We start from the raw sequence: 72,089 nt of genomic DNA on the forward strand, positions 1-72,089 counted from the left end.
AACAAAAACTGTTGAGGGTGAAAATGGAAAGTAAAATCAAGATACAACCATGTTAACAGTTTTCATTCTCGTTTTTTATCGTTGGACAAAGTTTGATGGACAACGTGGCCTCATGAATCATGTTAATTAAATAAATGACTTGAAAAATGAAAATTATAAAGGGTAAAAAGAGAAAGTAAATAAGACTTTTTGACTAAAAATTAACATATGGCATCAAGAATCATGATATTTAAATAAATTATTGAAAAAACAAAAATCATAAAGGGTGAAAAGGGAAAGTAAAATCCAGCTTTTTATTGTTACCATCCTAATACCAAACAATTAGACAAAGGCCATGTTTGGCATCGATGCCATTTTCTTATGTAACAGTGCCACATAGGCAATACATTAGACAAAGCAGTACTTCAAACAATGCCCTTTTATTTATTACTATTTTTCCAAAAAAATAAAAAACGTTGAGTAATATAAATCAATATTGAAAATGTTGGTTTTGGTACCAAACAAAACCATGCTATATAAATGCTATTTTATAAGAAAAAAAACGATGTAACGTTCCCATCACAGATGCCAATTGCCAAACACCTACAAAGATATTTCGAACGTGCGACTATAATGGTAGGTAGCAAATCAGGTTCAATGCTCCCATGTCCGTGCTCTCACTGCTCTCACAATCTTTTTACAGCCGTACATTAAAAATTTTTATTGAAGATATCCCAATGTAAGACGGCAAGTGACTGTGAAAACAGTGTAAGCATGGTCTTGTGAGGATGAAATCCGATTTCTGCGGCAATAGTGGCGAAACAGTTTTGGGAAGCGTTTAATTGGTAGTAGCAGCAGATCCTTGCCCCGGAGATCTACTCAACGCAAAATTTGTGTGATCACCCTGAGATCACGGCATCCTTTCTTGACTTTTGGGATTCTGAGGATCTAGCTTCGATAGATTCGTACAATCATCTACAGCCACGTGTCCACGATGAATCATCTACATCAAAATTGAGACATGGGAAAGGAGAATTAGCACTGTTTTCTCCAGACATGGACCGTTGGATTTGTATCTTGATCAAATTTGTTGTATTGGATCTTGAGGACACGTTGCCGTGGCCAACCGAATCGCACCGCTATGGGAAAGCGAGAACCGAGAAGACCGGCTGCAAGTAATTACACAGCAAAGCCTGGGTGACGAAGCAATTCCAAGGAAATATCTGAAACCCAAGGTTAGGGTTTGTTTTTGGGACCTTCCTAGGTCTCACCAGGTAATTTTTCTCGTCGATCTTCTCTCCAATTCAAAGATCGGGGTAATGTTGAAGTTGAAGTCTCACTTTCTGTTTATATTTCTGGAAAATTTTGGCGGATTTCCGTCGGGATTTCGCTCTTGTTTCCGAGAATTTTAGCTCGTCTTGCTATCCTCTTTTAGGGTTTCTTCTGATTGGATGTATTACGGCATTTTAAGAACAATGTTTTCTTCTAGGGTCTGTATCTCCCTTTTCGGTTTCCTTGTGTTCTGAGCTGTGGAATTAGGGTTTTAGTCTTGTAATTCTAGCATTGTATCAGCTTCAGTGTTTTTCTTTTTCCTACTTTCAGTGATATACGAAATTGCGAATTATAAGGATTTGCTTGAACGGTTCTTCCGTCGTTTCGTTTTTTTTTTCTCTTTTAGGTTGACCTTTCGTTACCGATCGGAACGACTTGGCTGCTTCTCTTTTGATAAATTGGGAGAGCAGATCCTGCCAGAACTATTCGAGCTGGAATTTTTTCCGTATTTTAATTTTCCATAAGTCTCAGTTTGGAAAGAGTACAAATACAAATACAGATTTAGAAATACAAAATACAAGGCTTTGCACTGTACATATTTGTATTTGTACTCAGCACTCTTACCAAGCTAAGCCTAACGAATTTGATCTTCTGTATCCTGGTTATGTATAGTAGTTGGTTTTTTTTTTTTATGTGGCTTTCTCAAAATTTAGTGTAGATGTGTTATGATTTCTTTAATGAATATTTTGATGAGAGGTTCAGTAATAATTTATGAAGTTATGGTTTCCGAGGATTCAGTTCTGAAGCTTTATATATATGCTGTGGCTATCAACTGACTGCTTTTTGTGGATAAAAGACTATAAGTTGTCTTAATTACTGCACAAATATCGGGATTCTTCTATGGAACATACATTATATACATTGAAGCTTGTCTTTCTCCGTTTCTTACTTACGAACTCCTTTCCACTCGTTCTTTCAGAGAGGTCAGGGTTATGCTTATGAGCTGAAAACAATGGCTTAACCTATCCTGCATTGTAATTTAGTCACAAAAAGCTTTGGAAAGTCTGGGTTCCCTCTGCATATTACGTTAGCAAAAAGATTCTAGATGGGGGCATTTTTGAGCTTGACTGGCAACAAAGCTAGGGCAGGTGAGTACAGTGAAATCTCTCAGAGGGAAACCTGCAAGAGACAAAGGATGTTATCAAGTTCTAGTGAGGGGAATCCAAGACTGATCCCCAGTCTCCCTGATGAGATATCAATCCAGATCCTTGCTAGACTTCCCAGAATTCACTACTTGAATATGAAGTTGGTGTCACGGAGCTGGAAAAATGCTCTTGCAAGTCCAGAACTCTTCAGTTTGAGAAGGGAACTTGGAACAACAGAAGAATGGCTCTATTTATTGACTAAGGTTGATGGTGATAAGCTTCTGTGGCATGCACTGGATCCTTCCTCCAGAAAATGGCAACGTTTGCCCCCAATGCCAAATGTTTCTTATGAAGAAGAGTCTAAGAGGGGTTTGTCTGGGTTTCGGATGTGGAACGTGGTTGGGTCGGGTATCAAGATCGCAGATGTCATCAAGGGATGGTTAGGAAGAAGGGATGGATTGGATCGGATGCCATTTTGTGGTTGTGCTGTTGGGGCAGTTGATGGATGTCTCTATGTTTTAGGTGGATTCTCTAGAGTATCAGCCATGAAATGTGTCTGGAGATATGATCCAGTTCAAAATGCATGGGGTGAAATGACATCCATGTCAATGGGTAGGGCCTATTGTAAGACGGGCATCTTAAACAGCAAGCTTTATGCTGTTGGTGGGGTTAGTATGAGTCGAGGTGGATGTACTCCTCTTCAATCTGCCGAAGTATTTGATCCTCGTACTGGAATATGGACCCAAGTACCAAACATGCCATTCTCAAGAGCTCAGGTGTTACCTACTGCCTTTTTGGCTGATATGCTGAAGCCTATTGCCACTGGAATGACTTCATACAGGGGGAGGCTTTGTGTGCCACAGAGTCTTTATTCGTGGCCCTTTTTTGTTGATGTTGGAGGAGAGGTTTATGATCCTGAAACAAATTCCTGGGATGAAATGCCAGTTGGCATGGGAGAGGGTTGGCCTGCAAAGCAGGCAGGAACAAAGTTGGGTGTTGTTGTAGATGGAGAATTATATGCTTTAGATCCATCTAGTTCTCTAGATAGTGGCAAGATCAAGATATATGATCCCCAAGAAGATACTTGGAAAGTAATTGTAGATAAAGTTCCTATTCGTGATTATACTGATTCAGAATCTCCATATTTGCTTGCTGGTTTTCTTGGGAAACTTCATGTCATAACTAAAGATGCCAATCATGACATTTCTGTATTGCAAGCTGACCTGCATAATCATTTAAACCCTTCCCAGCCGGCTTCATCTTCAAATGAACAACAAAGCTTCATGGCAGAAGCAGAAAGAGATATTTGGAAGATCATTGTCACTAAGGATTTTGGTTCTGCTGAACTGGTTAGCTGCCAGGTCCTTGATATCTAACAACTATGTCGATCTGTGCAGTGCAGTTGTTCCTTTTCTTATGATTGTAGTACCTTTGAAATCTACTACATACTTCAGGACTTGATGCCATATAATATGGCCATAACTGGAATCGGATATTTGTATCTGACTTGATATCAAAATTTTCCCGGGCATCAATCCAGCAGATGTTCTTCAAAGTAATGATTTTGTTATTGCTAAGGGTTAGTCGGTGATCAAGGTGGACTTCTGGTAAGGCTGAGAATGGGCTATTGCATTTCAGAAATTCAATGAAATTCTTGGAAAGTTCATTAAATCGTATCACCACCATTATCCACATTAGATTTTACTTTGATGGAAGCAAAATAAGTGGTAGCATCTATGAGTGATGGTTTTTCTCGTATAAATTATACATAGATGTTGGTCATTCTCCTCTCACATCTAAATTGTATAAGCTGGGTTCAGAAGATTTCTGAACAGGTATGATGTAGTTTATCTTGTCTTTTTTGGTTTGAAATACACTTTTTTTTTATTTCTTTTGTTTTCTTATGGACTGAAAATCAGTCAATCTATGATATATTACCTCTTTGTTGTATCAAAGCAATAATATCTTTCTAAAAGTTGAAAAGAAAAATTAAATTCAAATGGATGAATTACTGCATTACAGCTTCTATTTTGTGTTGCTATTGCCCAGTTCGATCTGCCTACATCTTTTATTTCTTGACATACCTGGTGTTCTGCTTTTATGGTTTTTAAGTGTTTTAAACTAATTGGGTTGCTTCTAACTCAAACTTGACTAGAGACTTAGAACAAACCTTAGTTGCAAGAATGGGAATGACCTGAAGGTTGACTCAACTAATAGTATCTTTTACTTGTAATCTAGTTTTATTTTTCTTTATTTTCACGGAGTTCCTTTTTTAATTATGCATCAATTGGTTCTACATTAGATTGTTGGTGGTTCTTTTTTAATTTTTACCCATGCATTTTTCATATAGTACAAGATAATCTGTGTAAAAGATATTACTTATAAAAAAAATCTGTGTAAAAGATATTACTTCAAAAAGAAAAAAACTTCTGCCGGGCAGATTTGCCAACAGCGTAGCTTATACTTTGACATGCCAAGGGATAAATAGGGATCTTTGGCAGGTGGGGAACCGATTGTAACATAGCAAATGAACAGATAATAGAAGATTGCAAGTTGGTTAGGTAGTATATTAGGTGTGCTTGGCACAACTTTTTCTGCATTTAAAAAGGAAAGAAAGAAAGAAACCGCTTATCAAAATAAAGAAATCTAGAACTATCAATTTAAAGGGGCCTGATGTTGGATCTCTATGTCAAAACTGTGCCAAGATTATGATATTGTCTGTGAAACCTAATTGTGTTGCCACTGTAGATGAGGTCAAATGTAGTCTATTGGGAGATGGTGATCGGATGGTTTTTTTGGAATTCTTGGCTTCCTAAAAGGCTCAGCCATAGTTTTCTAACTTTTCTTGGTATGAATCTGAAATGTATCTAATGCTTACAGGGTTCTTTATGCTATTGATTTGAGGAAGAGTAGTTTACATACCATATGTGGTGGCAGTTTTCTTTCCTTTAAAAGGTTTGTATAACTCCTTTGGGAGGGGGAGTGGCTGGGCAGGGTTGTTAATGTTGACAGAGTTTCTTTTAACCATGGAGCAAGGTGAGCATTATCTTTGTGAAATCTCCGTTAACTGTGCTGGGCTAAGTTTTATGTCAAGGTTAATAATCTGTCTTCCAATCTACAGAGATGCTGATGACTTGTCAATCATGTACATGATATTCAGATGTACAAGTTTGGTGTTCAATCAACTTTTCATTAACAAGATTCACTTTGCATCCATAGAACCATCTCCATGCTGATGTTTACAGAAAAATCATTCTACAGGCCAATGATCCATATATATGGAGATGCTTATGAATGAGGAAGGTATCCTATATAGAGATAGCAGCCTTTGTATTTTAAATTATCTTCTCCCCTACCAAGCATGAAAAGATTGATATAAAATTGATCACTGACATCTATAATTAATTTAAGTATTTAACTGTTTCCAAGTTGGTATTTTGTTGGAGTCCCTCTAATCTGAAAATAATCTACCGACTCGACTTGGTTCCTATGATCAGGATGCCCAAACCCAGAGGCAGAGGTACACATGAGAATCTTGAATTGTTGCTGCCCAAAAGTGGAATAATGCCAAAGATTCTTTTCATGCAAAATGATAATAAAAAATTTGTCCAGACTTGACATGGTTGATGGTGGAGGTTGGTCTTTTGCTTTCAACTATCTATATTCTTCCCATCTCAAGTGTCAACAAGGATTATACGTAGGTATTGTGTACTGGTGTAGCCTGCAAATGGCCTAGGCTTCACGCTTGCAAATTCCGCATTGTATACGGTATACCTGAAGAGGACAACTGGAGAGTTCACGGGTCTGATGGTGTCATGGACATGGTAGTTGATCCCTTAGCCATTTTAGAGAGGAATGGAGAGAATTGCAGAGGCCTCAACATGTTTATTTCAAGGATCAAAATATCGATACGCACAATACCAAAAATTAGGCATCAGGGCGTAACGATAGACCGATACTTTTTTTTTCTAATTTTTATTTGTAGTGGCTAAGCTTTACACCCTTTGCTCCTTTTGAGAGTATTTGGATTCTAGAATAGGTTCACTATGGTGCCAGAAAGACATAATATTGGAAAAAGTGAAACTCATCACCAATCGATAGACATTAATCATATATGATATTATGACCAGCATCAAAACAAAGCCAAATATCCATTTTATGTAAAATGTATGCATAGTCCCTCAACCCTGGTGCTGGTAGGGTTTGATCCCAATCCCCAACCCCAAGAGATTGGACGGGCTACACATTTTGTTACGATGCGAGCTGAATTTTCATCACATTGTAACACGTTGCTCTTTTGGGGAGACAAGTAAAAGTAACGGGCGGTGGGTTAACACCCTTGTTATTTCTTTTTTTTTTTTTCAAATAAAAATGACAATCTTTTTATCTCCCGCCCTAAAAGTTCATGAAATTTTACATTGTCCAAAACCTTCTACCCACACGCAAAAGCTCAAAGAGAGAACAACCAGTTCATGTCTTCCATCCGATGAGCAGAAAGAATATAGAGCCAATTGAAACACTTCTCTTCCAACATTCTTTTAGTCCTTTACTGTTTAGGTATTTATTTATTCAATTATTTATCCATCCATTGAGAAGTCGGTCCCTCTCTATTGTTCAAAATCTTCTTAGCAATACAAACAAAAAAAGACAGATTATTCCTAGTTCCCGCAAACAATGGTTATTATGGCTCACTCAAAATAACTTCATATACCTTAATATTGAGCATTGAGGCTTTGGATGCTTTTGATGTCTCCAAAATCACATAGATTTCTTATGCGGTATTAATTAGACCATATTAAACAATATACACCAATTTCATAAAATTTGATAGTTTCTTATGCCTCATTATTGAAACAAGCCCCTATACCTTAATAATCGAGCATAGAGGCTTCAAATGTCTTCCAAGATCTCTAAAAAGATGATTAAAATAAGTTTCACCTTATTTAAATCCATTCACCCAAGAACCTAGAGAGAGAGAGAGAGAGAGAGAGAGAGAGAGAGAGTAATCAGTCTGTCTTCTAGCTGAAGAATAAAGGATATAGGACTTGCCAAAAACCCTCTTTTCTACCACCGTCCTTCATGTTTTCTTCTACTACCCACTCCAAATTTCACTTAGTTTTCTATCCATTGAAATGCTCTCTTCATTGTTCTTCATCCGCAAAACACAGACAGAGAGGACAAAAAATAGAGAGGACTTGTCCAAAAATGCCTTTTTTTTTTTGTTTGAAAAAAGTAAAGTAACGGGAGTATTAACCCACCTCCTGTTACCTTTACACGTTTTCCCCAAAAGAGCAACGCGTTACAACACGGATGAAGGTTCAGCTCATGTTGTAATAACAAAATGTGTAGCCCATCTAGTCTCCAATCCCAAGCCCCCTCTACAAGCAGCCAATGACCTTACCAACTAGCCTAGTAGGCACCTTGCAATGCATATAGGTATATTGTAATGGCCTTAACCCTTAAAGTTGTGTTTGGTTGCAATGCAATTTTACTCGTGCTAGTACAAATGCATGGGAGTGCAAATGTAAAAAACGAAAATTCTTATTTAATTTTGTTTTGGGTTTTACTTTATTCTGCTCTGTTTCTTAATTTACTTTATTTGTACTGTAATCAAATAAAACAAGCTAAAGTTTGAAACAAAATAGGCCAAGATTTACATAAAATCATTTGCACTGCCATGGTCTTGCATCAGTATAAATTTATTTGCATTGCAACCAAACACAATATATTGTGTTTGGAAATGATGCATATAAGTGTGAATGCAAATATATAGTGTCAAATGGTCAATATAAATTGTAAAATTGGGTTAGTTTTGCACTAACAAATTTACCTTCTTACCAAATAGACTTTTAGTTGTAATGGATGCAAATACAAATTTCAATAAAGCATATGCTTTTTTTTTTTTTATCAAAAGCCTTCTTGAATGCAAATTTACTTATTTTTTATTGATATACTTTTATATCTTATTATCAATATAAATATGCATTGGTCTATTATTTGTCAATGCATAAATGTAATGTTGCCAAACACAAGCAAAAATGAACCAAAGTACAAATTTACCCAGAACTAGGTTTTACACTCCATTTGCATCGTTTTCAAATACAGCATTAAGTGTAAACATAGAACAGAGATTGCGAATTAAAAGGAAAATTTGAGAAAAGGGAGGAAGAATTGAAAGCAAATGGTAAGTGGTAACAAAGGTAGTCAGTAACTGTAAATGATGAGGGGAAGGCTATTTTAAACTGGGTAACAAGTAACAACTAACAATAGTGAACTCAAGCGACACTGCAATAGTGAGACAGGCTCAGTGAGCTGCACCAACTACATTCTTTATTGCAGGGTTCAGTGTGACTGTGGTCCGGATTTTGGAGCTTACGGCAGACAAGTAACCGTCAGAGAGTTGACTGTACTATCAATGTAGATAAGTATACAGGATTTGCATACTTGTGGCAACAGCCCTTGCATTGCATAATTTGCTTGTCATGTGAGGGGTCGATAGGTCCACCTTGAACTAAAGCAAATCTGAATCACCTGCCCTTCCACTACAATATTTTCACTACTGAATGGTGGTGAATGAAGAGTGACTGTTTTACTAATATGAACTAAGATGAAATTAAGAGGTCTGGACCCCCTCTCATCCAGCCCTATGAATTCCACGGTGCTGATGAATGATGACAAGGAACAATTTGGTTTACTTTATTGTGGATACTAACTTGGAATCAATCTTGAGTTCGGCATTGATCAGGATCACAAACTGGGGTGAATCATGTGGAATTATCCACAGTATGTTTATACATCAGGTAGCACTGACCTAAACTTCCCACATACAATCGAGGTGGGATCTTTATGTATGATTTGGTACGAATCTGATTGATTGATAGTTTTACCAATAAAAGATAAAAGAAAAATTGATTGGTTGTTGTCGGGGCATGAATTAGATACGTCTAAATTTCGATAACCATTCCTCAAAATTACATGTTTCAAAGGCAAACAACACCCCTCTTGGTTCAACCCACATTTGTTATAACAGTGTTTTTGCCCTGTGCTAAAACAAGTAAACCAAAAAAAAGTTATAACGACACCTGAACTCACAATATCTTGAGCTCTAATGCTATTTAAAAGGGACATCCATGCTATCTAAAAGAGTTTTTCAACTGATGGATGCCATACCAAACCCAAAAGTATAACTTTTAGACAGCATAGAAAGGAAGAAGTTTCCATTTAAAACCCAGTATGGTACCACCTCATTTCTTTTTTGTATCGGCATCCTAAAAAGTATAAGATCAGCATCTCGAATCGTGTGGTCGTAACTAAATTGGAGTATTTATCACTCACTCTCCCACTGGAAATATGTAATTGAAGGGAAAAAGATTGAGCTTAATTATTACATGAAATACTAAAAAAGAATTGCCTTTTCCTTGTACCCATCAAATTAGTTTGCGAACTCAGTCAAATGAATTGGTGTTGAATCAATTATCTAACCAACCTAGGAATCATAAATTGTGACATAAAACTGAAAACTGGTGCAAAATAATAATACATAGACCAAGAAACCACCAAATATTATGTTGATGGAAAAAGATTGTCTCAACTTCAACCTTGTTTGAATCATTATAAGTGCTTGAAATTGATAAAACCTGTTACATGATTAACCTAGCTTTTATAGCATTATCATCTTCCACAAGTCCCAAGACCCCACAGCATTCATGTGAATATAGTACACACTGCTCTTTCTCCAGTCCCTTTCTAAGCTGATTTAACCAATGGAGGGCTAGCCTAATCGGATCCCGCAACTAGCACTTTGGGAAAAAAGGGGTTAAGGGAGAAGTTATTACCAAAAAAAAAGTCTAAGCTGATTTTGCATTTCATCTCCATGTAAACTATGAATGATAAAAGCAAGAAATGAAAGGTTTATTCATATCATGTGATTCCTAATTTGGTGGTCAAAAAGGAATGAGACGCCAATTAGACAATATTCCAGAAAGCAGAAAATTACATGAAGCTTGTTAATCATCTGGTTGCTCTCATGCAAAAGTTACTAGGGCTTTCTCTATATACTTTATTTTACTTTTTTGAGTGAGGAAGAACCTTCCCAGTTTTAAGGTAGCTAGCTCGATTAACTGTTTCTTGGGTTTCTTTGACTTGCCCCTAGCTACGTCTGGGCAACTTGTATTTATTCTCCCAAGGTCTAGTTTGTTTGAACTGCAATTTCATTTGCACTGGTACACAAAAGTATGGAAGTGAATTTTGTATTAGTGCAAATGAAATTGCACTGCCTAAGTTTCAAGAAATTACTTTTATTGCTAGGTTGTTTGCTCTGGTATCTGAGGTGCTGGTACAAATTATAAGATATTATGGAAGGAGAAATAGAAAATAAGAGCACAAAAGGGTATTGGTACAAATTCTCCAAAACATGGAGGAGCACAGCATAACAGTTGCAAAATGCCCATCAATAGTGGGCTCTCCACAACTTTGTCGACCAAAATAGAGATAGTGATGTGGGTAGCACTACTAACCAAAACTATTCTGAAATGAAAGTGACAGCCACGCATTAAAAAAAGAAGTTTTCTTTTTTTTTATTATTATTTTAATTGGTTTTAATAATTGAACATGAACCCAAGCTACATCTACATGCCAATATAAATAAATATATAATGGGGGGGGGATTATATGATAATGATGAAACATAAGCTTAGATTCTCAGTGTTCTTGTTCTGTTCTGTTCTGTTCTCTTATGGGACACAAATTATTCTGATGTAATGGCTCCTTTTAATTTGTTTATTTACAAGAGAGAGTTAATGAAGTAAAGCAGGATATGGCATCCCTTTTACATGCAATAGGTATAGCATCTATCTGTTTTTCTTTTTCATTTTGGTAGGGCATATGGTGATGGTACGGCATCTGTCTTCTTTTTTGATGCAGTTTGTAAATTTAATCCAACCACACTTTCTCTAATTCTCTCTGTTTTTACCTTTCTGAACTGTAAACTGCTCAAGCTCAGGAATAACTTTCAGGAGAGGCTAAAACGGCTAAAACATTTCTGTTATAATAAGCTGGACCCTAGAATGTCTTTACCATCTTCTTTGTAAAACGCACAGCGGCACAGGTGTAAGAGGTCATCAGTCATCACCCCTGCAGAAGTCTTGATTTAAAACCAGTTGGCGTTTGAGCCTGGTTAGCCCAGTGGGGGACAGTTAGCTTGGACACTATATTAGGCTTTGATTGGATTGGTTAATTATGCATTGACCTAGATGAAAAAAGTTGAAAACAATTTGTCTAAAATGCATCATCCCATCTCTCCCACACCCCCCCCCCCCCCAAAAAAAAAAGAAGAAATACAAACAAATAGGATGGGAAAAGCTAGATGTCATACTTTGACCTCCAATTTTTTTTTTCCTCCTTTGTGTTTTTGGTTTATGTTCTGTGTTCATTTAGTAGCTATATGATCTTAAAAGGAGTTTGAGACGTCCTTAGATAAAAGGTTAGGTATAAAAGTAATTTCAGTGGGAAGATGACCTCTTCAGTTGACAATTAACAAATAAAGGCTTCGCAGACAATTTGTATATCTCTAATAAATAACCTATCTGCATGAAACAAGCACAGGTGGGAAGACCAATTACGACCAGACGAGACATGTTTTAAGGGGAGGGAGAACTACTGTAGTCTTTTCTTATTGTGTTTTTAATTCTTATGCCAATAACCTCAACTAGACCAATTAAACCCTAAATAAAACAAACTTTATTAATTCCAATAAGCAATGCAATATGGTTGTAACTACCATAAGCTTACATAGTCAAGGCTATTTATTTGGGCCGTTCTGGTGAAGAAATAACATGTTCAAAAAGCGACAGACAGAAATGCAAATGTTGAGATAGATGGGTGGATAAGCTAGAAAGGACAGAGTCAATAAATAAACTTCTTTGAAACAACCTGAGATTAGTTCCAATATGCGATGAAATGTGGAAAAGCAGCTTGAGATGTTTCATCACATGCAGAGAAGATAGCCTGCAGCATCAATAAGAAATGGTTTGTTGTAAGTCAAAAGGAACTAGAAGAGTTGAGAACAGACTAAAAAAAACGAGTTTAAACAGTAAGAAATGTTTTGAGGGCATAATTTAACAATGGATGTGACACTAAACAATTTTCAATGACAGAATTAGATGATGATCTAGTTGAGAGATGGCCCCATGAATGTCCAGATCACATGAAAAGAGGGTGCCATGTTTAGGACCCCTTCCTGATAAAACTAGCTCATAGTTTACAAAGCTGGTGGACTCAAACTTGGAACCCTCCTTAGCCATTGCTTAAACCATATAATGCACGCATAAGATTTGGTAGATGAATGAGATCACTCTGCACCGTTTACCTTGCAAATCTTCTGCCAGTCTAGGCTGTAGTCTGTAGAAGTTTTGGCTGTCCATCCCCCATTGAATTGTTCCAAACTGATATATGGTGCTTGTTTCTGGGTTAAGTCAGTTGGCCACCAAATAAAATGGTCCCCTGGCAAAATTAATTGAAAATAGAAATCTACTCTTCTATCAGTTATTTAATAGATGGGTTCGAATAAATGATTGGAAGAAGTCTACTGATTAAACGTTGTATTTATTGAGTTGATACAATTTTTTTTTAGTGTATTTTTATGCTTCAAATTAAAGATAAAATGGGGTCATTTAATCAATAATTTTATAAACAGGGGAGGGGGTGGGGTGCAGTAAAAAAAGTCTAACCTGAAAACTGAAAAGTTGCCGTTTGGGTTTGTTCCTTTTCCTACAGCAATAAAAGGAAGTGTATGCGCCCGTTAAGCTGACAAAAGTGTGGCTCATTATCACTTTTCTCCTCATTATTGCCAGATTCTTCTTGGGTTTCCGGAAAACTGCAATCGGTGTTTCTTAACGAGCTGTAATACTTCAAAAATTTCCATTACTTGATGGTCCTTTAGTGGAAATCTCTTGTTTCAGGGTGATCTTGAATGGGTTTTGCTGGGTCTTCTCTGTAACAATCGAAGAACTGGGTCTTCAATGAGAATCTTGAGGGGAAGCCTTTGGGGAGGCTTTTATAAGGATCTTCACCTAAAGTCTTGTTAAACAAATGATCTTTCTCTTTTTGTTCTTTATCTCATGAATTTCTGTGAGGCTTATTGGTAACAGAATCGTAGCAACAGCGAGCTCCATCGGGTTTGATCTGGGTTCTGTCTGGTTTGGCACGTAAAGAGAAGAAGTGTCTTCTAGTGAAGAAGTAATAGAAAAGGATTTCTGATGAAAATTCTCTGAGTTTATAGTATAACTGGGTTGTTCGGGTGTGAGGACCATGGAAAACTGAAAATTTAAGTCGTTTTGTTTTGAAGGGCTCTTGAATGGCTGCAGACGAATTGATTGAACTCAAATTCAGGCTTTTTGATGGCACCGACATTGGACCCAACAAGTACAATCCTTCTACTACTGTAGGATCTCTGAAGGAAATCATACTTGCTCAATGGCCTCAAGGTTTGGCATTTTTCGTCCTCTTACTTTCATAAATCATGGATCTTAACATGTCTGAATACTTTTAGATGATTGTCTTCCGTGTTTTTTGTTTACTGGAGATCTCTATGATCTGATTCACGGTTTCAAATTTTTAGATATTTGTAATTAGGATTCTCTTGTTCATCACTTGGAAAGAACTTAAGATTTGTTTTCTCCTTAATTTTGATATCTGCCTAAAAGGAATTGATGGTTGTCTATTTGTATTGTCTAAATTAATTTACCTCGTTTAGTGTTTCTCCACAAAGATGGACTATTCAACTCTCCTACTAATGGTGGTAAGTATGTTCTCTTTTCATTTCTTAATATAAGATGAGTCTATGTCTACCATCATTGAGATGTAATTGACAACTATAGGTTGATTACGTTCTTTCGTGCATCATGAAGAAACCAACAGACTTGAAAAAATCTTGCTTGAGTTACATTTTAGATGTTAAGTCAATAAGTCGGTAAGATGGGCTTAACCATCTGAACTCTTTTCATTGTCTGCTTACTTGTTTTCACTTCTCTCTCTCTCTCTCTCTCCTGGGATTTGAAACCACAACCTCCTTTCTTGGTGCTAGCTTTCCTTGAACAGATTCATGAAGTGTTAGATTAACAATGCAGTGTTTTCTATTTGAATTCATCTGGTAGGAAATCTGGTTTCCACCATGCTATCACTAGAACTAGCATGAGTTCAACCTATCGCAAGATGTTTAATTGTTATCTGCATAACTTCCACTTGTCCATGTTCAAATGCTTCATAGTCTAATCTAAAAGTTTACTCTGTGAAATTGGTAGGTTGATTTTATAAAAAAAAAAAAAAAGGAATATCAGAAGATAGACTAGTTTTGTGAACTTGTGAAACCTTCAAATGTCTGATCCTGAATGTTCAGGATAACTTGTAGATGGTGATTATGGTTCTTGACATCTTCTACGTTTAGTAGGAGTTCTGCTTCAGAGTAAAAGGAACTGAACTGGAGTAGTAAGACAAAAGCATGGATGGTGAAGTAATCTTCATTTGTTGTTTTGTCTTTGTTTTTCTTTCCATCCTACCCAAGGTTTAAGCATTATTTCCTTTTGTAATCCTGTCCAAGGAAAAGAAAATGTCTTATTACTTTCAATTCTCTGTTGCTCATTTATAAAATAACGACTTGAATTGGTCCCATGGTTTACAACATTCATCCATGGTGCTCACCTTTTCATTTACTTGGTGGTTTTATCTTCTAACTAAAGTATGTGCTTATTCTGTAGACAAAGAAAATGGGCCAAAGACAATAAATGATGTGAAGCTTATCAATGCGGGGAAGATACTAGAAAACAGTAGGACCCTTGCTGAATCCAGGGTACCAGTTGGTGAACTTCCAGGAGGAGTCATCACTATGCATGTTGTTGTGCGACCTCCTTTATCAGACAAGAAGAATGGTACTTGGCAAAATATATAACCTTTCATGTTAGCATAGTTGCATGGGTCAATGTTTTTAAAATATGTGTGTACATTAGGATCTGATGCACAAGGCATGATCTTCAAAGCATGAGGATAAATGATGAAAATAAAAACTAAAGTGTAGAACTATGCATAAAAGGACTATATTTTTACGGAAGAAGAATGTATAGAGGAACTACTTGTTATATAAACAAAAACTGTAGAACTGCACAAGTTATCCCATTGTTTACTGTGAGGTTTATAGGAGGTTCAATTGGTGCAAAGTTGTTAATACACTATAGGTATAGAACTGCACAAAGACACTTTTCTGGACATATTGCCAAATGATACCAACAATGACTGTCTATTCTCTAATAGATACCCTAGATTGCCGAGGTCACATGCTACCATATATGGCTGCCATATCATGCCTCTGTGTAAATCATTGAAAATTTTAAGTTCTCAGAAAAAGAAAGAAAACAAATGAGGGAGCCCTGGTCTGAAATTGTTTAATATGAATGGCTTTCAGAGCTCTACTGAAGTTGCCACATAATACCTGCATGTGGGCTACAAGAACTACATACGAACTGCATTCCCTTTATGACCTTGGGCAGTTTCACTGTTTTTAATGATTCCAAGTGTTTCACTGTAACGGGTGGTGGAAATTTTTTCGATCTGTTCATTTGTGTTTTTGGCTCTTTTACAGCCAAGACTTTGCATTCAACCCCTTTCATATGGGCAGCCCAGTGCACAAGGCTCCTCCAATGCAGGACCTGGAGAGGGACAGATGTACGCAGCCTTACCCCTGCACATATAGCGAGGCTGTTTCCAAGATTTGAACCCTGTTTCCAAGATTTGAAAACTATTAATCTGTTTAGAAACATAATGGTTTATGCTTGGTAGAACATGCAGCATAAGTCTGCAATATTTGTCACATTGTAGAATAACTGCAAGACATTTGAACAGATGATTTTGGACCAGCCAGTTTTTGTGCTTTTTGGTTTTTTTTTTTTTCTTCTGAAACAGAAAAAAAAAAAAATCAATACTAAGGGGGAAAGACAGAAAGTTGTGGCAAGCAGATAGTTGTACAGAGTTGTAGGAAGAATTTGACTCAAAATGTTTTTGTAAATTGCATGATTTGAACATTCCAGTCACATTGATTAGAAATTATGTAAGCAGATAATCTACTGAATACTTAAAAACAAAAGATAATGCTACTGAATAAATGATATGTTTTAATGTTGGGTGATTTTGGACCATCCAATCTCAGTGATTTGTATTAGCACATCAAACAGAAGGTTCAGAATTAGTAATTAGATTGAAAACACTAGCACATACTAGTAGCATGAAATGAGTTCACATTTTCAATAACTAATGCATTTGGATATGTACCCAACACTGATGTCATACACAGAATGCAAGTCTCAATCCAACATCTCTGTAGTACTAACATGATTTTCTCCATGGCTCAGAAAAATTGATGGCTGATTCCCCAAAGAAGAACAGGTGTTCATGCTCAATCCTGTGACTGTCATTACCAGGGTGAACTCATCTTAAGTAGGTTTCATATGCATTTCCAAGGGTTGCCAGAACGGTCTAGACTGCATTCTTCAGTAGTCAAAGTGGCTCTTCTAGGCTTGGAAGGTCTGGTTTGTTAAGTTGTGCGGTCTGTGATGACCTTGTGGTTTTCTTGTATGAAATTACTTTCGCAATTCCTTCATGTTTGTCAGATAGAAAAAGGAATTGGGGGATTTCAGAAAATTAGAATCAGGGCCAATTCTCTCTGCACAGAAGAACGAGAACACTACTGGAATCAGAAGAAAGAGCATTGATGGTTTTTCTTTTATTTTTTTTTCTTTGTAAGATGGGGTGTTGCTGCCTTTAATCGATTGATGAATAATTCCTTTGCACGACTTTTTGATCACTTCTAGATGGTCATTATGGTTCATTCAAAATTTATCAGTTAAGTTTATTTATAACCCAAGAATTGTTTGGATTTTATGCTGACTCTTTTGTGGGAGTAAAATAGCAAATGCAGATGGAAATGACAATGAATCAAAAGCAGGCCATATCACAAAAATATTGGAAGTATTGCTACCTTATTACATGGTCTTAATGGGTTGTCCTTCACCTTCAGAGGTGGACAGCATGAGCTGTCCTTTCAAAGGGTAAAATAGTTGGAACTTTTCAGATAGGCACAGAAGATATTGGTTTCATCAAGGATTGTAGGTCCATGTTTAGAAACCGTTATGGGAATTTTCTGTCTCAACAAATTCCATTAACCCCAAATGGTAAAATTCCAAATCAAACTGTTTTAGCTGGAGGACACCCTTCTCTGTTCATATAAGAGGGATGCCAGACCACTTTAAATTTGACCATTGAAGCCACCTAATTGATTTGTGGAAATCCAGGGTGTCACTAATATGTGATAAATGAGGGAACAAGACGTAGTCATGATGTACACCAAAGACCGCATACTGCATGAATGAGTAGTTACATGATGCAAGATTATGGTTTTGTAACAAAGGCCAGATAAAAAAAGGACACGAGTTCAGGTGGTAATAAGTGCAACTTCACAGAAGATTTAGCTCTTGATAAAGTCGAATGGCAAAAACAGAATTTCCATAAACTTAGTCGACCCCATATTGTTGGAATGAAACTTTTTTTAAGTGGAGACGATTTGAAAGACATCCTCTTCATAGGAAGGCTGTTATGATCTTACTTGTTTGCTTAATTTGATAGTTACACTATCTAATCCTTAAGCAGGTCCCCAGGACGGCCTTCTAATCCCCAACCGTTAGATTTCTACCGAAGTACCAAGTACCAACCCAATCGTAGAAAGAAGTTAGCACTGATATTTGGGAAGCTGCAGACCACTAAGCATTATTTTTGACTGGTAAGTCGTAACAACCCAATCGTAGAAAGAAGTTAGCACTGATATTTGGGAAGCTGCAGACCACTAAGCATTATTTTTGACTGGTAAGTCGTAACAACCTGACTCTAGTAACTCTTTTCTGACAATTCACACCATTTATAGAATATGTTCATTGCTCGCGTTTTTATTTTGAACCCTTGATAAGCATAACTACTGATTTTGTATGTTGTTCATTGTTAAGCACAATGTTTTCGAACTGCCGTTGATTCAAACGGTCGGACCTTTTGACCTGGGAACCATCCAGACAAAAACTTGGTCAACGATTCATTGACCCAGGCAATCAAACCATCAAACTGTTTAACCCATTCACCAATTTTGACCATTTTTATTTTAATTTTGTTTTATTTTTATCAGAACAGATTGTCCATTGGAACCAGACAGTCAAATCATCAACCCAGAAACTGGTGGCTGGAACAATTCCAAGTGTGCCACCCAGGCCATTGGGAGGCAGGTAAGAAAATGTAGGGAGTGACAGTTCAGCCCAGGGTCACAATTTTTAGGCCCAAAATACAGTTAGGGTGGGTGCCAGCTAAGAATTGATGCAAATTCAAGGGCGGGCATTGGTGTATAGAGTGGGGGGGTTTTGACATTTGAAATGTTTATAGCTTCAGAAATCTGCATTGGGCCTGTCCGTACTTTTCCGAAAAATCTATTGTTACCTCATTTCAGCATTTTTCATTTCACAAGTCATAAGATACTCGCAAAGTCTAGGTTGTAAACCTTGATTTGGTAGAACAATATTCTAAGTTGGTAAAACAAATCCTTCGCCATACATCTGGAACAGTATGGTGGGGAACAAACTGTGTAGACAATTTTCACCAGAAAACAAATTTGCATGGTTGACAACTTGACATGAACGTAGAATACTGAATACTACATAGTGCGAAAAGAAAATATATAACCTGTACTCGCAGGTTGAATCTCCATTACTTGGGGTAAAGCCAAATAACTACATAAGTAATTGAATTAAAGATTAAATCCGAACCTATGGCAATAACTGTGGTTTCCCAAGAAAAGATATCCCAGCTCTGGTGGAGACAAAGTCAAATCAAGAAGAATGTTCCTCTACAAAGTCAGCTGGACCACCAGAGAAACTGAGATAAATGAAAGAATGTGGTTTACTATACAACAAACTACACACCGATGTATGAATTGAATAGGTAAGCGTGTTACAGGGATTCTACACTGATTTTTTTGTAGTCAACCATGAAATTGGAATAAGGCATTTATTATTTACACTAGGATTGCAATTCCGCTTTGGCATCTACTAAGACCAAGCCCTATGACCTATTTACAGGAATTCAGTTCAGAAGCGCACCAGTGTCCTAACTCAGAAAAGATGTCGATCTGTTGATCTCTTTTGTCAAATAAGAGGGCGACTTCTGGGACTGAAGACAGCCGGGGATGTATATATGGCAACCAACAACTGGTGCTACTGACAGTCCTCAGTGCTAGCTGATGTGGAATGACTTATTTGCAAAGTCTTCTTGGGAACTCTGTTCTTGAGGGTCATCAAGAGTTTCTGTCTCTCTCCTTCCACTTCCGCAAACTTAAGGCTTAGTTGAGAGTAGCGGACATGCATTTCTTTCAGCTCAGTCTCCACAGCTGTATGCCTCCCCTTCAGTTCCAGCATGTCTTTGATAAGCTCGTTGATATCTCTGAAGCTTTTGAATATGGCTTCCTCATTATTGTGTTGTTTCAGGAAAGAGCTGAACAATCAAAATGGGAAATATGTCATGCTTTGTCTATTGAAATAATAAAGGAGCTCTTATTATACACTTGAAGAGGTTTTTAGGCTTTGAAACCATGCTTCAAGATGATGTTAAACAATTAGTGAAATGGTCATTGAATCAAGACGTGAGAAGGAATACTGATCTAATCTTCTCACAGAAACATTGCAGCAAAAGACCATATAGCACTCCTCTCATTGCAGCAAGTTTTAAGTCCCAGTAATATGTTTCATATTCCCATAAAATCAAGTTTACCCAGCTAAGATTTTCACAATGAAACATTGATGGCCAATTTTTCAATTGACCAGAGAAAGTAAAGCCATAAAACATCAAAATTGTCAAATAAGGCTATGCAACCCATCCCCCTCTCCCCCAGTACCAGTAGGGATTACCTACCTCTGAAAATGGAGGCTTGATTTCTTCTTTGCCTGAAATGCTTCTGCCAGCTCAATTTCTAATGCAAGTACTCTTTCTAATGCATTCCCACTGCCAGAAATTTCATTATATAAAGGGAATATGGTCCCTAATTGTTCATTTACCTGAGGAAAAGGAAGGAAAGTTAATGAAAAGTTTCATTGAAGCACTCATGGAGTGAGAGCAGTATGAGGGGTGGGTGGTGTCAGTACCTTATGTAATTGCAGTAGGTCTCTCTGTAACCCTTGAAAACCTGCCTCAATATGATGCTCCTCATCTTCTGGATTAGGAGCCAAGTTCTCATTCTTCATCTTTTCCAACTGCAAGCAAACAATATGGGTTTAGACTTCATCTCCATCAGAAAATGCTGGTCGATTGAATTTCAGTCAAGACAGATTTCTCTACCTAACAAAGAAAATTATTGTTTCTTCTCCCTTCAAAAACTATCCTGTATTATATGCATGAAACCTAGAAATAAAATGGTTCAAACAAAACATCTCTTGTTGCCTTCCCAACAACACCAAGCAAGATACCTCTTTCTGTAGGAGATCCATGGTAGATTTTAAGCTTTGGGCTTTGAAATGGTCATTTATGATTACCAAACCCTTCACATTATTTTGAAGCAGGTCCTCTTGGTTTATGATTACTTTCCTTGAAAGTCCAATTACACTTCTTGAGCAATCCTGTTAAGCAGCAACATACATAAATTTTACTGGGGGCAAACTCATGTGATATGAAGAAAGAATGATTAAATCATGTTTCTACATACTTACAAAGAAGGCAAACAATATAGAGAAAACTACTACAAGGTTTGACTCTCCACAAAAATTGGGGTAATACGAAGAAAAAACAAGTAGGCCTTCATTATAGAAAACATAAGTTGCAAAATTCAAAGGATAGTACTGCTGGCTAGAACTACAAGAATCAAGAAATATGGAAATGAAACAGCTACGATAAGGCTTTTCTATTAGTAATTATTCAACAGGAAAAGAGCAGTTAGTTCTATTATTATATCCAAAAGATACAGTTGCTAGAAAAATAAACAAAAATTTTAACTATCTTTTGTTTTTGATAATTGAAAATGATTTCATTAATCAAGAGAAATAAGATTTTACAAGAATCCCCTGGAAAGGCACGGGATGCAGCCTCCCCTAAACATTACAAGAGATCAGAAATAAAATTACAATGCTACCCAAAATAAACGGTCCCTAGTAGACCCCTGTTTAGCAAGATAATCAACCAAGGCATTTGCCTCCCTACCCACTCACTGATATCTACATGTTATGTGCCTTGTTAAACATTTAATTTTTTTTATGAGATCCCTATAACTCCAAACAACTGAGTCTGGATATGACAGCCAGCCCACAATCACCCTTAGAATTCCCTTCAATTCTCATGAACAATCAAATGCTTATTTCTTTCCCCCTTTTTTTGCTTTTTTTAATAAATCAATAAGTGTTGACTACATTTGTTTTAGCAAAAGCTGACTTAAGTTGATAATTGGATAATGTTGAAATAATTTAGTTATTTGTGTTAGGGTCTGTTTGGCTAGTTAAAGCGTTTTTTTTTCTGTTATTTCTGTTATTGTACTCACTTACAGCAGGGGCACAAGGGTCTTTTCCCTTCTTATTTCTGCTGCCCTATATAATATAATAGAAGCTGGCTCCGCCAGCACTGTTCTATTGCTCCAAACCTTTTCTTCTTTCTTTCTTCCTTCTCCTTTCCCTCTTCTTTCCTTCTCCTCTACTTCCTCATATTTCAATCGGATTTATTGCCAAGAGATAATTTGTCAATTTTTGGAAGACATGCATTGTTTTTAGGCAATGCATTTTGTACACGTCTGAAGAATGGTTTTGTGCTTCAACTTCCCACTGGCTATTATATGCACTTCTATGTCAAAAGACTCAGAAAAAAAAAATAAATAAATAAACAAATAAACAAACAAACAAAACAAAACAAAACATTTCCCAATGAGAAGTATAACTTCAGTTACAGGAGAGTTGAGATACAAACCACCAGATTGCTAATATGTGCACTTAAAGTGGGTGCAGCAACCTAGGTACACAGATTGTACACCAAGGGTCAACCAGATTGGATTAGTCATTATCATCATATTAAATGGTTCAAGAAAATGTCTCCAAACAGGAAAATCACTATCATGTGATTGGATGTTGTTGGCCAGAGGATCTCCCTGGCTGTACTGACAACAGTGGGTCCAACAAGTGCCTCAAAGGTGTTCCAAAGCTCAAAAGTGAGGATCAACTTGTGAGTTGTACCTCACCTAACTTTTAGATAAATTTTAATGAACTAACCTTGAACTGATATTTGAATAGGTATCTTTAAACAGTTCACCTTATGTAGGACTAGGACTTAAACCAAAGTACAACCTTTATGTTAATAACTTGGTGCTCTAACCAATTGAGATAATAGGATTTCATTCTTTTGGAATTTAGATTGCACATTGCAAGGAGGATGAGTGGTGTTGGAAGTGGAATGGTGAAGGATGTTTCTCAGTGAGATCTATGGCTTCAAATCTGAGCAGATCAGGTTTTCGGATTTTCCTAGCAAGAAAATTTGGAATCCTACCCCTCCCTCGAAAGTGAACTTTCTGATTTGGGCTATGTCTCTGGATAAATGTCTCACTAGAACAAACCTGGAGAGAAGGGGACTGCATCTCTTGGATCTGTCTTGTGTTCTTCTAGTTTTCTCATTGATTGAGCACCTCACTTGGATCAGGTGTGTGCCATACCTTTTGGCCTTGTGCCTCACCTTCTAGGAATCCATTGTGCTTTAATGATCATTCTACTTTTGAAGGATTTTGAAGGACTGAGCCTGGCAATTCCATATGTGGGCCATGCTCACCAGTTTTCCATATTTCACAGTAATATAGCAGTACAATACTGCTTGGAGATGCTTTAGATGTTCTTTTACTTGTTAAAGAGGAAAAGCAATAAAAGATAAGGTAAATAAATTTAAAATATTAAAAACAGTAAATAATTTTAAAGATGCACAAAACCTTTTTTTATAAAGGTGCATAAAACATTTAACCTTCCTCAAGACAAAAAATCAGTTCCTCCAGTCTTTCTGCAAAGTGTCTAAGGCAATTAATCAACCATGAAGCGGTGTTGTAAGACTTGGAACAGACCAGATGGTTGAACTAGTGAACCAATGACTTTTCTCTCCAGGTCCCAATTAAATGACCATTTGAACAAGCCTATCATCTGGTTAACTGGTAAAACCAAGATCCAGTGTGAATTCTAGTTTTATGTGCAGTCCAAGTTTGACAACATTGCCAAGGAGCTAAACAAAAAATGATGCTTTTGAGTAACAGGTTGTTACCTGAACAGATGGTGATTCCATATGCTCACAGGAATGATTACTTTCATCATTCAGAACTATGGAAGCATCTTCTACACATTTACAAGGGAACAGACTCTCTTGGTCCAAGGATTTAGAGTACTGGTTCCTACTTACATCGTTTGCAGAAACCATGTCTGTCGCATCCCTCCCAACACTTGCAACCAATGCTTCTTGTTGATCCTCTTCTGTAACTTGCTTAGATGTCATGTGCCTCAGATCTCCCAATCGAAAATTTCCTTCTATGGAAGAGACAAAATTTTCCAGCTGTTCTTTTGTTGAGCTAAGCTCAATAGCGATTCTAGTCCTTTCCTTGTTGCATTCTTGTAAAGAAGCTTCAAGCTTTTCTTTTTCTTCTTTGCAACAGTCAAGGCTTATTAATGAGCATTCCAACTCAGCTTTCATTCTATCATAAGCCTTGACCTTTTCTCGTTTGTCAGACAGTACATCTTGTAACTCAGTCTCCAATTCTAGGATCTTCAGTGACAGTTCTTGGTTTCTTTTCAAGTGAGAGGCTTCACTTTTCTTCCGATTTTCTACCTCATCAAGAGCATCTTGCAATTTCAGCAGCATCTCCTCCCCATACTTTTTGGAAGCATCAAACTGGTTTCTTAGCTCCTGGAGCTCCGATTCACACTGTTCTTTGATAAAAGCAATTCTCAGAGACTCTTGCCCAGCAGTAGAAGAAGATTCTTCAGTTTCTCTCTTTTCACAAGCCTGGAGAGACTCAGCATCAGCCTGGTCTTTGAGTTCCTTCAAATACATTGATAGGTTCTTGAATTCTTCTGTCTTCAAAACCTGTTCAGAGAGCTTGTGAACAAGCTCATTGCACTTGTTCCGTAGCATCATCAGTTCATCACCATATTCCTCGAGCAAGGATATCTGACCATGTTGCTCGTCTAATTTGGCTCTAAGCACTATAACTGCAATTTCCAGTTCACACTTGGAGGTCCTAAGATTATCAATCTCTTCTTCAGAACTTACCAGCATGTGCTTATATTGTTTAACCTCAAGCATATGGCAGTGGTTATCTTCAACAGCTTCCATTTCTGCAGTTGCTGCCTCAGTCTTGTTCTTCTCAAGTTCAATTAACATAGCTTCCTTTTCATCCCTTAGGGTTTTTTTCTCAGCAGCAGAGACTTCCAGCTCAGATTTCAGTGAATTGACAGTTGTCAACAATCTTGCATTTTCCTCAACAAACTGTGCTTCACTAGCAACACGTCCATTGAGGGCAGTTAGGGCATCAAGATGCTTCATAAGGAGTTCTCTATGGCAACCATCCAAAGACAGAAGTTGCTGAACAAGCTCCCGCATCCTAGTCTGGAACTGATTTCTTGTAAAAATGGCCTCGATATTTGCAGCTAATAAATGTCCATGCACTTCTGTCAAGTCAGTTTCCAGATCTCTAATTTGCAGTTGAAGCGATGAAGCATCTTTGTCGGCCTTTCTTAGGCACTCCTCACTGTTCAACAGATTATAGTAGATTCTTGATTTTTCTATTTCCAAATCTGATACTAGTTGCTTGAGTTGGTCCAGTTCAGCTTTCTGTTTGTTAAAAGAGAGTAACTGGTCACGGTTCTGATTCAACTGGGATGTAAGATTTGAAACTGTACCCTGTAGCTCTTCTCTGAGGCCTCTCTCAGAGTGTAATTCATCTTTTACACACCTTAAATTTTCTTTTAAGCTACTAAGCTCAACAGCCAGCTTCACAGATTCCTCATTGCTAGACTGTAAAGATAGGATCAAATCTTGATTTTCTTGTGTATGTTCAGCAATATCCAATTTAGTTCTTTCAAGTTCCCCATTTATGCTTTCCAGGGCCAAGATCCTTTGAAGAAGGCTGTTGTATTCTGTAATAACTTGTTGCAGCTCAGCTTCCATTGTTGTAAACTTTGATAGCAGCTCTCCATTCTGCTCTGCATATTTTTCATCAGCTTCTAAACTAACCATGAACTTGTTGGAAATATCTTCAAGTGCTAGCTGAAGCTTCTCTGCATGTGCATTAGACAAGCCTAGTTTAGTCATCATGTCTTGCACATCATCTTCAAGCTTTTGTTTCATGATCAAAATTTCAGATTCTGTGCCACTCCCAAATTCCAGGATCTTGGTTGCAAAATTCTCATTTTCAGTAGCAACATGTTCTATCTGGATTTCCAAATCTGAAAATTTTGACAGTAGTTCTCTGTTCTGCTCTGCATATTTTTCTTCGGCTCCTGAACTAAGCTGGAGTTTATTAGCAATTTCTTCTAGTTGAACCTGAAGCTTTTCAACATGGCCATTAGACAAATCTAGTTTCATCACTATGTCCTGTAAACCAGATTCGAGCTTCTGTTTCATGATCAGAATTTCTGAATCTTTGCAGCCTAATGAACCTCGAATGCTGTCTCTCTCTTCTTCTGCATCCTTCTTCTCTTGGCTGAGCTGCAGAATCTTTGTTGCCAGATTCATGTTTTCAGTAGTACATTGTTCCAGTTGAATTTTCAAATTTGTATTCTTTGATAAGAGTTCATTGCTCTGGTCTGCATATTTTTCTTCAGCCTCCAAACTAATCCCGAGTTTTCGGGTAGCATGATCAAGTTCAACCTGAACCTTTTCCACAAGGGCATTGGATAATTGTAACTTCAGCATCATGTCATGTATTTCAGACTCAAACTTCTGTCTCATAATCAGAATTTCTGTGTCTTTGTCGTTCAATGACCCTCGAGCAATGTCTCTTTCTTCCTCTGCAACTTTCTTCTCTTGGATTAGCTGAAGAACCTTTGTTTCAAGACACTGATTTTCAGTTGTGGCATGTTCTAGCCGAGTTTCTAAATTTGCAACCTTTGACATGAGTCCTTTGTTCTGCTCTGAATATTTTTCTTCAGCTTCTGAACTAACCTTGAGTTTGTTGGCAGTATCTTCAAGTTCAAGCTGAAGTTTTTCCACCTGGGCATTGGACACCTGTAGTTTCAACACCATGTCTTGTATGTCAGAATCATACTTCTTTTTCACAACCATAATATCCAACTCGTTACTGGCTAATGACCATTGAACAATGGTTTTTTCCTCCTCCAAATCTTTCTTCTCTAAGCTGAGCTGATGAATATTTGCCACAAGATTCCTGTTTTCAGTAGTAACATGTTCCAGCTGAATTTCCAAATCTGAAATTTTAGATAAGAGTTCTTTGTTCTGCTCTGCATATTTTTCTTCAGCTCCTAAACTATCCTTGAGTTTATAATCAAGATCTTCAAGCTGAAGCTGAAGCTTTTCAACATGGAGATTGGACAAATCTAGTTTCTTCACCATGTCATGTACATCAGATTCAAACTTTTGTCTCATGATCAGGATTTCTGAATCTTTGCAGCATAGTGACTCATGAGCAATGTCTCTTTCTTCCTCCACATGCTTCTTCTCTCGGCTCAGCTGAAGAGTTGTTTCACATGCTTTCTTCTGAAGCTGTTCCAAATGCAAGATGATACTCCCAAAGTCCTTGTTCTCCAGGTCCTGTTGCAGTGTTTTACCTGGAACAGCCTGTCCATTAATCTGCTCATAGTAAGATAACATGGTTGACATCAAACCTCCCAGTTTATCTTGCAAAGCATTGACAGTTCTCTCTAGACTGTCTCTCTCAGAGGCCTGCTTTTCAAATTTGGATTTGATGGTTTTCAACTCTTCATGCACACAGCCAACTTCATCTTGAAGATAATACTTCTCCAGAGTTTCCTGCTTCAATACATTTGCAAGTTCTGTTTTTTCCGCAGAACAAGTGATATATTTGTTCTTGTATTCTCTGCATTCCATCATTAGATTTTCAAATTCTGCAGTCTTTTCAGAAAGAAGACAGTTCTCATTGGAAACAGACTCCAATTTTTCTTCCAGGATTTGATTTTGCAATGCCAAGTCATTACACTTAGCAATGCATTTAGATTTGCACTCATTCAATGATTCTACATCATCCAATGCACTCTGTAACCTAAGCATTAGCAATTCCTTTGATTGAGTTGATTGCTCAAGCTGTTGCTCTAATGTATCCATCCTCTCTTCCATGAGTGTAATGCCGCTGCATGCTTCGTGCAATGCTTCTTGCAGAACTTTTGAGTAGACATCCAAATGTGTGTTGGCAACATGCATTTCACAAAGTTCAGCTTCAGCCTTCCAATAAAGCTCTTCTTGCAAGTGAAGTGATCTCTTTAAGTCCTTGAAAAGAATCTCTTCACCTAAAAGTTGTTTGTTTAGCTCTAAATTCTGGTTCTGGCACTGTAAAAGTTCAGCAGCACAAGATTCCTGAAAGTCCAGCTTGGTCTCGGGAAATTCAACCTTGGAACAACTGAATGAATCCAAAGTATCTGAGCTTCTCTTTACTTCTGCAATTATATCAGCATTTGACTCCAAACTCTTCCTGTCTGCCAGAACTTTCTGAAGTGGAAGAGCCTGACATGAAGCCAATTCTTTCTCCATTTTCTGAGATACATAAGCCACTGCTTGGCTTCCTTGCACACTTATTTTGTACTTCTCTAAGGCATTGTCTTGGTCCACTGTCTCCAAGACCTCCTCAAAACATGGTTGTGAAGATTCTGCAAAAGCTTGACTAATGAGCTTCTCATTTGTCTCAAACATAGACAAGACTTGGAAAGAAAGCAGTTCAAGGTCCTTCTGCAATTGATCCACTGCGATAGAATAACTCCAGCGAGCTTTTTTCAGTGCTGTTTCTGCGGCAATAGCCCTTCTCTCAAGTTCCTCATTCAGAGACTCTAAATTACGCCTGTCCTCAGAAGACCTTAAGAATTGATCATTCATATCTTGATGCATTGCTTCCATCTGAGCTTTGCAAGAAGAAATTGTGTAGAGGCAATTGGCATGGTCATTTCTGAGGCTCTGCAGCTCTCCCAGCTTCTGCTTTTGACTTTCCTCGAGCTCCTGGACTAAAGCTTCATAGTAGCACTCCATCTGATCCATTTTTCTTGTAAGGCTTTCCCTTTCAGCTTTGGATTCTTCCAACTCTCTAAGAAGCTCACAAATTTTGTCTTTCAACACATTGGTAGACTCAATGGGGTCACATTCCTCACACAACTCCATTGTCCTGCTTAAGGAAGAAGGTACACCCCCAGGATGACACTTATCCACATCAAAGCTGTCCATCTTGTCTCCAGGAACAGGTTGTTCATGTGTCTGTATGCTCACTGCTCCAATCTCGTTTACATCAGCTCTTTCCCCCGGTACTGTATTTAGTACAGAGATTACTTCTGTTGTTCCTTGTCTGAGGTCCTGCAAAATGCATTGCAATGCCTCTAAGTCTGGGTGAAGAAACTCGAAGTCCCTGTCATGATATTTGAGGCATGCCTTGTTTTGAACTTCCCTTACTTTATCCTCCATAACCAAGAGACCCTGAAGCCATCTGATCTGCATATCCCGAAATAAGTGCTTCCAGTCTTTTTCAGTAATTTCCATCCTGTTAAAATGAGGATGTAGTCTAGAATGTTTTAGATGTTCAAAGTCATCCTTGAACTTCATACACTCCAACTTCAGTATGGAAACTTCTTTGGCCAACTCTTCTCCTGAAGCAATCTCAGCAGCAAGTTGCTGGGCAAACTTTTGTGTTTCAGCACCTAATTCATTGGCATGACTTTGTAAAGAGTTTACTTCCAGCTTAAACTCTAATATAGAAGACTCGGCCACCTCTAAATTTCCTCTCAGTCTGTTATTTTCTTCATAGGCATTTGCCAAGTCATTATCCATAGAATAGTCTGAGCTCCATCCATGAACCCAATCACTGCTTCCCTGTGCCAAGTGCCGATTGTCAGACAGGTCTCCTTTCTCAGGTTGAGGGCTTTGACTAAAGGGAATTCCACATAAATCACCAGACATTGTACTTTTGAGGCTATCCATTTCATGTACACTGGAGGTTTCATGCTTTTCAGCATACAAGCTTTCTGAGGTGTTGGATGAACCATCAATTCCAGCAGCTGAGTCTGCATATTCTTCATTCAACTCCATTTCCTCTTCCAGTAAAGGAAGTTCTTTGGATTCTGACTTGAATCTAACTCTTGCATTTACCTATTTTGAAGCATAAAAGGCAAGAATAAGTTAGAATCCTCACCAACTTGATTATATTATATGAAAAGTGCCAGATGATCCTATAAAAAGCAAAAAGAAGGTAGCAGAAAGCAACTTTTAAAATGATCCATAACCTGTTGGCACCCAGCTAGGTTACCCATCCAATAATTCTGTGAAGGGAAATGGATTACCATTTCCACCAAAAAGCTTTTTATTTGACACTTTTAACATTTCTTAAAAGGCTCATTCACAAATCAAAAGGATCTTCATCTTCATCATCCCCAAGGCATGCCTCTAATCCCTCCACCCCATTTATTTGTTTGCTCACTTTTCTCCCCTTCTTGAAGGGTTTGATTGACAATTTTGAGTGTTTTTCTAGTAAATCAAAAGGATCTTCATCTTCATCATCCCCAAGGCATGCCTCTAATCCCTCCACCCTATTTATTTGTTTGCTCACTTTTCTCCCCTTCTTGAAGGGTTTGATTGACAATTTTGAGTGTTTTTCTAGTCTAAGGGTGAATTGGAGAAAAAGTGGATTAGTTGGTGTCAATATGGAAGAAGGGGGCATCTTTAGTTTTGATGAGTTATTGGGGTGTGAGGTAAGGAACTGACCCTTAGATTACAAGGCCTACCACTTGAGGGAAATCCTAGATCAGATGGGTTTTGAAAGCCAGTAGCGGAGAGGTTCGCAAAAAATATAGCTTTGTGGAAAAAGAATTATCTCTCTCTAGGAGGTAGAATAACCCTAATCAAAGCAACTTTGAAAAACCTCCCTACCTACTTGTCCACCTTTCGTATCCCAGCTAGAATTGCAAGACAGCTTGAGAAGTATACGAGTATGAGGGATTTCTTGTGGGATCTGGGAGAAGGAAAAATTCATCTAGTTAAGTGGGAATAAGTCCATAAACCCAAAGAAAAAGGGGGCCTAGGATTAGGGAACTTAACCCTTAGAAACATTGCCTTACTAGGTTAAGTGGTTGTGGAGATTCTCATCTGAAAGAGATGGGTTGTGGTATAAGGTAATTAAAAGCATTCATGGGGTGGAAGAAAGTGGTTGGGGTGTTGATGTAGCCTCCTTTGCAACCTCAGCTTGTCCTTGGAAAGCCATTCATGAGGTATACCCAACATTTTGTAACTTCATTTCCCTTGATGTGGAAAAGGGGAGCAAAATATGCTTTTGGGAAGACCTTTGGTTAGGGGGTACACCACTTAAAACACAATTCTCTAAGCTCCTTGCCCTCTCAACTCTAAAAGGTGAAACTGTCTCCAGATTGGGAAGATCTTCCCAAGGTCTAAGTTGGGACTTAGGATTCAGAAGGGGACCTTAGGGAAAATGAGTGTACCTCTCTTATCAATCTACTTGGACTCTTGGAGACAGTTTTTCTGGATGATAAGCTTGAGGATACTAGAGTCTGGTCAGCCTCCCTTGATGATCTTTTCACTTGTTCTTCTCCTTTTAGAAACCTCACTTTGCCTGCTTCTGTAGGGGTAGATTGCCTAGTTAAAGAGATTTGATGTAAGCCTGTCCCACCTAAAATTCAAGCCTTTTGTTGGGAAACTTTCCTTGGTAAGATTAATATTTGTGATTTGCTATAAAGAAGGCTCAATTGCTGCCTTTCTCCTAATTTTTGCTTTATGTAGAGCTAGTGGTGAATCGCTTTCCCATTTGTTAATTTCTTGTCCTTTTGTGCTCTGTATTTGGGAGTATTTCTCTTATCACTTTGGTTGTAGGTGGGCTCCCCCTCAAGATGTGGTTGGCATTTCCGATACTAACTTCTTGAGGCAACTAAAGAAAAGACGGAGGCTATTATGGCGAGTTACAAAGGCAGCAGAAGTTTGGGTTGTTTGGGAAGAGAAAAACGGCAGAATTTTCAATGGATTAAAAGATCTGAGGTGGTAGTGGGCTGGCTGGAGGAAGAAATTAATGGACTGTGGAACTACAACAACGAAAAGAAGTTCCAAGTGGCTGACAAGGGATATTGATGTAAAATTCTCATGGGTTAAAAGATCTGCTAATTATTTTGCAGATAGGTTAGCTAAACAAGGGGTGAATAGGGTTTCTCTTCCCTGGGCTAAATTGTAATTGTTTTTCCCACCTGTTGGGTGGACTTCTTGGATGGGAGTCGGGAGAGTTAAGAAAGTCTATCTCCCCATTCATGTACTGAATCCTTAATTCTGTTAATGGAAAGCCATTTGTTATTGATCAAAAAATAGGAGAATTTTCAATGATAAGAGTAGATCTCTGGAGGAGGTAATAGACACCATTAAACAAAGGTGGCACATTGGGTAAAAACCTTGGAAAATTTTAAAAGTTTCTCTGTGAATGACTTATTTAGAGCTTAGACAGAAGTGGAAAACTCCTCTAAACAAAAAAAAAAAAAAAAAAAAAAACAATGATGGATTGGAAACCTCCAGAAGGCAACAAAATAAAACTGAACTTTGATGGAAGCTCCTTTGGAAATGTGCCAGGGATAGGTGGTGTGTTTAAAAACTCTGAAAGCAGGACAATGGCTGCTCTATATTCAGGACCTATTAGATTGGGAAACTCCATGCAAGGTCTTTGGCTAGAAAAACAATTGGGTTACAAACAGGTGGAGGTGGAGCTGGAAAGGGGATTCAAAGCCAATTGTCTCATGGGTTAACTATAACAGGAACATTCCATGGACTCTTAGACATGTTTTTAAGGAAGTGGAAAGTATTGCAAAGGATGTCAATGCTGAATTTAAATGGGTGAGAAGGACTGCAAATGGGCTGGCTGATTCCCTGGCTAAGCAAGGGGTTTTGAGGCTGCATTTATTTTGGGTTGCTATTTAATATTGGGTGTTCTTTCTGGTTAGCAGTCTTGCCCCTATATGTACAATTATCACATCTCTTTTATCATAATAAAATTCTCTTTGCTGATAAAAAAAAAAAAAAAAAAAGATCATGAGATGGAGTGCCAAAAACGAAACAACTAGAGATATTCATCATACAAAATCTCCCCATAATGCCAAAAAGAGCTTTTTTCTTTCTTTCTTTTTTAAGTCTATTAGATCTTTTATATAGTACTGTAGAATTCAAGCCAGTGAATTCTCAAAACTTAAAGTCCCCTTTTGTTAGACACACAGAAACAGTGGATCTACAAATCAAGTAATCAACCCTATAAAGTTCAAATCATTTTGGCAGCTAAGTTATTAATCCAATCATGAAAAATCTCCAGATGAAGGAAAATAACCTTAGCTTTTTTATATAACAAAATCGAGCTCCACATTTCATTGCTCCTCTTTTTGTTGGTAAAAAATCCATTACTCCTTTATGAAATGAAAATCCTATCTCTTGTGGCATCATGGTAAGTGTTGACCGTAAAGTATGGAAGAAAGTTTTTTAAAGGGTAAAACAGGGAAAAGTTAAAAAAAAGGGAATATTCTAAAATCATCAAGATACCCTAAAGACCCTCCAGAAGTGCTACCACTCATACTGAGAAAGATCCCTGAACCACAGCTGGCCCCTTTTATTATCCACAGCTGGCCCTAAATCTTCTGACATCTTAAAGGAAAGTGACTCCAATTTCCTGAGGCCAAAGCCCAGAATTTGAGGACAAAGAATCCCCCCCCCAATGTTTGTCACTGTGGATATGATAAAAAAGGTCATTTACATAGACACCCCCTCTAATTCGCAACCGCTTTACTTATCACTATTTTCCTTAGGCAGGAGTAGGAAACTGCATTTTTTACCTTAATATATGTTCGAGCAAATTAAAAAAAAAAAAAAGAAAAAATGTTCATTTTGCCCCCATGTTTTGTTTCTAAAAAGGTTGATAACTTGATATGAGACTTGCTAGGGATATTTTTGGAATAAAAAACCTGCACTCTTACCCTTTCACATTTTCTACTCGTTTTAAGAGGTCATATGACCATTCCCAAATGAAAATACAAACAGTTCCTGATGGAAGGTCAATTAAGTAAAGTGGTTGAAACTACAGGGGATGTTTTAGTAAGAATGCAAACTATAGGTAGGTTTTAGTAAATATGTGAATTGTGAAACCTTAAGGGGTGTCTAAGTAAATGACCCATAAAAAACTACAAATTATATTTTGAATGTGTTTAGGTTAAAGCACCAAATGGTGAGTAAACTTGATGTAGGAAAAAGTTCAACTGAGCTTTCCATTCACCAAAAACTTGGCAGTACTACTACAGACTACTTATATCTTCATAAAACTATGATAAGAACACTTATGGTTCACAACTGAATTGCTGGATTAATGTACAATAGTTAAAGTTCTAATAGGCTAAGCGACTAACAGAGAGGGGGAGAAATAGGATAAGAACTAAAGACTTCTTCCTAGAAAAATGGAATATGAGAAATAGAGATTGTTCCAAAATAACCACACTTGCAAGCCTTGCATACTCACAAAACCTAATTGATGATTTTTAATGGAATACTGTGTCTAATATCTGATTTTGCGCGTATGCCCATACATGAAGATTTAAGTACTGTACTCTTAATGTTAGCATTCTTTTTAGGAAAATAACATGAATATCTATGTATAATAGAACATAAAGATTCTACTTTATCAGCTAATCCTCTTCTCTATCAGTGAAAGAAGATTCTCCAATTACAATGCCATTGATAAAAGACGCCATCTTGTTGTATTACACACTTCAGCACAAAGACTAAATATTGAGCACATGTTCAACCACTTTAGTCAAGATAGTATGGACGTAGTTGTTCTACAGTCTGGACCATGGCCCCTTTCTTTTTAAAAAATTGCAACCAGATTATAAAATCAAAGTAAATCCCAACTGGTCCCTGTAACTAAGTGAAGGTTTTCTAAGAAGTTTCTAATTGAGAGAATAGCACCCCGTAGGATGTATTACTTCGGCAACAAGATATAACTATCTTGCAATAGAAAACCTTTGAAGAGATCATGTTAGCTCTGTTTTTCTTATTTTTATGCATACTATAACTTTTTACAAACTTATCATGAAAAAAGATTTAGTCCAACAATAACATTAAATTGTACAAAATCTGCAAACTATTATATAAGAACCTGAAAAAAGTAATTGGAGTCACAACATGCTATGAATTAAGTGTTTATCAATAAAGAGAGGACAGCTAAATAGAGGTATCTTAATGTTCTTTTTTTATGAGTAGCTATCTTAATGTTCATCAAGAAAATAAAAATGGAGGATTTTGAGGAGTTCTATATGATAAGACGAATCAACCCAGGGATGAATGCCACAATCATAGCTTGATATGAGAAAAAAAAAATAGGTGAGGCTTGTCACCCTAGATATTTTGGACCAATTAACTTGATTGGAAGTCTCTAAAGTAATTGGCAACTCAAATTAAAAAGGTACTCCCATCATTAATCTCACAAAATTAAGGAGTATTTAGCCAAGGTAGACAAATCACAAACCAATTTTTAATAGCCAATCAATGTTTGCAAGAGCTACAGACCAATTTTTATTTTATAGTTGGTTAGTCCTTATTTCTTAGATTACACCCTGCTGCACTTTATCATTCTTTTTTATTTGATATGAACTAGCCTCCTCCTACTACTCCTCTTAGCCTTTTTCTGTTTTGTCTTCCTTAGTCTGAAACAAGGGCTCCCCCACCCTTCTCTTTCTGTCTTTTTGCTTATTCTACTTCTTCTCTTGGACTGTGTTAGAGGAATAAAAACCTACGCAGGGACCTCACCTAACAGTTTAAGCTTTTAGGTTGAATGGTTCCTTGAGATGGTATCAAAGCCTGTTTCACCAAATGGTCTAGTGTTCAATCCCCGCTGCCCCCGTTATAATTAATTAAATTTGAGGACAAGGTATGGGTGGATCTGTGCTTTTCCACGCTTCAAGCCCAATAGGCTTTCATGTGAGGGGGCATGCTAGAGGAATAAAAACCTATTTAGGGACCCCACCCAACAGTTTAAGCTTTTAGGTTGAACAGCTCCTAGGGGACTCGATTTTTTTTTTTTTTTGAAACATGTATTGTATTGTATTGTATTAAAATATGAGAGAAATCGAAAAACATCATCCCATGTACAATGAGAGCCTGTACATTGGGAATATACAAAAAGATTCAATGAAAGAAAGGTCTAGCTTGCAAAAAAGAGAAAAGCTGGACACCCATGAATGCCCTTTGTACACTTAACTAGGAACACAAAAAGCCTACAACCTTGTTTCTAACTGAAATTACATCAGAATAATATTCAGCTGTTTCTTTCCTTCCAAAGAGCCCATAGCCATAGGATAGCAGAAGGAAAAATCCTCCAAAGCAGTTTGCCCCTAGTATTCAAACCCTTGAGGGACCACCCTTGCAGAAGGGGACTCAATTTTTATTTGCTTGACGAATATTAAAAATTGAGGTTTTCAAGGTGGAAGGGAACTCAAAAGTGGTGTGATGGCTGAAAATGACAGCCAACAAAATTGGCAACATAGACACATTGAGAGAAATAAAACATCCAGCAAGGGAACTAATAGATACTTATCTTTAGATCCATAGATTAGCAGCATGTTGGTTCAGTAGCAAGGCGAGGGTTAAACAGGGAAAATTTGTATTGGGGGGTATCATTTTTTTTTTTTTTGTAAGTGGGCATCACTTAATGTTGCATGTAAGACTACAACTACAAGTACGAAGTCAGTTAGTGATAGCTAACAGCTAACTTAACAAAAGGGGCCAATCCTCATTGCACGTAGCAATCTTTTGTTATTTAACAATAAAGTTTCCACATTAACAATCAAAAAATATATATCATTCAGAACTTTTTGATGTGCAAGGGAAAAAAGTTGCCAAAAACATGTGTAACATTTTCAATTTCATCTTGTAGATAAAAGGTAACCATCTATCATGAGAAAAATTACAGAGAGCCAGAGAACTAGGGCATATAGGCAGTAATAAACCTTGTCTGTTTGGTCATTGACCATCTCTGCAGATGCTGGTAATTTTTCAGCATTCTCATCATGAATGTTCTGATTGCCAGTTATTTGCAGCCCCTTCTCTCTTAGCTCCCTCTGCTGCTCAAATTCTCTGAGGACCGATCAGACCCAAGATAAGTTGGTTTACATAATAATAATAAACATGTAATTGATAAGGTTTTATAAAGTACCTGAACCCAGTTTTAGAAGTAAGCAGCTGGACTGTGACCTGGAATCAAATAGTAAATCACCAAACCATGGATCAGGGGAAATTATGATTATCCTATTAGAAATAGCTAAAAATCTCAGCTAAAGTTAAATATGAAAATAGAAAAATGAACAAATGAAGAAAAATCTAAGGTGGAATTCTTTTCTTTTTCCTTTTATTGATATGCAAACAGAACTAAAACACAAGACTCACCTTGTTGAAACCATATGCAAGTTGAATCCCTTGTAAGTATATGATTATCATAAAGAGGATTAAATCAACAAACCATGAAAGTATATTGTCACCATGAAATATCTAGGAAACAGAGTAAGACTCACATGTAGCATAGTTCCAGAGCTGCATCCTTGAAGAGGCAGTGCAACAGCATAAGGCTTTGATGCATCTGCATAATCAGCAAGGTTGATGTAAGCCTCACCAAGGAGGCTAGATCGAGAAGAACCCTGAAATCAATGAAATTCATGCCAATATAATTGTTCGTATCAGCTAGGGAACACCAAATATACTGATATTTTCAATTGTAGCATGAACAGCAAGAAAGAGAAAAACATAAATTAGAGGTATAGAAATAATTTGCATTACAGTCAAGTCATTACACAATTAAGAAAGAAATGCAGTAGTTCGAAGGACTATACCATAGCCACAACAAGCTTATACAGCTTTTCATCATACTGTTTGGTTCTGGCATCATGGAGAAGTCTTGTGGTCTCATAAATGGGGTCTGCCCATTTGCAAGTGCCGTTTCTCACATTTGCTTTGTTTGTTTTTGCTGTCACCTTTCCCGAATCAGCAGGGATGAAAGATATAAACAATTTATCCCATCCAGTCTGTGGAACCTGAACAGGATAAAAAAGACATCAAAGGTTTCTTGCAGTCATTGGAGAGATAAAAGGTTGCATGTATGGATAAAACATTATTTTTCCCAAGATTGCTGAATATATGCAGTTAGGGACATGACATCATTCCTGAACTTTTAGAAAGTGTATCATGACAATGATATTTATTAGCTCACAATGAAATATATGGTTTTGGGCTGGATGTTGAAGGGGATTCCATGCTGAACGTGGGCTGGATCTGGATGAATTATAATCAAGGGAATTGCATATACAGCAAGCTATGAGAGAAATCAGATAATTAGCAAGAATGGAAGAGGCCACTTTCAGATAGATTAATAGATAAGCAAACAGTTTAGCTGGTACCTTGGCCAAACAAGGGGTATTTAGGGAACAACATTTTTGGGCTTCATTGTATAATTGATGTGGTAAAGGGGTGGCTCTTCAGAATCCTACGTTGTAAATCCACTCTTGTTTATCCATATACCCATAATAAAAATAACAGATACACGTTCTTTGTTACAAGGTCTTTCGTCCATGATCATATTTTCATTGACACACTCCAAAAGCCCAGGCACTACAGATATATATACAAGTAATAGTAGTTTAAGATACCATGACCAGTTATTTCTAGAACTTAATCCCTGACTATTTGTGTTATAAGATAGCCATTGGGCAATTGTTATGTAGGCAAGAGAATATTATTATCATCATCTATGCCTTGTCCCAGCTATATGGGGTCAGCTACAGGAATCCTATAATCCTGTTCTGCCATTCCATTCTGTTCGGTGCCATATCCAATGTTAAATTATGGGTTCTCAAATCAGTTCTCACTACTTCAACCCATGTCCTTTCTGGTTCTGTGGCTTCAGCCCCTAGCTCTTCTTGCCCCTTCAACATGTAACAGATCACTTCTTAATGGTCAGAAATAGAACCCATAACAGGATAGGATGCGAAGGGGTATGTAACAATAAGGATGCAAAAATCTTAAGCAGAGGAAAACCTAGGGTTTATGGACCAATTCGTTTGACTATAAATAAATCATTAAGACTTGAGAGGAAGAGATAGATTTAGATATAGAGAATTGGGTTTTAAGGATGAATCTTAGGCCAGTTACAGTTGAAATAAGACCTCAATTATTAAGAAATAGCATGGTAAATGCCAAAAAAAGGGTGAAAGAAAAGAAGTATACACTAACTGATGATGACCTAGCGTAAAAAACCACTACTCCACTAGTTAACGACAGAATGGCTCCTCATTGAAGAAAAAGGATCTAAATTTCAAACCACTCAATTTATGGAACTAGAGTAACTGCATCATTCATGTAGAAATATTTTAAAAAGGACAATGTTGCAAAGGCCAAGAAGTCAGTAACTCGTGCAAAAGAACTCAACCATGCAATCCTGTGGAACTTTGAATTTGTCTTGAGTACAAAAATGGCAATTCACGAAGTGGGTATGATTCTCTTTAGGCTGATCAAATCCAGTTGTCTTGGGCTGACAGACGAGCTCCTTCTACAGATTTACCTTGCTTAAGTTAAACCATCTCAATTACCCACAAAATGTCATGGTTCAGCATTCTGGCACAAAAGCTTTCTCTGCTCCCTTGGCAGATGACAACAAATTCAGATAAAGATAGAACCTTAAGAATAGAACCTTTTTATTGATAACAGCAGGAACAGTTTTATTAAGTGGAGTTGAGGAAATTACAATGGTTAAATGCCTTGCACTCCTTTTGAATCAAGCCTCAGCTAATACCCCTTATTTTACAAAATCCCTCATTTGATACAGTACCTGAAAACATTCAATTCCTGTTGACCCCTGATTTTGCCAATCTACCTGCTAAGGAGTTGGCCAACCTTGCAGTGTTGTAACTGCTTATTACACTAAGTCATAATTAGTTATAAAGCTATTCTAACTTGAACTTTGAAAGTTCAAAGAAGATTAGTTGAATATATAAAGATTTCTGAACTTTTAGAACCCAACAAGAAATAAAGTCCAGAAGGGCTTAATAATATATGTGGAAATCTATGATGCCAGAAAGGTATGATAACGGAAGAGCTTTGACTAATCAAAGCCCTTCCATGAATTTTGATGAAAACTAACTGATTGGTGATGTGGGCGCCGGCAGCAGCAGCAGCAGCAGCAGCAGTAATTTAGTGTTCTCAGCAGCAGCAATTTAGTGTTCTCATCCTATCTTATCTATTCAGTATTCTTACCTTATTTGCCTTCAATAGCAGAGATTAGTAGGAGTCTTATCTATTCAGTGTTCTTATCTTATCAGTTCAGTAGTATGGATTAGTAGGGAGTCTTATCTTATCTTATCAGTTCAGTAGGATAGATTAGTAGGGAGTCTTCCTAATTAGCAAGGAGTCTTCCTAAAAGTAGGACTCTTATCTCTTGTAATCTCCTATTTAAGGAGCTGAGAATATTGAATAAAGGCATCGAAAATTTCAGTCAAGAAAAAGAGCAAGGAGAGTTAGGTGATCTCTTGGACAAATCACCATTAAGGCGCCAAGATAGGTTCATCAAGAAAAGGGAGGAACAAGGGAAAACAGGAGGTTTTCCCCGTGGACCAACCTGTGACAAGATCCTATTCACGGGCCCATAACAATTGGTTACCACTTTTATGATACTGGTTGATTGGTGATAGCTTTTCCAGCATCATCACCATCCTCTAAGCGTTGTCCCAATCATATAGGGTCAGCCACATGAATCATGTTCTGACATTTCATTTCTGTTTAGTTCCAATACGTATTGTTAAATTCGAGCCTTTAAATCATTTCTTACTACTTTAACCCACATCCTTTTTGGTCCCTTCTCAAAAAAAAAAGTCCTTGTAGAGAGATTGGGCCAAACAGGCCTTAGTTTTCTTTTATTTAAGTAGCTTTATTTCTGCTGAAGTGGCCCTTCTTTAGTTATTTATGGGCCTAATTTTTTATTTCTTGTTTTGTGCTTTAAGTCAGCTGCCCAACTAAGGGCATTCTTGTAACTTTACATATGTTTTATTTCAGCATATATAAATTAAATCAGAGAGACAAAGAGAGGAGATCAAACAACTCTCTTTCTCTTCTCTTCCATTCTCTCATTTTCTTTCTAAGCTTCTGATGAAACTCTTCTTCTCTTTCTTCTCTTTCTTCTCTTTCTACTTTTATTTTATTTTCAGATTTATTACAGGTGTGTTCTGCAACCATCCTTTTGGTGTGCCCCAGCTCTTCTAGCCCTTTCAATTATTGAATAGCTTTTCTCTGTATGCAACCAAAGTAAGCAAACCATCTTAGTCTACTTCATTTTATCACCTATTGGAGCCACTCCTAGGTTCCTTTGAATAAGCACATTTCTGACCGAGTCCGTTTTAGCTTTCCCACTAATCCATTTCAATGTTCACATTTCTACCACTCTTTTTTTTTTTGAAGAATAAAGAAAAAATATATATTAAAAAGAAAAGGAAATACATCAGAAATGATAAGATATCACCAAAAGCAATACCATCCCCAAACCCACAAAATGAACCAAATACCCAACAGCTTACAGGCTTGAATACCCATCCAACCCAAGACAAAACCCAAAACCAGCCCAAACCAAATCCCCAAAGAAAACAAAAACATTAGCCCGACAGCAGACCCAATCAAGACCACTTCCTGAAACAACACCCTTCAGTCTAAATTCGTGAGAACATCATCCTCCTGGTCTGAGACATTCTCATCCCAGACCTTGCTTCCTTTCAAAAGTAATTTTTTCTTCAATAACTCTTCCTTTTTTCTTTTCTCAAATTCCTCGAAGGTTTTCCTAGCAAACTCCTCCCCAGCCCAGGAAACAGACCCAGGCTTTTCCCAATTGTAACCTCTCTATCCACTAATTTCTGAAGAGATTCATCACCTGATTCTGTCGATAGTATCACTGCCCTTCTGCAACTTGTTCTCACCAGGGTCAATTACAATACCTCTTAACTCATTCTCCTGATGTTCCTTCGTTGAATGGGGAGTCGAAGCCTGAACTTGCTTCGTTGCCTCCCCATGGTCTGAACCTGATATCCCTTGCCCCTCACTCTTTTCCTTCAGATGTGATTCAGACCAATAAAAAATAGTAAAATATTTCAGATTATAGCAAAAGAGGAAGAGAAGAAGAAGAAGAAGAAGAAGAAGACAGCAAGAAGAAGAAGGAAGAATGAAGAAGAAGGGAAAAAGAAGGAGTTCGATAGTCTCCTCTTTCTCCACTCTAATCTTTTATTAATCTTACTTAGATTACATAAATTACAAGTCTGCCCTTAAGTGGGCATTCACCTCATCAGCATACTTAGAAAACATAAAAAAGAATTAAAGGTCCATTAAGAACAAATAACAAGAAAGAACTAATCAATAAGATAATAATGGGGTAGGGCCCATTCAGCCCAGTCTCTCTACACCTTCTATACACCCATTTGTATTTTTTTAGGTCCTGCCCCCACTAGGCCGATTTTGAGCCTAGAAAAAGTCTTTGTCACATGTACAATGTTATGGTTTCTCAAATTACTTAATTTCTTGTTAATTATCCCATTGGTCTGTTCCTCCTCTTCCTCAAGTTTGCTCTTTCGGCCTAAGTCAATACCCAGCCTACCAACCCTTATTTCTTTAAAGTGCAAATGATCCTCAACATAGTTGGCACCCTGCCCTTTAGGGAGTTCCTCACCATTTGAAACTCCCTTTCCTCCAACCACACCTTCACTTTCAAGTTCGACATTGGTGTTATCTCTCCTCCGAACTGCCTCATCCCTCCCTTCTGTCCTCTCTGCTTCCGCTGAGGCCAGATCTTCTGAAAACTTCGGATCTGGTTTTCCTACTTCACCCCCAAACACTAGGGGCACCAAACCTGTAATCACAGATTTGGAGAAACCTTGGGTCCCTTCAAGATCCCTATTAACCTGAGACAAAAACCCTGCATCACCATTACAAAAGAAGAGAAGTAGTCATTGAGAGCCTCTCATGGTCCACCTACAATCCTCTTCCTACCTTTTTTGTCATACCAGGCATAGTTTTCAAGGAGCCAAGGTGAGGCTAGGCAACAAAGGGGCACCTTGTCACCTAGTCGCTTCATAATCATATTTCCTTAATAAATATCCATAATTTTTACAAGAAAAGTATAAACTTCATGTTGAAGTATAGAAAATCAACATATTCCAACATATTCATGAAAAGAACAAGAAGAAAGAAAAGAAAATTAAAAAAATATAGGGGCTGAACCCCTATTTCTGTTATAGGAAAAGAATAAAAGAAAGGGTGGAAGAAGAAGAAGAAGAAGAAGAAGAAGAAGAAATTCGTATATAAACACACAAAATTAGTAAAGAAAAAGATGAAATGTGTTGATTGGACAACATTTTATGTTCTTCCTTACTTATTGGTTCAGGTTTTGAAGTCTTTGAGGGCTTAATACAGTATTTAGCAATAATTTTGTTGACCAAGCCCTAACAAATAAGAAAATATAAAAAGAAATTAGTATATAAACACGCAAAATGAATATTTTAGTTAATGTATTTTATAATTATAACCTCAAAAAATTAAGAATATAAAAGTTTTTTATAACACATTACAGAAAACTGCATGGCGATTAGGTGAGGCGAGCCTCCAAGGGCGCCTTGTCGCCTAGGTGTCGCCTTGACAACTATGATACCTGGCGACCACCCAAATCCATCTTTCTCTAGCCTCAGTCAAATTCCTTCTTCTTGCCGCTTCACTCCTTTTAAAATTTGGTCTGATGGATCCAGGATACTTTTTCTTGTCGATTCCTTTCCTTCTAAAAGGGTTCTCCTTTTTGCCATTGGACTCATCATCTATGTAGACTTCACTCGACCTTTCAATTGAACAGGACAAAAAACTTCAGTCAAGTACCCTGTTCAGAGAAAGCCAATGATTGTCGTGCATCGCGCTCCTTTACCTCACTATCAACTCCTGGAAGGGGTTCATCTATTCTCGTTGAACCCTAAGTCCATCATGTAACAGTAGGGGAGACACAGCAGGAATGTCAGCTAAATTTGAGCGAACCCCATCGTTCGAATTTATCAAAGGCCTAAGTTTCAAGTGATTAAGAAGGTAATCATGTGAGTTTGTAACCCTAGCCAATCTATCCTTTTGAGCCGCTGGCAGACCATTCAGTTCAGCTAAACTCTTTTCGATCCCCTTCTCTTTATATGGTGGACCCCAGCCACTCGCTGATTCAACCCCTTCAATGATGTTTCCCCATGCAATCTTCTTTCCTCATGTGAGCCTCTTTCTTCATTAACTTCATTTATTCCCCTTTCTGCATTCAACTCTGGAATTTGAAGCGCCTCACCCGACTTCTTCCCCGCATTCTTTCCAGCCTCCACGTCACTACCCACCTGTGAGAGGTCAATACCCATACCTCACCGCTTGTAACCCGACCTACCATGTCATCGCCCTCCTTCATCTTCCCAAACCAGAGCATCGCTTTCACTTCGAAGCCGCCCACACACCCTGTTCCATAGACCTCCAGCGTGGAACATGAAAGGATCTTGGTATCATCTCTGGCTTGACTCCAGCAATCTTAAGGCACAATGCTCTCAAACCAAGTTTGTTGAACGAAAGCAGCACACCTCCCATCAACATCACTATCTACTCAAGGATATCTCCCTACCACACTCATTTTTTGGCACGTTGTTTCTTGGCCACCCAACATTCTACTCAATACAACATTGTGGGCCTCACAACCATTTTATAAAACTGTCCTTTTAGCTTAGGTGGTATTCTACTATCACATAAGACTCCGGATGCACCCCTCCAATTTAGCCATTCTACACAAATTCTATAGGTGACATGCTCATCAACCTCTTCACCATTATGGATTAGTGAACCAAGGAAATGTAAGATGTCAAATTCAATTATCTCTTGGTATTCAATTCTAGTGCACCATGACTTTCACTCCTATTATATTAAATTCACATTGCATATATTCTGTTTATTTTATATATTCTGTTTTGGTCATACTTATTTTAAAGCCTCTTGTTTCTAATAAGGGTGATCGTGGGCCAGGCTAGGCTTCACACTTAATGATAAGGGTTATAGCTTAGGCCCAGAGGCCTAAAATATAAGCTTGGGCCTGGGTCTGTACAGACCCCAGCCAAGCCAAGCCAGACTTTGGGCCTATGGCATCTAATAATAAAAATTCAATTATTTACAAAATTTTAAATCAAAATGATGTATGATTCATGAAAAAAATATTGCACAAGCCCAAGCTAGGCTGAGCTTGGCTAGGCTTTGAGCCTATGGCACAAAAAATAAGGCACGGGCCTCATTTAATTCCTAGTCTCGGCTTGGCTTGGCTTGTCTGTCCTTTTATAGATGAGGCCTTGCCTAAGAAGACAATGCTCATACTTGAGTTGACTCATGTGTTGACACATGTGCCAACTCATAAAGATGTATATGTTAAAATTTTTATATTCTATACAAAATATTTAATATAAAATAAAATATATTTGCATATATATAACATATAAAATATATAAAACATAGTTATAATATATATAAAGCCAAGTGTACATATTAATATTATGATATATTACAATATAAAAATATTATGTATATTATATTATATTGCGGGCCAGCCTGCAACCTCAGAGGTGGGCCCGGAAATTTGCTAGTTGGGCTTGACCAAGAATGATTGCCCCTAGTTTTTAAGGTATTTGTCCATTTCCATCATAAGTGTTTTAAAAGGGCAAGGGGCTTTTGGAACCCAAGGCACAAGGGAAGGTGTATGCCTTTTCAAAGCATGCACAATAATTTTAAATAAAAAAATAAAAATGCTATTAATATTAATTCAGAAAAAAATGCATACTTGAATTTTAAAAGGCATTTAAAAAAGCCTATTGAATAAAGTTAAAACATAAACATAACATATAAAACATATTCAAACATGTGAAACTTTCAATCTATTTATTTCTCTCCCAAACATCTTGCATTCCTAATTTTATGAGATAGCCTCCACCTTCAAAAAGGCACCTTAAGGCAAGTTGAAATAAGTCCATGAGAGGGTCCTAAATTTTTGGCTTGTATGTAAACAGATATTTTATGATTTTAATTGCAATTCATTATATTTTAGGATTAGGAACCAAATGCTATTTGATGGAGAATGTCTTGTAATAAGAAGGATGAGTAAAGACTAGCAAAAAGGAGAGCCACTATGCAAATTAAGGCATCAGGTATTTGAAAAGTCTTTGTTGTTGTTTATTTAAAAGTTAATAAAGCATTACTAATCTACAAATAGTACTGAAAGGTAATTTCAAAGTTGATAAACCACAACAAAATTGTTTTTTGGTATATATACACACAAAAAAAAAAAAAAAAAACTAAGCAAAGGTGCATGCTTGGGTCAAGGCACATGGTGCATCAGGTGCACGCCTTTTCAAAGGGGCTACACCTAGGCTCAAGTGAGGACATACCTTGAAATGTGCCTTACCTTTGTGCTGAGGCACACATTTTAAACCACTAAACCTAATTTTGCATTTAATCCTTCTTTAGCTTCATCAATAAATATTATGCCTTAGCAAACAACAGGAACAATGGAATCTTCTCCCAAATATGTTAGTTATTTCAAGTTTATCCAATGAATAGTACAAGTAAATAAGGACCAAGTGCTTAGCCTTATATTACTTATTAAAGCAAAGACCTCAAATAGGAGGATTTCTCCTTTAAAACAAAACTATCATAAAGAAAACTACCATAAAGACTCAAATAAGAAAACTATCATAAAGACTTTGAAAATGTTATATTGGTGTAGATCGCATTCTTCTAACTCAAATAAGAAAACTATCACAAAGACTTTGAAAATGTTATATTAGTGTAGATCGCATTCTTCTAGATAAATTGGGGCTTTAATTATAAAACAAGCCTAACTTAGTCTCCAAAATAAAAAAATAAAAAAACAGCCTAATTGTTTCAAGGTTTACCATGTGGATAGGAGCTGGGTTCATGAACAAACAAGGTCTAACATCACATTTTGTTTTCATATATCCTCAATACATAAGCTATGATACCAGGTACCTGTAACAGTATCAAATATCATGTCAGATACTTCAATTTTTAGTGTAAACTTCATATCCGATAAGGTATCCAGCACTGTCCTTGCCATATCAGAGTAACATGATACACAAGACACATGCATTTGTGCACGTTGACTTTTAAAATATCCCACATGTTGGGGACACAAAACTGTGATGTTAGCAGCCTTGCTTGGTAGCAGGCAGCAGATCCGGGTATGATAGTGGGTACCAAAAAAATAGTACCCCATTCAAGTAGGGGAAATTAAGTAATTAACTAGTTGATTTTGCAGGGCTCTTTCCTAAACTAGTGGTTACATGAGAAAGCACAGATGCATTTGCACCAATCCTTTATCCATCTCAGAAATTTTATAAATTGGCAATAAGTTTCACTCCAGAACAGAAATGATAGGTGTTAGCGTAGGGGTATTTCTGTCTTTATACCTTGATTGATGTTGCCGATCTGTAATGTTGTGTTGAAACATGTGCTCTTAACTTAAGTAAGGGCACATAGGTCTTTTCAGTCATGTTTTAATAATAATATAAATACTTACTGGCCGACTGGGAGAAATCAAGTTGACTCTTTCAGTTCGAACCAAAATTCTCTCTTCTCTCTTTCTCTCTCTCTCTCTTTCTTAATCACTTTTTCTTCTTCTACATAACTGAACTCAATCAGGCCGAACTCTAAGGCAGACCTGAATTATAACATGGTATCAGAGCTAGGTTAAATCTGCCTAGATTTCTGCTTGCCTAGGGTTCATTCTCTGCGCACCCTATCTAGGGTTTTCCTCTTTTTTTTGTGTTCGATTGGAGATAAGGGAAAGGGCTGAAAAGGAGTGATCGCCCTCTTCCCTTGGGGGTCTCTATGCCTCCAGTCAGGTCGTATGTGGTCGGTTGCTGTGATTTCTGAGATCGTCCTCTCCTAGTAGAGGAAGAATAGAGGGCCGAACTGTGTGGGCAGTGGCTGTTGTGTGTGAAGCGGTTGTTGTGTGTGGACTGCTCTCCTGCTCGCATGGGTGTTACTTTAGCGACAAGGTAAGAGATTTCAGTGCATGATATCTGTTATGGATTAAATAGGAGGTGTGTTTCAGACCATTTGCTAGGGTTTCGGCCAGTAAGGGCTAGGGTTTATGCTGGTTTCTTTGTGCATTTTGAATGAAGAGATATGATCATATAGTGGTGAGATTTCAGGTAGTTGTAGGAGTAGGGTTTGTGGTGTGAGCACACTTTTCAACAACAACAAGTGCTGAAATCAGTGTGACAGGTGTGATCTAGGGTTTGTGGTGTAAAGAGCACACATTCCAGCAACAATTAGTGCTACAATCAGTGTGACAGGTGTGACCTAGTGGTGTGTAGTGTGCAGATCTCAGTGATAATAGAATTCAGCAAGTGTGCAAAATTGGTGATAACATAATGGGAGACAATAATGATTATAAACCTAGTGTGATGGTGCCTACAAACTACCTGAATGTTCAGATGACCTCCATTAAGTTAAATGGAGAGAATTATGTGCCTTGGGCTAAATCCGTTGAAGTCTTTCTGAAGGTAAAGAAGAGGGTAAAACACATCAGAGAGGAGAAACCCTCATCTGACTCTCACGAATATGAAGACTGGGAGCAAGAGGATGCTCAGATCATCACATGGTTGTGGAACAATATGGAACTCAGGATTAGTGTGAACTTCATGTTCCTTGATATTGCCAAAGATGTGTGGGACCATGCGAAGAAATTGTATTCGGGGCAGGACAATACAACCAGATTTTATCACCTTTATCGAGAGTACTTTAATCTGCAACAGGGCACTCAGAGTCTTGAGGAGTACTATGCCAACATGAGGAACATACGTAATGAGTTGAATGTCTATCATCATCTCACTTCTGATGTCAAGATTCAGCAACAACAGAGAGAGCAACTTGATGTGACTAGATTTTTGGTGGGACTAAAGTTTGAATATGAACCAGTACGGGCTCAGATATTAGGGGGATCAGCTCTTCCGTCCCTAGAAGAGGTATTTGCTCGACTTCGGAGGATTTCTATCGGATCTACTGAGAACTCTAATATCTCAGACAGATCTGCCTTTGCTGCATCGAGAGGCCGTGGTGGTAGAGGTGGAGCTCGGGGAGCTCAGTCTGGCCGTGGTGGTGGTAGTGGTTTTGCATATGGCCAAAGTGGCAATGGTGGGTCTACTCATAATCGTGGTGGTGGTCGTACTGGGAGCAGAGATTCAGGGGGAGGCCGTGGTAGAGGACATAGCTCAAGCCCGAGAAAGTGCACTCATTGTGGTATGGATGGACATACCATCAACTATTGTTACGATCTACATGGTCCTCCCTCAACTTGGGCCAATCATGCCGCGACCGGTGACTCAAGTTCCAGCTTTAGACAAGAGAACCATTCATCTAACCAGTTGCCTCCTACATCTACAGATGGTCCCATGAAGGAAATGGTGAGTGTTCCTCGTGATGAATATGAGAGGTTTACCCAATCACAGCAGAAGACAGTGACTTTTGTTCACTCAGGTATGGCTTGTCTAGCATCTACACCCAATCCCTGGATCATTGACTCTGGAGCCTCCGATCACATGACTGGAACTCCAGGTGTGTTTTCCTCCATTACCTTTTATTCTTCTATGTGTGTATTTCAGGATCTCAAGGCGGGGATGAAGATCGGTGGAGGGCATGAAGCAGGTGGACTGTATTATCTTGATGGTGGTGGTGGTAGAACTTCAATAGCTCTCCAATCATCTCTTTCTCCTCTCCAGTGGCACTGCCGATTTAGTCATCCGTCGCTCAAAGTCTTGAAGTCCTTGGTTCCGTCCTTGAGTCAGCTTTCTGTTTTAGACTGTGAGTCGTGTCAGTTTGGGAAACACCATCGTGTTCCCTTTAGTTCTAGGGTTGATAACCGTGTGTCGAGTCCTTTTTCTTTAGTTCATTCAGATGTTTAGGGTCCTTATAAAGTAATGTCATATAATGGATACAGATATTTTTTCATTTTTGTGGATGATTTTTCAAGGATGACGTGGCTCTATTTAATGAAAGAAAGAGGTGAATTGTTTACCATTTTTCAAAAATTTTATGCTGAGATTCATAACCAACTTGGTACCCACATCAAAGTTTTTCGTTCTGATAATGGCCGCAAATATTTATCCTCATCATTTCAGGAATACCTGGACCAACACGGCATTATACATCAGACCTCGTGTACCTACACCCCACAACAAAACGGGGTGGCTAAGAGAAAGAATCGCCATCTCCTTGAAACACCAAGATCCCTAATGCATCACATGCATGTTCCCAAACTTTTTTGGAGAGATGCAGTGCTTACCTCTTGTTTTCTGATTAATCGAATACCCACATTCATCCTTGATGATCAATCTCCGTTTCAGGTCTTGTTTCCCACTTTGTTTCCGTTCCCTCTTATGCCGAGAGTTTTTGGGTGTGTCTGTTTTGTCCATAATCTGGGTCCCGGGAACGACAAGTTTGATGCCCGTTCTCTCAAGTGCATCTTCCTTGGCTATTCTCGGACCCAGAAAGGGTATAGGTGTTACCATCCTGGTTCTCGACGGTCCTTTGTGTGTGTTGATGTCAGTTTCTTTGAGTCTACTCCATTCTTTTTACCCACATTCATCCTTGATGATCAGTCTCCGTTTCAGGTCTTGTTTCCCACTTTGTTTCCGTTCCCTCTTATGCCGAGAGTTTTTGGGTGTGTCTGTTTTGTCCATAATCTGGGTCCCGGGAACGACAAGTTTGATGCCCGTTCTCTCAAGTGCATCTTCCTTGGCTATTCTCGGACCCAGAAAGGGTATAGGTGTTACCATCCTGGTTCTCGACGGTCCTTTGTGTGTGTTGATGTCAGTTTCTTTGAGTCTACTCCATTCTTTTTAGGGTCTAGTGATGCTTCTTCCTCCTCATCACCTCCTCCTCTTCCACTTCCCGTTGTCGATCCTCCTCCCTTTGTTCCAATCATGACCAAATCCTTGCCTACGGTGCCACCACCTGTTGAACGCCCACCTATCCATCATGTGTATACACATCGCCCATGTGCACCAGCTACTACTCCTCCGACTACATCTCCGTCAACGGATCCGACACCAGACCCCCACTTAGCATCTGAGATTGATCTACCCATTGCTTTGCGGAAAGGTAAACGTACTTGCACCCTTCATCCCATTTCTAATTATGTTTCTCTTACTCACCTTTCCGCTTCCCATCGCTAGTTTGTTGTCTTGTTATCATCAGTTATTGTTCCTAAAGATGTCCAGGAAGCCCTTGCCTCTCCAGGGTGGTGTCGTGCCATGGAAGAAGAACTCTCAGCCCTTCATCATAATCATACATGGGACCTCACTGCTCTTCCTCCTGGGAAGCAAGCTGTTGGTTGTAAATGGGTTTATACGGTTAAGTATTTGCCTGATGGTAGTGTTAAACGCCTGAAAGCGCGATTAGTTGCCAAAAGGTACTCCCAAACCTATGGCATTGACTACACAGAGACCTTTTCACCGGTTGCTAAGATAGGGTCAGTTCGTGTTGCGATCTCTCTTGCAGCCATGTATTAGTGGCCACTATATCAGCTTGATATCAAGAATGCATTTTTGCATGGTGACTTACTCGAGGAGGTCTACATGGTCCTCTAGGGTTTGTTGCTCAGGGGGAGGATGGTAAGGTGTGCAAACTAAGGAAGGCTATATGTGGGCTTAAACAGTCTCCTCGAGCATGGTTTGGTAGGTTCAGTGAGGTGGTAAAGAAGTTTGGCATAAAACAGTGCAAAGTTGACCATTCTGTATTTAGTCATGACTCTTTGGGAGGAAAAATACTGTTGGTGGTGTATGTAGATGATATTGTTATTACTGGGAAAAATAACATTGGTATTGACAGGCTAAAGACTTATCTGCAGGATCACTTTCAGACAAAGGATCTGGGTAAACTGAAATACTTCTAGGGGATAGAGGTAGCGAGATCCAAGTATGGGATTAACCTGTGCCAGAGGAAGTATGTGCTTGATTTGCTAGAAGAAACAGGCTTGTTGGGTGTCAAACTAGCTAAAACACAGATGAACACAAATACCAAGCTAAGCAGTGATATGGGTGAAGTGTTTGAAAACCCTGGCAGATACTAACGACTTGTGGGCAAACTGAACTACCTAACCATTACCAGACCAGACATCTCATTTGCAGTTAGTGTGGTAAGCCAATTCATGCAAAAACCTCTGGTTCCTCATTGGAATGCGGTTCTGAGAATTGTGAAGTATCTAAAAGGGGCTCCGGGTTGCGGTCTGATATACAAGAGTGGGGGAAAACTTGAAATAGAAGGGTATTCTGATGCTGATTGGGCCGGTTCTATGTCTGATAGGCGGTCTACTACAGGCTATTGCACGTTTCTGGGAGGTAACCCGGTGACATGGAAAAGTAAGAAGCAGACGGTTGTGGCAAGAAGCAGTGCAGAAGCAGAATATAGGGCTATGGCGCACACCGCTTGTGAATTAGTGTGGCTAAGGAACCTTCTACAGGAAGTATGGTACAACATTAACACTCTAATGAAGCTCTATTGTGATAATCAGGCTGCATTTCATATCTCCTCTAATCCGGTGTTTCATGAAAGAACCAAGCACATTGAGGTTGACTGTCACTTTGTGAGGGAGAAGGTGCTGAATGGAGAGCTAGACACTACACATGTTAATATAGGAAATCAGTGGGCTGACTTATTTACAAAAGGCTTGAGTTGGGGAAGAGTGGACTACATATGTAACAAGCTGGGAGTATATGATATATACTCACCAGCTTGAGAGGGAGTGTTAGCGTAAGGGTATTTCTGTCTTTATACCTTGATTGATGTTACTGATCTGTAATGTTGTGTTTAAACATGTGCTCTTAACTTAAGTAAGGGCACATAGGTCTTTTCAGTCATGTTTAAATAATAATATAAATACTTACTGGCCGACTGGGAGAAGTCAAGTTGACTCTTTCAGTTCGAACCAGAATTCTCTCTTCTCTCTTTCTCTCTCTCTCTCTTTCTTTATCACTTTTTCTTCTTCTACATAACTGAACTCAGTCAGGCCGAACTCTAAGGCAGACCTGAATTATAACAATAGGAAAATGCAAAAAAGAGGGAAATTAATTTTTGCCTGGATAGCAAAAATTTCCAAGTATCTATCTGTCTAATAAATCCATAAAAGAAACAAAGTATAAGGAGTTCAATAGCCAAATAAGAAATTAATGTTGCATTGGAGACAACACAATAGATGGATGGCAGAAAACAGAAAACACCCAGTTCCATAATATCTTCCACAGAAGAATCACAAGATAGGAAACTAATACTCAATCCAGAGCTGAGAGCTCCATATTGCCAAATTCCAGAATTAGCACCACCAAATGGAAAAGAAATGCTTACATGTGTAGCATGGAATTGCAACCGGAAAACCACCTTTATTTTTGTCTTCTCGAGCTTCCACTTGGCAATCCTTGACATTATTGAGCAACTAACCAATCACCAACAGAAAACCATCAGTATTCCAACTTCACTTCCCTGCCCCATTCAATCAAAGTTAAAGCACAAAAGTTCACATTATATCTCCAAGTTTTACTATAAAACAGCTCCAAGAAAAGCCAACTAAAAAAAAAGAGAGAGAGAGAACATTAAGATGACAGATTCCAACACCAGGAGAGAGGATGTGCATGTTCCACACTTCCACTACTTAATACAGAAACCCCATTTAAAAAGGAATGGCATGACCTCTAAAATTTCTACAAGACCATTTTTAAAGATCAGTATATGATCTTAAAAAATAAAATTATTAGCAATTGGGATAAAGTAACATGATGGGTTAGAAATGGAACAAAACCAATTGAGTCAAAAGCGACCACAGTTAAATCATGACATTGGTAGCTGTTAGGAAGGCTTTGGAGCAAAAGCAACATCCAAAGGCAGGAATGCAGAAGAATTTTATATAGTAACAGTACAACCACTTGGATGGACACTTTCCTGGTACAGACACTGTACCTCAAATGCTATTTGATGCCAGTTCAGGAGAGTTCCCATATAAAGGAAAAACATCAAAAGAAAGAAATAAAAACTAATATGAACTTCTCCTTCCGAACAAATTGGTAAAATAGTTATGCTAGATGTTGGACAGGAAGAAGCATAAAGAAAGAACAATGTACTCCCAAATAATTTTGCATTTAAAATTAAATCACAGGTTTATGATCCACAAATATGTAAAGAAGATATCAAATGTAAAATTTAAAAAAAAAAATGAAAACGAAAAACCTAACAGAGAGAAAGAGAGAGTGATGAAAAGGACAGTCTAAAAACCCCTCGAAGCTAGGCAAAATCTAGGACCGCAGAGTCTCGGAGAAAGATTTGCATCAAAATCCCAAAGTTATATCAGGAAATCGACTGCTTAAACAATAAAACCAGCACTACTATTTATCAAAACCTCAGATCTAAATTTCACGCCGGGAAGTGCCAAACCAAACAAAATGCAAATGAAAAAGATGCCAACTCGAATTAGGTCTTCCAAAGTGCAACAGAACGTAATCGGAAATCATAGGTCAAGCTAAATCCAGCATGCAGCTTCTTGAGCAGTATAGAACAGTGGAAACTGAAACCATTTATGTGCCAAAACCTCGAAATTTCAAAATGCAAGTATAAATGCAACTTCAGCAAACAAAATCAGATAAATTATTGGCTCCATAACCAATCAGTAAAAAAAAAACAAATGAACTCCACAGTCGAACTACATGCAGCAAACAACTTTCTACCAACACCATTCCCGTCATAAAAGTAGAAATCTCAAATTTCCTACATAAACTTACCTAGAGATGAGAAAATCCGACAAAACTCTCCGAAGATCTCTCTGATTCAAGCCCTAAAACCAAACCAAAGTAACTTTCGAGACTGGAATATGGCGAAAAGAGAATCCAAAGGAAAAATGCCACCCTTAATCTGGCAAACACAGTCCAGTAAAGTAGTAAACAAAGTAAAAGTAGTATATTGCTCCAGAAAAAAAATGTCAAAATTCCCAAATGTAACCAGATTCCACATCGGAAACTTCCAAATGCAGAATGTCGTACAGAGAAATCAGTAAATTTACCAGTTCGAACCGTAAATTCGAACCAAAACTGATTTCAAACCCAAAAAAGAAGTCCAAAAAACGAAAGCGAAAACAAACAAACAAAGTAATAAATAAACATTTAAGAGAAGACGACGTAGAGCTATCTTACACCTAATTTCGCATCTGCAGGTGCTTAAACTGCAAGAAAAAATCAAAGCACCTGTCAAAGGAAGCTTCGGCGCTGTCGAAATGACAGATCAAAAGTGCTCATTGCTGCATCTTGGAGCTCTTCTTCTTCGAGCAAACAATCAAGAGATCAATGGTTATCGCCATTGAAGAATTGACGGAAGAGTGCTATCGAAGATGAACTATCACTATACCAGATTACCAGTCCTCAAAAGAATAATTAAAAATAAATAAAAAGCTATATCCCGCCAAAGCCTGTAATTGTCTCGTTAATAAAATCGGACCACAAGGAAGATTAGAAAAATACTTAATTCGTAAAGAAACTAAATGACTGAAGTACCCCCTCCTTTTACCATGACCATGACTCCATGAGTCGGGTCGAGTCGGGTCGGTAAAAGTATAACTTCACTGCGAGTTAGCGAGTATACCCTCCGTATGCAGTGCAGAAATGTTAATGGACCAAATTGTCCTCACCCCTGAAGCAAACTCGTTTTGAAATTAGGCTCGCATCTTTTTTGTATGGGCTGTGGACATTTTAGAAATTCAGTGGTTTGTGTTTTGATATTTGCTCGTTTGATTGGAAAAAGATTTCGCAATTCCAATAAAATGTGAAAAACTCATTTTAGGCTATTTTTGAAAAATTCCAAATTGAATTTTTTGTTTATTTCTTCAATTCATATTCACGTGAAAACACATATAAATAAATGCACTTTAATTAAATGATCTTCAAACTATTAAGGTCTCGATGTAAAAACTCTTATCATCTTTTGATTATCAAATTTTACAGAAGATCTTTCAAAAAAAATATTTATCAAACAGTCCCTAAATTAACGCTATTCGATAAAATTAATAAAACACCCTTTATGATCATTCAAAAATACATTACTACCCGTATAGAGGGTGTTACGAAACACAAGACAAGTCGATGGACGAGCTGCAGCTCCGGTTGAAATGGATTTGTTTACTTTTTGTTTTCTTCTGATCTCTTACAGAGACAGCATGATTCGTACTTCGTGTTTCTCGTGGAAGGTTTGTTTGTGAAGACGCAAAATATAAGAGAATGAGAGTTCTCAGATCGGATGGCTGAGATTTTCGACTGTTGGGATTTAAAATCGACAAGTTTGAGCTTTGTCATCTTATCTCCCTACTTACTTTTTGGAATGTCGTTTCTGGTCCAATCCAACGACATAATTATATTTTTGCGTGGCAAAAAAGAGAACACTTTTGTCACCTTTTTCGTTTGATTTTGCTGGGAATTGCGGTAATTGTAGTTACCGTTGCAACGGTTTTAGAAGAAGTGGGGAGGGTAAAAGAATAGTAATATAATTTTTGTTTTTATATGGAAAATTTTGCGATATGGTAGGAGGAGGGACATTTTGCTAAGAGAAATAGAGTTGCCACTTGTTGCTTTAATACTCAATAGAGTCAATTGAACCGGATTTGGTCCAATATGATCCGGTTCAATATGAATTCATTACAGAGGGACTAGGTTCAATCCATTCTGATGAATATTTTGGACTGGTCTAATTCAATGTCCGGACCATCCAACCTGTTCAAATTAGTTTTAATTTAGATTGGTTCCAACTTGAACCTGGTCCATTTAACATTTGTATTCTTATCTTCTATCAATGGACCAGATATTGGTTCAATATGACCCACTTCAATAAAAATCCATAACGGATGGATTAGGTCTAATCCAATCTAATAAATATTTGGACCATTAGATCTAGACTGGTTAAATTCAATGTCTTATTGGTTCATCCAATCCATCCAAATTGATTTTGATTTGGATGGTTTCCAACCCAAAACTAGTCCATTAACACCCCTACTTCCAACAACAATGGAAAAAATGTAAGTTACTAGAGAAGGGGTCCCTTCAATATTACCAACTAATTTCAATGGTAGCTGCTCCTCAAGGGAACTACCATAAAATGATTGAGAAAAAAATGTCCATATATCCTCCCATCTCTCTCAACCTTTATCACCACTTTTTATCCAATTTTAAATTGGGTATTGGAAAAGTTGTTTCTAATCCTTTACTGGCCCAATGATAACATTGTCCCAACATTTAGGATAATAAATTATCAGAAATATAAAAAAGGCATAATACCAAACAAGCTTTAACCAATCAACCCCTCCTACAAAAAGTTAGATAGAATCAGGTTAAGTTGGGCTTGATTATGGGCGATCGATGCGTCAATCCAAGCCCAACCCAAGTTAAGATCAAGCACAAACATTTTTTAAGGCTGACCTTGATCTCAACAAACATATGCCCATGGTTTAAAATATCGATATGATATTGTATCTTTTGAAAATGATATAGTCTAAAACGTCTGTTTTCAGGGGTTTTGGACTCCCAGTTTTTTTAATAATAAAAAGCATGCTAAAGCTTTCCAACAAACCAAAATTTGAAAAAAAAAAACTTTCGGCCATTTTTAAATGCCGATACGATACGACCAAAACTCGTATCATATTGATAATTTGAACCTTGCATATGCCCAAATCTTGCAAAACCTCTTGTTGGTAGCGTAGGTCGGGCTGGTTTGGATTGAGTCCACCCACGTTGAAATATTGTTTAATCTTAATTGCACTTGTAATCCTAGCTTGTCCTACTAGTTCCCTAGTGAGAATATAGAGTTGATGGAGCAAAATATTCAGAATAATTTTGTATGGATGTTTTACAGAAGTTTTCACCTTTGATAGCGCCATAGCAGTTTCACTGGTTATGGAACCAATCATTTTGGAGTCTGGATCTCCTTCCCACGTCTACCCACAACACACTATCCCCTGTGAATTGGGAACACAAATCAGACAAAAAGATTGCTACCACAGCTAGTAAAACAGCTATCAGATTTAGCTAATCCTTTATCTTCCCAACCCACACAATTTTATGCCCCAACTCCTAAATCTTCGAGCTTCCAATTACATCTCTTAAATTGAATGCTCTTCCAATTGAAACTTTCCTACCAGTTTTAACATAAACCACAATAAGTTGAGATGGGATGGGCTCCCAACAAAGCGTGCCCGCAGCCATCCCTTTGAGATCAAATCAGCCTCCCACAATGTCTCACAGCACATCCTTGTTGTGTGTTGGGAATATCTCTTGATGATTATACTATAAATGATGATCACATCATCGGGAGAGGTTTCAAATACATGGCGGGAATGTGCTATGAGACATTGTGGGGGGCTGATTTGAACTCATCTCTTTTGTGAATTGGGAACAACTCACTGTGACCGGGACAAGCATGAGAAATGTTCCTAATGCTTGGAGAGGATAGGCTGTGGGGCACAAGTGGGGGCACTATGTGGAGAGATAGAAATGGCAACGGGGCAGGTGTCATATTTCCCGTCTATGGCCCCAATCATTGATGGACACAGGTTCTCCATGGGGACTTGAATTCCCGAAAAAATTAGATTAACAATGTTTTTTGAAAATATTTTTACTTTAAAATATAAATAATATTTTAATATATATTTTGATATATATAATATATATTTATGGTCAGGGTGAGGCCAAGTACCTGGCGAGGATGGGGAAAACTGCCATCCCTATTGGGAGCCCATTTGAACTCCAATAAGATTGCTTTCCTCAAGCTTAAATAACACCCATTAACATATGGTTTTGAAAACAGGACCAAATGGTTGAACCGGTGACCCAAGACTAGCTAGGTAACCGGTTCTATTTTACCCTAAAACCGCTTTTTGGCCAAAGACTGTTGATTTGGTTGACGACGCGGGTGGTCAAACCATCAACATGTTAACCTAAACAATACTTTTCAGCCTTTTTACTTTGTTTATTTTATTTTAATTCTTTATTTTTTAAGTTAGAATAGGACGTCTATTCGAACCAAATGGTCAAACCATTCAACCCAAGAACTGATTCCCATAACGGTTCTGTGTCCGGCTCAGTTTTTTAAAACCTTGCATTTAATATGTGATAGAGCAATATGCCACTAGTGGGCCAAAAACGAATACTCTCTAGCAAAGTTGGGTCAAAGGTAGGGGTGCCACCCGAACCATGGGCCTTTTTTTTGGCCAAACCAAAACCAGTCGGTTAACCAACGATTCGGTTCATCGGTTTTTTGGTTTTTTTGACTTTATAATATTTATTATAAAATATATATATAAATATATAATAAAAATTTATAAATGTGTATTTATTAATATATAATATATATAATATACATAAATATATACAAAAACATGTATAATGGTCGATTCAGTTAACCACCCACCGGTTTTTTAAGTTGGTTAACCAAAACTGAACCATTACCTTCAGTTTTTTAAAATCACCGAACCAAAACTGAACTAACCGAATCAATTAACTGATTTTTCGGTCCGATTTCAATCAATTTTTTTGATCGGTTCAAAATTTCAGTTTTTTTTTATTCACCCCTAATCAAAGGTGTACTCAACCAACAATCAACGAGGCATACCTGCCCCCACCCAACCCATTAACACTCATGATGAAGCTCGGCGAGTACTAGTATGGGAAAATTTATGGCAAGAGAATGAACCGGTAACCACACATCCCCTTATGACCCTTTGTATGTGTTTTCCATTATGATATTGGGCCCCATCCGGTCCTACTTGAGAGCTTGTGGCCGAGGTTTTTCACTTATCCTACAAAACATGAAGCTTTACATCTAACATTAGTCGCATCCCATGCACCAATAAGAAATCATCCAAACTGTGATGTTGATGATTCTTTCAATATTCTCTTTGCAATTGAGTAGCATCAATAAAGTATTTATTTATTTATTATTTATTTTTGATAAAAGAAAGACTTCATTAAAGAGCCAAAAGGCTGGGCCACAACCCAAAATACACCAAGCACATGGGAACAAAGCTTGATAAGAAAAAGGGGGAAACAAACATGTTAAATGAAAAACTTCCCAAAGAGAATGACATTTTTACCCTTATTGAACAAACACATTGACAAAAACCTTTTTAAGACACTTTGATTTGGTTTAGATCTGGGGTAACTTTGAAGTCGGCCAACTCAATTTAGATGATGTTGCGTATGAGAAATCAATTCCTCCAAATTGCTTTCTTAGAAATGATTACATTTTTTTTAAATGATTTCTTTTAAATGCATCTGGGGAATCATTGATTTATTTTTTATGGAAAAACACATTTAATAGAAATAATGATGACAGGGTGATTTCTCCAAAAGAAAGGTGCAACTATCACCACATTATCGATTTACACATTATTGGCATAGGCATATCATCTCATAATAGAAACCATTTTAATTGTTTACTCTTGTACAAAAGAAAACATTTTGAGAATTGCCTCTGTTAACGGAAGAGAATCATTCCTTAAACGGAAGAAACAAAATTGAAAGGCCCGGTTCAATTTTTTAGAAATTGGCAATATGATATAAATTGAATTTGACAAATCCACTCCTCTTAGGCTCAGTTTGTTTGTGGGGTGCAAATGCATGAAAGTGCAAATAGGCGGAAGGTAAATTTTGGATTTTTTTTTTTTTCTTCAGGGTTTTGTCTCGTTTGTTTGTGAGAATTAAAATGAAGTGGTTCCCATTTATATAAAAGATAATTGGGATAAAAAGAAGGTGGTGCAAATTCTGCATCAGTTCTGATCAAAACGTGCACGATAGTGAGTGCAAATGAGACCAAAAAAATAGGTACAAATTTTATATTAAGTGAGAGTGCAAATTATGGCTACAAACAAATGGACGCAAAACTGAATCAGGTGCAAATTTTGCATCCTGCTAAGAGAAAACAGAGGAAATACCCCTAATCCAATGACTGATAAATATAAATTATTATGGAGGTTTAGACAGTGAACTAGATTCTCATTTTATATATTTTCAAATTATAAAAATGAGAAAATAATTAGTTGCTTTCATATGATGAATGCTGAAAAAGAAAAATGTGTTGTAGCAACGCAGAGTCACAAGTTTAAATAGAACAAGTGATGTAACCCATGGATAGTTTTTTGTCAACACAAACCATTAAATTCATAGGCTCATTTTTAATAATCTTGGCTTCATAAACAATTAAATTGATTAACTTTTTTTCATTAATCTTACATCAATTAGAAAATTAAAAAACAAAATGATCAACTGATCATCGAAATTGCTAATTTTCACCAATTGAACCATATTTCAATTATTCTACCATTTTTAATATTTTCCAAGTGTATTAATTTTTATAGTTCATATTTTCACATAAACTATATATATAGCAAGACTGTCCATGTTACCATGCCTCTCCTTGCTCTAAACACCCTTCTTAATTTTATTTTTTCTTGAATTTTTTATTTTTTAATTCCATATAATTAATTACCCATTAAACCAATAAGGAAATAACATACACTTAACTATTTCTAACAACCATAATGAAAGAGAGATTTGCTTTTCTAATGTTTAGCCAAGTGGCACCACTTTCTCCTAATTTGTCTCTAATTCCTAATTATCTCCTAAACTATCTCTAACTCCCATTTTTCTCTTAAATTATCTCTAATTTAATATAGAGCTTTTCTCCTAAACTATATCTAATTCCTATTTGTCCTCTCCCCCACTTTTTATCTACAAATACAGTTTAATTAAAAATATTCAGAATTATTTAAATATTATAACGAAATTATATACTAGATTTAAAATACTTATTCAAAACACAACAATTAATTATAATAGATTTTAAATTATTCATATTATTAATAATTATATATTTTTACAAAATTCATCATGAAATTATGTAGTAGCAATACAAATTATAATTTTATGAATTATTCAAATTAAATGTTATTCAAACAATAAAAATTTGGCATTAAAAATAAAACATTATTTAAATATTTCAACAACTAAATATCTTAAACAAAAAAAATAAAAATAGATAAATAATAATATAATAAAATATTTAATACTATGTAATAACTTTTAAATAGATAAAATTCAAATAATGAAAAAAAAACCAAATATTTTAGATATTACTTAAATATTTAAATAACGAAATATTTAACATGACTAAATTTTAAATAGTTAAAATAACGAAATTATTTAATAAAATTGAAAAAATCTTAAAAGTAGAAAAATAATTATAATAGATTTCATAATATTCATATTAATAATAATTTAATATTTTACAAAATTAATAATGAATTATGTAATAATAGTACTAAATATAATTTTATGGATTTTTAAATTCAATAAATAAATAATATTTTAAAATTTTAAATAACAATATTATTTAAGTAATTAAATATTTTAAGTAACTAATTTCAATTATATTAATTAATAATTATAGAAAATAATTTTCAAAAAAATAATATTCATTAGTAATAATTTTTCAATAATAATGTATATTCATTATATATATTTGTATACTAACATTAATATCTATTGTATTTTTATTAATTATTTATTGTATTTTTGATAAATATGTTTTCAATAATCATTTATAAATCTATTTTTGTTTTTTTATTTAACAGAAAATTGTCAATAATTATTGAAGATCAAACAACTATTATTTAACTTTTGAAATTTAATTTATTGTATATTTGTTATAAATTTATTTTTAGTAATTATGCATTTTTTTATAATTTATTGATTGATATGTATTAAAGATTAAACTATTATTTGTGATTACACTATTTATTGACTAATTTAATATATTTTCAGTATTTATTGTATTTTTATTAGATATCTATTGTATTTCCATTGTAAACTTATTTTCAATAATTGTGTATTTTTGCTATACTTTTCAATAATTATTGGAGATTAAACTATTGTTATTTATTAGAGATTAGACTATTAATTTAGTTGAAATTAGGAGTGTTCAAAGATCGGATCAATTCAATTGCAAGTTATTTTGCCAACCAAATCAACCTTGTCAGGTCGGGAGTTTGTATTGGTTTGGGTCTATTTTCTATTTGGTTTGTTTTTCAAAAGATTTAAAATTAAAAATTAAATTTAAATTTAATAAACTATAGCGATATTATTAAAAAATTAAATTTATGATATAAAATATTTTAGACTAAGAAATATAGGAAATTTCCCACTTTCTCATATTAAAAATTTATATTTAAAATATAAAATATTAATATACATCCATGGTTGAATTAGTCACTTTTGGTCCATTTACAAATGGGCAAATTGAAATTGACCTAACTTTGTCGGGTTGAAAATTTGTTGAAATAAAGCCGATCAGAAATGCTAGAAAACCAACCAACTTGGGTTGAGTTCGATCGGATTGGTTATTAAAAAGTTAACATATAAAATAATTATACACTCTTATGTATTTCTATTGCTTAGCTTTTGCTTAATAAAACCCATGCATCACATGGGTCCTCGCTAGTATATATATATATATATATATAGCAAGACCGTCCATGTCACCTTCCTCCACTTCTATCTCTAACTCCCCTCTATTCTCTCCACTTTCCCATAAAAATAGGGTCATAATTTATTAAGATTTCATTTTCCAAATCAAATAACATTTATATCCAAATACTTAATTTCAAGCAAATTAAAAGGGAGGGGAATTTGATGTTTCCTATATATTCATGGCATTTTCCATTATTGTTAAATAATCTATTCTTAAATAATAATTCATTGTTAAATAATCCATTAGCTATGAAAATTATTAAAAAATTATGGAAAATATTATACCAAAATTATGAAATAATTGTTTCAGAAATTATCCATTATTTAAAAAATATTAAATAATTTATAATCTACCAAAAATTAATAAAATTTACATTATTTAATAATTTTTAGTTATTAATAAATGTTCAAAATTTCAATGTTTAGCGTAATTTACATTAATCACTTTAATTTAATAAAATTTCATTAAATTTTTACAATAATAAATTATTGATAATAGATATTACTAATTAGTGTAACTTTCTAATTTCTATAAAATCAATAATTATAGTTAACAACTATCAAATAATCCAGGGAAATTCTTTAACTAATAATCCATAATTGTTTTTAAATAAGTAACTAAAATTAAGAAATTAATCTATGAAAAAATATTCTCCAAAACTATTTAAATAATAATCCATTGTTATTATTATTCAACTAAATAATTATTAAAAATCTATGAAAGTTAAATTAGGAAATTAATCTATCAAAAATTGTTTCACAATTGTTTAAATAATAATCCATCATTATTATTTCAATAAATAATTGTTAAATAATGCCACACTAATCTATATCACTTGGTTGACTTTGATCATACCTGGATTTACATTAATTATCAACAAATGGTTTACTTTTAATTAAAAATAATGTAATTTATCATAATTACATTAATTTACTATAATTACGTTTGCTTTCATTAATAATAAATAATTTAGGCTTAAAAAGTAAGTAATTTACATTAATTTATTGTCATCATAAATAATTAATTTACTATACATTACTACTAATGAATAAAAATTTTAATAATGTTTTAGAAATTATCATAAAATAGTGTAATTTATTATTATTTTTATTTACTATTTGTTAATTAGTTATAAAAAAATCACTAGAATTGTAGGGATGACAATTTTCCTTGTAAAACCGGGGCCCTACCCTACCCCACCCTGAACGAGGCAAGTTTTCTCAAATATTAAATGGGTACAGGGCAGAGACGTGGTGGGAACAAGGAAAATATTTTTGCCCCAAATTAGGGATGGGGTTTGCATATAATTTTCCAAACCCGATGGTAAATTAGTAAAATATCTGTAGATTCAATAATGATTTTTAAAATATCTCTAAGTTTTCCTCATATCCTTATAATCCTTGAATCCCATATTTTTATTTATAAAATACTCTCAAATTCTCATAATCCAGTTCCTAAAATACCCCCAAATTCCCAGTATACTATTTGTAAAATATCCATAAGTTATATCTTTTAGATGGTTGCCTCAAGGTGGGAAAAATTTGAGGATCCCCATCTCCGAGGGGAATGTGTGCCTCGTCTCGAACCTGCCCTACCACTAGGGTCAAGGTAGGAATGGAATAGAGTGTCTTGACTTGCGGGGGTGAGGGACAAGGAGGGGTGCCCCATCCCGTGCATCGCATGGGCCCCCGCTAGTTATAATATATACTTTAACTTATTTATAACCTTTGACACTTAGGCCCCGTTCATTTAGCGTAAATAAGAGGGGGAAAGTTGGTTAATGGGTATCTCTTTCCTATTAACTAACTTGTAGTAGGCCCCATGGTAAAGAAAGCTTCATTTATCCTAGTAAACTTGTCCATCTTTTAGGTAGTAGGTAAGTAATTTTCCCACTTGGGGGAAAAAGTTTGTAACACATAATGGAATAAGTTTCCCCTTTTTAACATTAACTTTATGAGTAAAAAAGTAATTTTATTACTTATTTGAGAATGAAAAGAACATTTGTAAGTGAGCTTACTTGGGTAAGTGTTACCTTGAAAACATTTACCTAGGTAAATGCACTTACCCGAATAAATGAGAAATTTGTAAATGAGCAAGGCCTTAAATTTAGTATTATTGATGCATAAACTAGTTCTCTTTAGACCAAGGATACCAGAATCGTGAAGGGATCCCAGTGAGGACAATATAGATTGTTCTTTTAAAGTCTGGTTCAACTGCACGATATTTTATGGATGCAAATTGTTTCAGGTTCCAATATTTGAACCATGGCATTTGGATATCATTGATTGAAAATAGCCGTTAATTCTAAATCTTAATATTTGGTGTTTGAGTGGAACAAAAAGAATGAATATGTTGTATTTATCGACATGTTGAGATGTTTCCAACCTTAGGCTCTATTTGGTTGCCAAAACTATGTTAGTGCAAATGATTTGGGTGTAAATTTTGATTTATTTTTGTTTCAAGTTAGTGTATATTGTTTAATTGAAGTATAAATAAAATAAAATTAAAAACAAAAATAAAATAGAATTTATATTCTGTTTATTTACACTCTCATGCAATTATACCAATACAAATAAAATTGCACTGCAACTAATTGCAGCTTTAGGCTTAGTTTATAAAAGGGTGAAAATACAAATAGTACAAAAACAAAGTTTACACATACCATATACTGTACAAATGCGTATTAGTTTGGAAAGAATATAAATACATTCAAAATAATACAAAATACAAGGTTTTGTATTTTACTACTCATTCCTAACTGAGGCTTATTTTCAAACTACATTCAATAAGCTAGGCTAGCTAGCTAGGATTGTGTCAGGCTCCCTATGAATTAAGTAGGCGGAGATTCCCAATCCAATGGCCTGCACCCATGGCCGTACAATCCTAACAGTGGTTCTTAGTATATGTCATCATTTCTTTTATTTATTTTTTATCGTTATGGTAATGATTATTAGACTTGGTAAGATTTAAGTATTGGCGTGGTCATTTTGGTCACTTTATCACGTGAACAGATTTTTAGGATTAGACAGGGCACCAAAGGGCAAAAGTGGAGGGTTGCACAAATTCCACCTTAAACGGAGGACTTGATGTACATGGCTTTGGGTCAGGCTGCACTCTCTCAAAGGGCCAAAGTTGTAGCGCACATGACTTTATCGTACATGCACGTGCTGCACTCTCTCACGTATATGTTATAGGATCTTGACACGTTTAAAAAAAATGAGAGAATGAGAAAAATGTCCTTAACACGTGTAAAAAGGGTCCAAGTTGAAATTCAAATTTCAAAGCAGAAGATCGCCACCTTTCCTTTGAGAACTCTTTTGAGTCTTTTCCCGTGCTAAATAGAAAAGTGGCCGATGTAGAGATGTAAATCATGTCGTACTTGTAATCTTTGGAATGCTTCAGAGGTCTGGCCCGGTATATTCTACGGCACGGGCCCATGTGGCCTAGATTGGATTAATCTGCAGGCTGAACCTTGGGTCAGGCTGGGTATTGAACCGGGCCAAGCCAAAGAAACTTAAAATTTTATTTTATATAAAATTTGATGTATATAATTATTATTTATACATAATGTCCATGGGCCTGGAAACTCAAGCCCGATATAGCTCATGTGTCATCATGCCAGGCCACGGGTGGTATTGCTTGATTTACACCTCTGATTGGACACTACTTTTTTGGGTCTTATGTTTGCTTTGGATTTTGGGAATGGGCTAGGGTTTGGGATAAAATCTAAGTGCAGGTCCAAAAGTTTGCAGGTGAGTTTAGGCAGTTGGGCCAAGAATGATCATCCAAAGTTGCATATGAATCAATCAGTTATCGGTCCAATCTGATCCGGTTTAGTATGAACCCATTATAGATGAGCCAGGTTCAATTTAATACCATGAATACTTTGGACCATTTTGGACTGATCTAATTCAATGTTTGGACTGTCCAAACTATTTAAATTGGTTTTAATTTATATTGGGTCAAACCCAAATCTGATCCATTGACACCTGCACTCTGATCTTATGTTAATGGACTATATTGGTTCAATCTGACATAGTCCAATATAAATTCATTACAAATGGACCAGGTCCAGTCCAATCCAATAGATACTGTGGACCATTAAATCTGGACTGATCCAATTTAATATGTCTTATTAGTCTATCCAATCGGATGGATCATGATCCTATCCATTTGCACCCCTAGTCTAGATTGGTTTGACTTGGGTTGAACCCACGTAAAAACAATGTAAATGGATTGTTAACGGGTGTGGATGGTCAATGAATGGGTTTATCTTCAATCCATATTCAACCCAATTACCACCATTACACATAAGGCCCAGAATTGGACGGATCTCAGTCAAGAGAGGTCTACATAGAAAACCAGTTTTCAACCATCTGATTTATATATTATTTTATAAGCATGACATGATAGAATTGAACAGAAAACTATAGAGATATCAAAACATCTCCCAATGACAAGAAGATGTTCTCAATGCACTCTGAGATACGCATGTGGGGTGCTGATGTGATCTCGTGGAGAGTTTATATTGCCTCCCACAAGGCATGCAGCAGAACACATTCCAACCATATAAATCAGATCTACTCCTCATACAGGGCTCCTTACATGGACCTCACAGGTGCATTCTACCATGCATCAGAAACATCTCCCGTACGTACTTATATGTTATTGTTTATGGGAGATGAGTGGGATCTGAATGAGGTGCACTGTGTGAAAAACATATTCCAATGCTCAACTGTGTATTAGAAACATCTAAATATGGGAATTATTCCCAATGCACACTAAGATATGAATGTAGGGCACTGATGTAATTTCAACCACGAAAATCATAGGAACAGGTCCAGACTCCTAATATATCAGCGGACAAGGTTGACAACTTGACATGACAAGGGCATCATACAAATATAATGGTCCAAAAGATCTTCCAAGCGACATATGGTTCGGATCTGTTGAATGTGAATTGCCTACATAACGATGTGAGGTGCCCTACATGCTTCAACGTGATAAACACAGAAACACATGGTTCAAAATATTGATACGTCTCTCTCTCTACATATATGGGTACTTAGATATAAGTAGAAATGTCTATTTTTCTTAGTTTTTTTTTCAAAATTTGTTTTTTTGGGAAGATATTTTAACATGTTTTTTATTAAAAAGAGTGGGTCTCAAAACATCTGTAAATAAACATTTTGGATCCCAAAAGATACGATATGATACGCCTAATATGAAGCGATTGTATCAATACTTTAAACCTTGTACAGAAAATTAGTACTATTAATGCCTTAATTCCTTAAATCAAATAATCTGGTCTGTTGACTGATTGGATTTGTTTAATTTGTGCCAATTTTTCATATTCGTTTTAAGCAAAACCACATTTTGGTTGGTCCAATCGTCCAGAAAATCATTTGGCTGGAGCTTGGGAACCAATATACGTTAAACAATAAAGTTGATGCCTGTATACCATTCCAAGCCCAAGTAAAGCAAAACAAGGAAGAAAAGTTTGTCTGGGCTTCGGTATTGGGCTGGGCCGAGCTAACCTATACATTGTTAGATTGAGAATGGTTAAATAAGACTCGCCAAGTGTGATGGGATTTTTTTTTTTTTCGAGTTTACATCTCTGCCCCACAAGGGGCCCAAAACACATCCCTGCCATGTATTGAGAGCATTTCCCGATGATGTCATCATCGGGACTGGTACTATCATTGGGAGGTGTTCCCAATACACGGCGGAAATGTGCTGTGGGGTGGCCTCTTGTGGGGCGGCGATGTGAATTCATTTTTTCCGGCATCGGATTGAGGAATAGAAGTTGGGAAGGTACCAGCATTGAATAAAAAATTGCTAGATAGGGCAATTAGGTTCAACACAAAACCGGTAAAACCATAGCCCAACGAGCTTTTTCATCTTCTAGGGGACAACAAAATTATCAAATCCAATAATCAGCAAGCTCAGGTTGTGGTTGGCAAGTTTTTGTTTGCTTTTCTTTTAGAGTATCAAAGCATGAAGCGTGTTTTTATATTTTTATTATTTACTTTTGCAGTTTGATAAATATTATGTTCAAAACAAGTTAATCTATAGTAATTTGCATTCACCTTTATTGAATCATATATTTAAGGCATTTTGTTTGTTTTCATCATTAAATTCTATTAATTAAATACATGCATATTAAATTAATACTTACAATAACATAAAAACATACTTTTAAAATCTACTTGAAAAAAATAATATTTTCATCTAGGTGGTGGTATGAAATTAAACCACTTTAGGTCAAATGGGTCAATCCATGTTGCCGCAATTAAATAATAAAATTCAGAATAAATAAAATGCAAAAAATATAAAAATTAAAAAAAATGGAAACATTTTTTACATCATATATTTGACATATTAAAGAATAATAAATATGATAAATAAGAAAAGTTTTTATTAGTGATGAAAATGGAATGTAAAATTTAAAATCAATTAGAAATAAAACTATTTTTCCATTCTCATTAAATCTCATATTAAGGTATATTCTCTCATTAAACCCGCATAATTAATTTTAATAGTATAAAAATAAAAAATTTGAAAAATAATTTGAAAACAAAACAATTTTCATCCCTCCCAATGGTGGGTAAGCAATTCAACCATTTGGGGTTAAATGGGTTAATAAATAATGTCATAATTAAGTAATAAAAATTAAAATAGATAAAACATATAATACAAAAAGCAAAAATAATTTTACATATCTCAAATATATAAATAAAAATGCATATGAAATGTAAGAAGTAATTTTATTAATGATGAAAATAGAAAGCCAAATTTAAAATCAACCTAAAAATGAAATAAAGTCATAGTCAAATAATAAAATTTTTAAAAATCACAAATTTAAAGTATAACAAAAATAAAAAATAGAAAAATTTTGGGCACATATCTAATGTTATATATTCATAAAAATAAATTTTGGGTACATGCTAATATTATACATTCATTATATTGAACAAAAATAAGCATTATACATAAGAAATAATTTTATCAATGATGGAAATGTAATACAAAATTTAGTGTCAACATAGAAATCAAACTATTTTCGGTTTTGGGTTGTGGGTTAGTGGTTTGGGTCAAATGGATTTATCGATGATATGATAGTTAAATAATAAATCTTTAAAAAATAAAAAGTATAAGTAATCAAAAGAATATATAAAAAATTATATATTAATTATATCAAACAAAAATTAAGTGTGATAAGTAAAAATTATTTATATAATATAGATGATATATAATTTAAAACTAATCCAAAAGCAAAACTATATCCTTATCTAGATGGTGGGTCAATGGTCCAACTTTTCAAAAAAAAAATCATGATGTCATAATTGAATAATAAATACTTAAAAAAGATAGAACACGAACAATAAAAAAGCATAGAATTTTGTTGCATTTGAGAACACTTATAATGCTATATGATGGTGCGCAATCCGGCTGGTCTTAGCTGTCAACGACCTTGCCTCCAACTGGAGCAAGAGGGAGCCTAAAGCGGAGAAGATGAGGAATCTCCGGGGAGGAACTCGATGAGATTGCTCCGAAGCTCAAGTTAATATTCTCTTGAAGGCAAGATAAAACCAGATGATACAGAGTTCACGTACCTTGCTCTTGGGGGGTAGGGAGCCTTTCATAACCACCTCACGCACTCACTCCTAAGCTTTTGTCAGGTCGGGTATGATTATCTCTGTGCTCCCACTAGCTCGGGTGCCATCACCTCTACTGGGACAGAACCGCCATTGCTCTCTTTGTTGGAGCCGTCTCTACAACTGGAGATGGCGGTAGCAGGTGGCGGTGGCAGGTGGCCGTTGGAGTGTGACTGTCAAGCGTCAGATCCCAAGTCAGTCAGGTGCGCCGCCCCTGGGTACGGACTTTTGCCTTTTCCACGTGTTGAGTGATTACGAGGTCGGGCCAAATCTTCCTTCATCAATTACCCCCCACTCCTTGTGCTAAGGGCCTTGCCCTGACGCGGGGAGTTTGCGAGGTGGCAAGTGGATTTGTCCCATACTTCGAATTTCGGTTGAGTGATAGCGCGAGGTGCATTGTCAGGGTTCTTTGGGTTTCTCGAGTGCCCAAAAGACGGGAAACACGCCGACCAGCCTACAAATGCTAACAGACGTGACAGTGCGTGCCTTATTTCAAAAATTCAAAAAGTGTGCCACTGGGAGACGTGACAGCATGCGCTTTATTTCAAAAAAGTGTGCCGCTGGGGGACGTGACAGCAGGCGTCTTTTCAATTTTGAAAACGTGTCGCTGCCACCTTTAATGTGAGGAGACGTGCGCTTTCAGTTTCGAGAGTCGTGTGCCCAGTCACGTCTCGATCTCAGGAGAGGTGCGGTCAGCGCGATTGCGGGCCATCGGATTGGCTTTGATCTGAGCCGTTGATTCTTTGTTACTGTGGGTATAAATAGTGGGGGACCCCAGTCGCTTTGTCACTTCTGTGCTTTGCTTCTTGAGCTCGCGTCCAAGTTTCAACTCGCGTCTAGGCTTTTAGTTCGCACTCAAGATTTTAGGTCGTGTTTCAAGTTTCCGCAGTCCGTTCAAGCCGTTTTTCGGGTGAGTACTTTCCTGGAATTCTTCTCCTCCCGATGTTTAGCTTGGATAGCTCATACAGTTCTTCAAGGAGGTCTGATGCAGGTTCTATGAACCGAGTTGCATTCCTCGACGGTCTTAGCGAACCTGAGGTAGAACTTGAGGAAGAGTTCGAGCCCGTAGGCCAAGTCGCCT

The 72,089-nt window shown here is 36.7% G+C and overlaps 3 protein-coding genes across 18 annotated transcripts; 2 read left to right on the forward strand and 1 right to left on the reverse strand.

The window, feature by feature from the left end:
* Window positions 1-738: 738 nt before the first annotated feature.
* On the forward strand, window positions 739-5,831 carry LOC148851387 (F-box/kelch-repeat protein At1g22040-like). 5 transcript variants are annotated; one of them, XR_016099816.1, is made up of 4 exons: window positions 739-1,253; window positions 2,231-4,231; window positions 5,277-5,432; window positions 5,518-5,831. XR_016099816.1 is itself a non-coding variant. In XM_088947499.1 (2 exons), exon 2 carries the CDS (start codon window positions 2,357-2,359, stop codon window positions 3,770-3,772), a length of 1,416 nt encoding a protein of 471 aa, XP_088803625.1. In that variant the 5' UTR covers window positions 1,203-1,295; window positions 2,231-2,356; the 3' UTR covers window positions 3,773-4,422. The 5 variants fall into 5 exon arrangements, 2 of the variants coding, with proteins under 2 accessions (XP_088803625.1, XP_088803624.1); XR_016099817.1 differs by having other exon boundaries at window positions 1,203-1,295; XR_016099815.1 differs by having other exon boundaries at window positions 1,113-1,253; window positions 5,277-5,831.
* Window positions 5,832-12,151: 6,320 nt separating this feature from the next.
* Window positions 12,152-55,243, reverse strand: LOC148851388 (uncharacterized). 11 transcript variants are annotated; one of them, XR_016099301.1, is made up of 12 exons: window positions 54,572-54,907; window positions 53,148-53,235; window positions 37,544-37,744; window positions 37,229-37,351; window positions 36,874-36,911; window positions 36,668-36,794; window positions 23,739-29,789; window positions 20,933-21,082; window positions 20,612-20,719; window positions 20,382-20,524; window positions 19,574-19,964; window positions 12,152-12,401 (listed from the first exon to the last, which is right to left on the reverse strand). XR_016099301.1 is itself a non-coding variant. In XM_088944940.1 (12 exons), the coding sequence occupies exons 3-12, from the start codon at window positions 53,223-53,225 to the stop codon at window positions 19,688-19,690; spliced, it is 7,296 nt and encodes a 2,431-aa protein (XP_088801066.1). In that variant the 5' UTR covers window positions 53,226-53,235; window positions 54,572-54,701; window positions 55,031-55,243; the 3' UTR covers window positions 19,150-19,687. The 11 variants fall into 11 exon arrangements, 7 of the variants coding, with proteins under 7 accessions (XP_088801066.1, XP_088801070.1, XP_088801069.1 ...); XR_016099302.1 differs by lacking the exon at window positions 12,152-12,401 and adding an exon at window positions 19,150-19,349 and having other exon boundaries at window positions 23,874-29,789; XR_016099300.1 differs by lacking the exon at window positions 12,152-12,401 and adding an exon at window positions 19,150-19,349.
* Window positions 12,876-17,304, forward strand: LOC148851389 (membrane-anchored ubiquitin-fold protein 3-like). 2 transcript variants are annotated; one of them, XM_088944949.1, is made up of 4 exons: window positions 12,876-13,631; window positions 13,741-13,879; window positions 15,149-15,319; window positions 16,793-17,304. In XM_088944949.1, the coding sequence occupies exons 2-4, from the start codon at window positions 13,750-13,752 to the stop codon at window positions 16,846-16,848; spliced, it is 357 nt and encodes a 118-aa protein (XP_088801075.1). In that variant the 5' UTR covers window positions 12,876-13,631; window positions 13,741-13,749; the 3' UTR covers window positions 16,849-17,304. The 2 variants fall into 2 exon arrangements, with proteins under 2 accessions (XP_088801075.1, XP_088801074.1); XM_088944948.1 differs by having other exon boundaries at window positions 12,992-13,879.
* Window positions 55,244-72,089: the final 16,846 nt, after the last annotated feature.

This window comes from Nelumbo lutea, chromosome 5, assembly GCF_056320005.1.
Source record: "Nelumbo lutea isolate HS-2025 chromosome 5, American lotus-T2T, whole genome shotgun sequence".
NCBI lineage: Eukaryota > Viridiplantae > Streptophyta > Magnoliopsida > Proteales > Nelumbonaceae > Nelumbo > Nelumbo lutea.

What these genes read in the sequence shown, in the direction of transcription:
- LOC148851387 (XM_088947499.1), top strand. Translation starts at nt 2,357, where the DNA reads ATGGGGGCATTTTTGAGCTTGACTGGCAACAAAGCTAGGGCAGGTGAG.
- LOC148851389 (XM_088944949.1), top strand. Translation starts at nt 13,750, where the DNA reads ATGGCTGCAGACGAATTGATTGAACTCAAATTCAGGCTTTTTGATGGC. An exon ending in ACTTGCTCAATGGCCTCAAG is followed by an intron (nt 13,880 to 15,148) that starts GTTTGGCATTTT and finishes CTTATTCTGTAG; the next exon opens with ACAAAGAAAATGGGCCAAAG. An exon ending in TTTATCAGACAAGAAGAATG is followed by an intron (nt 15,320 to 16,792) that starts GTACTTGGCAAA and finishes TCCATGGCTCAG; the next exon opens with AAAAATTGATGGCTGATTCC.
- LOC148851388 (XM_088944940.1), bottom strand. Translation starts at nt 53,225, where the DNA reads ATGTCAAGGATTGCCAAGTGGAAGCTCGAGAAGACAAAAATAAAGGTG. An exon ending in GCTCTGGAACTATGCTACAT is followed by an intron (nt 36,912 to 37,228) that starts GTGAGTCTTACT and finishes ATTTGATTCCAG; the next exon opens with GTCACAGTCCAGCTGCTTAC. An exon ending in TGGATCTCCTACAGAAAGAG is followed by an intron (nt 20,720 to 20,932) that starts GTATCTTGCTTG and finishes GTTTGCTTGCAG; the next exon opens with TTGGAAAAGATGAAGAATGA.